Source organism: Anser brachyrhynchus (genome assembly GCF_964034855.1).
Source record: "Anser brachyrhynchus genome assembly, chromosome: 2".
Classification (NCBI taxonomy): Eukaryota; Metazoa; Chordata; class Aves; order Anseriformes; family Anatidae; genus Anser; species Anser brachyrhynchus.
Genome location: NC_137695.1, coordinates 146,438,101 through 146,510,189, shown reverse-complemented (window position 1 = coordinate 146,510,189; position 72,089 = coordinate 146,438,101). Strand labels below are relative to the sequence as shown.

The 72,089-nt window shown below is 39.1% G+C and overlaps 1 long non-coding RNA gene across 2 annotated transcripts; it reads right to left on the bottom strand.

Moving 5' to 3' along the window:
• Positions 1-44,718: 44,718 nt before the first annotated feature.
• LOC308190379 lies at positions 44,719-51,936 on the bottom strand. Of its 2 annotated transcripts, none has more exons than XR_013947140.1 (2): positions 50,824-51,936; positions 44,719-48,345 (listed from the first exon to the last, which is right to left on the bottom strand). It is a non-coding gene; the product is annotated as an uncharacterized lncRNA (long non-coding RNA). The 2 variants fall into 2 exon arrangements; XR_013947141.1 differs by having other exon boundaries at positions 50,937-51,936.
• Between the last annotated feature and the right edge of the window lie 20,153 nt (positions 51,937-72,089).

Genomic DNA, 72,089 nt, shown 5'->3' with positions numbered 1-72,089 from the left:
TTTCAGCACTGAAGGCAGAACCATAACAACCACCCTGAGGTTCACCTAGAATGTCTTTTTTCTGCTAGGATATAATGCCAGGATTTTTTATTATTATTTTTGGCATTACCTTTCTTAATGGAAAGATACACCTTTGATGTGGCAACAACAGAGAAAAGCCATAGTCCCAGATCACCACTGATAACTATTATTTCTTCCACTGTGAGCCCAGACTCACCTATCTAACTTCAGGCACTTAATGAAAGTGCTTACATCGGCACAGTCTGTAAAGAAAGTGAATACCCTTCCCCAGCACCAGGGCTCCTCCAGTAGCTCTTGAAGTGTAGGGGGTTGAAGCAGATTGGTGACAAAACACAGCAGGTGGGACCTGCGGCACCTCTGGGAGATCTGCTTTATTCCTGCCCTGAGCTGAGCAGGCTCATCCCACGAGCAGCCTGCAAATCAACCCAAGGCTGAAGACACGAAGTACAAGAAAAGAACAGCATGCTGCTCCATCTGCTTTGCTTGCAGTGCTACCACACTTTTTTTTTCTTTTTTCTTTCTTTTTTTTTTTTTTTCCTTCCTTCACTGCTTGGAGTCTAACAAGCCCAAGAGCTACCAGATACTGCTCAGACTCAGACGAGCTGTTTTGATCTGTCACCTTCTGCTTGTCTGCAGCTGAAATGCTGAGCTTTCCCTCCTGATTAGCCTGTAGTAATTAGGTCAACCAGCTCTTGCTTGTACAAACTATTTGCCAGCATTGGCCACCTAGTTTTCCTCTAAAGACACAAAAACAAGGCGAGAAAGGCCAGTCTGGAAGCAAAGGATGACAAAAGAAAAAGGACTTATCTGCTTTATTTTTATTTTTTCTTTTGCTTCATCTCTCATATTTCTTCCTGTAATTTACAAGGGATCCTGTTATACATGTGATATATATGGATTTATGGATTTGCAGCATATTGAATATGTAATTTTCCTTCCCCTCCCCCCCCCCCTTTAACCGAGCTTTTTTGTTACTGTTTTTTGTTTTCTTTAACCTTGCCACTAGATGCAGTATTGATGAGGAAGAAGCAGGCAAACATCTCCAGCCGCTACAGCCATGAAATAAGCTTTATTTTCCAGCTTATTAACTCTGACCTTAAGGGCACTTGTTGTGGTTACCTTTTTGAAGGTAATATGCTCTCCGTGTGAAGTGTTTAAATTTTGCAGTTTCTTTCTGCTTCTTCCATTGAATACTCCTTTAGAAATTATTAGAATTATGTTACCAAAATAAGTTCTTGTTATATTTCTAAATAAATAAATAAAACCAACTCATCAACACCGTAATATTTTGCAGAAATTAAGCATTCCTGACAAAATTGGTTTTGCTTCAGATTGGTGACTTAGATGTATCCTACGAGTGCTCTAATCATGAGTCTATCGCCTATCCCCAGACGGATCTATCTTCCTTATTTTCAGGTGAATGGTGTCAAAGAGTCTTGGCTTTGTCCCACAGGGAAACTGGAAAATATTCTGAAATATCAGCTTGAAGAGGAAATTTTTCCTTCATATTTATATTCATAAAGTAAGTGCCAATGGGAGCTGAGCAGTATGTATATGAGACCAATGCATTAGACAAGATTTTCAAGAACTTTTCTAAATTACATCTGCAAATTCACAGGAATGTTATTGTTATAGCTAGGAATGACAGAGTCTTAACCAAAAGGACTTGAGTGCATTAAGTGCTATGCAGAGAGGTAATAAAAGATGGCTCCTGTTTATAGGGCTTACGGTGTACATGGCATTTGAGAGACGACAGGCAGCTAGAGGCAAGTGGGAATAAAACTTAAGCAGTGGCACTCAGCGTTTGATATGCAGCAGATTTAAATGGTGGAAGGGATAACGTTTATGATCAACTCTGGGTTATAGTATAATGCAGGCCTTATATTTCTCTCAAGTCGTGTACACATATGTTTAGTTGCTGCTGGATAACATTTGGCATAGGCACATCTTTATGTTTATTTGGGGGGGAGGTAGGATTTTCAAATGAGTCTGAAGACATTGCCTCAGAACTAAGAGAGGTTTGTTTTGCAGGGGGATTGTGTTGTTGTTGTTTGTTTGTGTATTTATTTATTTAAACTGGCCTTGTGAATGTGACAGTTGAACAATTTAGGGTTTAATTGTTATTTGTTTTATCATTTATAATGTTAGCATCAGTCAGCAGATATTATATGTGCTATTGCCTATGATCTCTGAGTGATAGGGTTGAAAGATCAGGTTGACATTAGCAAATAATCCCATCTTGCAATCATGTAAACACATGTTTAGCTTTACATCCTTCAACGCACAAGTCATGTAGATAAGTATCTGCTGTGTCAGTGACTCAAGCTTATTTTATTCAGACAATGAACAGCAGTTGCCCAGCAGATTTTTTATGGTGCTCCAGTATCATAATCTATTAACGTTTTACTAGTGTTTACTTTCAATATATAGTTTGCTGGCTGGCACCAAAGCCATTTAAAACAGGATTTGAAACATGAGTATAGATTATATCTAGTCTAACAACTTTATCTCCACAATAAATATATACAAATTTTAAAATTCATCACTCTGTAATTTTCAGCTACTGCTTAAAGTAATTACACATTCTGTGGTGATAACACGTTCAAGGTTTGTTGTTTTTTTATGATACCACAAGCTGGCGAGACACCTAGATCAGGCGTGTTAATGCTAATTGGCAGATAAAGCATAAATCTGAGGGAGCCTAGATTCCTGCCTTTTTGCCAGTTTTTTGTTGATTGGAAACTGAATTCTTTTTATCCTAGCATTTACTATTCAAAAATGCCAGGCAATTCACTGCTGTCTTTCCACTGTGCATTTTAATCCATCAGTTCTGTTATTCCTTTAATGCCTTGTTGTTTGTTTTTAATCCAGTAGACTAAATCAGTTTTCTTTTTAACTGCCTTCTAAAATCAATCATACAGGACTTCCAAGTGCAAAAAACAATTGGCTCTGATGACATAGCTATAACACTGGTGAGGCTTTTGTTCGTTGTTTATTTGTGGAGTTGCATGACCTAGTGATAATAGCAGTGATATACTTAATTTGAAATATAATATTTTACCTACTTGTCAGGTGAATACACTTGGTTATTGCCTCTGGAGTTCTTATATTAAATATTTCAGGCTTTCTGGGAATTCATCTTCCTTCAAGACTGTGAATCCTACCCTGAGACCAGATCCCTAAATATCCCTTGGTCTGAATTTATTAACTCTGTATTCTTTATTATCCTTATTTTTATTCTACAAATAAATATAATTTTAAACCATATGAAGGACTTCAGAGCCTGCTCTGAGCCATGCGTGTCATGAATCTTCCTGAAGAGAGTTCAGTAACTTATCACATAAGGAGAAGGTTAGAAGTCTCTTTTTGAAGTGAAGTTATTTGAGAACTTAGCCCTGATCTTCCCCAAAATACCTGACTATAACAGAAGGACTATGTGATCCCAGTAGATGCTGGTGAATGTGCAAAGGCCAGGTTATGAAGTACTAGCAGATGATCATAGAAGACAAAATGACACAAAGGTTTTAGATAATTGTAAGCTATCAAGACAGAGAGCTTTCAAATGTTGCCTGCAGATGGAGGAGACACATTGGTGGCTATTGGAAGTTATGGTATGGATCCAATATGTACCTCAGGAAGCCCCTGGTGGATACTGTTCAGAAACCAAGATATTATACTAGGGAAAATCACCCTGTATTTCCTTATTTCTTATATTTTCCCATGAAGTCACTGATGGCAATGGCTGGACAGAGGAAAAGGAGCAAAGTGGACTTCTGAGCTGGCAAGTGTGGCTGCTCCTATGCTTATGACAACACATCATCCTCTGTCATTGGAAGGACACTAACTGGCTTTGTACACCTTCCCTTGCTGTTTAATAAATAAATAAATAAGTCCACAGGAATAATTCACCTTCAGAAGATGCAGCGATTTCCAGATGAGTGAGCTGCTGTATCTGCTATCAGTTGAACTCGATTGACCAAGCTCCTGCTCACCATAGTAATTATGCTCCTTTCAAAACAGCATCACTGGGTATCTTTGTTCTTCTTTTCTGAGGCAGTATCTCATCATGGCAGAGTTAGCAAGAAATAGTTGCTCTTGTGTACCGAAAGTTTGCCTCAGACAGTACATAATGTGATAAGAAAGGAATCAAAAAAAGTTTGAAGTTGCTACTAGACCTAGTGTGTACAATTTGTATAGTATGCAGACTTGAATACTGTCAGAAGCTGCTGTGTGTTAACCCCTGCACTTTTACTGTTAATTCATCACATATTATTTTCAGTGAATTTTAAGACTTTGTGGTCCATGCATGCTAATATCAGACAGCTCTACCAAACTGTTTGTATTATAGATCTGTGGTTGCCAGTAGATAAATGTCCCAGCCAGTGTTCAGGTGAAATAAAACCTTCAGAAAGCATGAAAGCACCTACCAGAATTGTAGGCTTTGGGTGGTAGCTAGGCAGATCCCCATTACAGTGCAGACCAAGCTCTGCAGATAGCCACGGTTGTCTTTGACAGTGAAGTCCTCCACTGTACAGCTACTGCTGTTCAGTAGGTTGGAAACTACTTGTCACTTACAGATAAATGTAGCTATTCACTATGTCTATCCAAGCCAAATATCTTATTTGTTTTCTTCCTGCAGAGCATCATATGGTCTTGTTTAGGCTTTCTGTGACCTCTTCAGTTCTTCTCTGAGCCGGGGTCTGTGGCTTGCAGCGTTTTGCCAGCTCCAGTATAGCTCAGTGTCTCTCTTTTGATCCACAGACCCTATCTAAAAGGAAAAAGACCATGGCCTTCGCAACGTAGCTGTGTTGGTTGCAGATAAGCCTGGATTTCATGCAAGGGGGAACTCAGTTGTGTGAGTCTCAGCTCAGTGCAGACAAAACTATGTTGCAATGAATGTAAATGGAATTTTTTTAAAATTGTATTTTGCCAGGATTTTGGAAGTACCAGTGAAACTTGAGTGCCAGTCTTTGCAAGAAATGAACTTTCCTCCCAGTCATTTTTTTCCTTTTATTCCTCCAGAAGAAGGAATTGTGTTTATTACATCTAGGCAGACATCTTGATTCAAAGTTTCCTTTTGGCATTGGCTTCCTTAATGTGAAATTTCAACAAAATCATACCTCTCCTAACACTTTATTTACACAATTGATAGATACAGGTTTAATTAAATATTTATATTGATACAGCATTTTACTAGTTATCTTTTCTTTGCCAGCCACCACTACGTTGTTAATTTCAGTTTCAGTACATTGAATGAATGTATTTGTTTCTCCAACTTGTTGGAAGTTTGTTTTATGTGTCTTTCTAAATAGTGCCTGGTGCTCTGTTCTCTAGGAATTGTAATATTTAAGCCATGCATAAAGTAGGGTCAACTCACTGGAAAGGAGTAGGAACTGGTTAAACCTACAGTGCTTGACAAGTTTAAATGATTGTAATAAAAGCCATGAAACAAGGATTTTGTGTTTCTCGTGGATCTGGGCCATATCTGGGCCAGAGTGTATATACTAAGATATGTTCATGCAGTGACACAGGTTCATTGAACTGCAGAGCTGGGAAAGCCCACAAGAGTCTAATCCATCCCACCTACCTCAAGCAGACCCAAATGGGCTTCACTGGATATATGTCTTGCATAACAGTGTACAGCGCTGAGCTATCCTGTGCCCTTAAGTTTCTTTTGCAAGCTGTGCTTCTACAAGGCAATTCAACCATTTTGTTGTAAAGCATGATGTATTATGTTTTCTGGGACCGATTTTCCTTCAGACACTAGTGCAAAGCATTTGTGTCCTTTAAGAAGCGGTCGTTGTTCCTTCCTGTATTTTAGTTTGTGTGTTACTCCAGAGAAACATCCCTGAAAGGTGTGAATAAGGCCTGCCTAGTGGAGTGAAGACAAAACCCAAGACTCTTCAGGTAAATCATGTAAATCAATTAGGTTCTACAAGAGCTTGATATTGTCTGACCACATCCAGAAATGGCTAGGATTAATAAATACACACCTTTTATATAAAACCCTTCCTCAGAAGACTCCAAAGCACTTTGTAGAGGTAGCTAACACTATTATCAGGTTGTGCATTAGAAATCATCTGCATGTGAGGAAGTACATGCAGTACTGATATGAATTGGATCAGTGGTGACTTGACTTTTAGCTGGGTACAGGAAATAGCAGAACAAGGTGAACATAAATATCAAGGCCTAGAACAGTAATATTTAGGAAATGTAATTTGTGGGCTGAGTTTCTGAACTGATGACTATGCTGTGCACCTTTTGCATGTCAGGATTTGAACATGTTTGCAACTGAAGCAAGAGTTTGTTTTACCAAGGGAAAGCAGTTACTATGATTGGTGTTCAATAGAAATAAAAAACTGATGTTGTAGTGTTGGTTGAAGAACTATACTTGTAAATAAATAGACACTTGTAAATAAATGGCTACTGTCCCTGATTATTTTCTCTCTGCTGTGGTAGACAGCTCCATTTTCTCTACCTTAGATTCAAAGAGATGAGTTCTCAGGTTGTCACAACAAACCTGTTATCTCCAGAAGCTGCTGTTTCATGGTGATTTGTGTATAACAAAAATCTCTCTAAAATAGCAGTATATTAATATGTTGATTTTATCTGCTACTATCGCATGAGCATTAGACATGGTAAGATTCTTGAGGACTTAACTGATACACTGGTGCTGCTTATCAGGGAGAGGAAATGCGTATTATATTCTGTGCATTAAACTAGACATTTATGTCCAATTTCTATCAGAAGCAATAACAAGTTTACCAGGAATATCAAGCTAAGTACAAGAGCAAAAGGATTAATTATAAAATAGTAGGACGTGACAAACTCAGTGGGAGACTTTATGGGAGGGGAAGGCAATATTTATTAAAAACCAAACAAACAACACAACAACAACAAAACAAAACAAACAAAAAAACCTCACCCCCCTCACATATATTCTCTCATATTTTGGTCAGAGTAACTCCTAAGCACCAGGACATGTTTGCAACCTGCTCTGGTCAGGATCACTTGTGAAGGACATGGAAGACAAATGACACCAGCCAACCAGTCTTCTCTGTCTTTTGGTTGGCAACAGGAAACTGTTTTTTGGATAGGTCTTTTACACCCTTCAGGAGTTAGAGGTTATCATAAGGGGATCTTTTGCCTCAGAGTTTGGCTTAGTTCATTCTCCATATATCTTAATCACAGTTGCTGTTGTTTTTGTTCCCTTGTTTTGGGTACCTTTATGGCTACCTGGCTTCTTCTTGTGACAGCTGAAGAGTGGCACAGATGGAGGGCTGTAACCCTGTGTCCTCACACCTGTACCACTGTGCACCTCTTGATGATAACTCACTGTGCTGTGGTCTCATAGGAGCACAGGCCATCAGATCTTCCTGGAAACACCACATTCCTCCAGGTTTACCAATTTGACTGATGTCAGTCATGGTCTTGGATATCAATACATGTCACTCACGTCGTTCTTGTGATACCTGTGCAGTATGGCTGAGTGTAGCATTACTACTGAAGAGTTACTTTTTCCCCATGTTCACATACATATATATATATATTTAATTGTGACCAAGTGAGTTAGAGTCCAGTAGAGAATGTCTTTTTAAGCAACTACATTGGGCTAGACCAGGAAAAGGAATCTCCAGTTAAGCTCCAACTCTGATAAATTACACTCGTTCCCTTTGCTCTCCACTTGGGCTAAGGGACTTGTCATTTCCAGCAGTATCTTATCCTAACCAGATATTCTGGTTGCACACCCAGGGTGTAACAATTACAGTTGGAATTGTGGCAGGATTCTGGTGCATGTGGCACCAAGGAGCAGTGGGGCTGCAGCTGTTCCTGTCTTTGAGGTGGCATTACAGGCACCTCGGTGACAGTGGCAGTGCAGCTACTGACCCCCATGTGGAAAACTTTAATACTTCTCTGAAGGCAGTAAGGGTGTTTTCAAAAGAGGGCCAGGACCAGAATGAAATGTAGCATCTGAAAACATGACTAATTTTTAAAAGTTTACTGTAATTGGCATTTTAAGGCAGGTATAATATTCATTTAGAGTGTTTTGTTTGTTTGTTTGTTTTGTTTTGTTTTTCTGTTTTCTTTCCTCTGCTTACATTTTTCCTTGACCCCTTTCTTATTTTCCATTCAATATTTGCTTATTGTCAGTATCTCAGATAATGACTGTAAAAGACTATAGATACTGATGTAAGTTACCTGTGTATCAGATAATCACTGTACAAGCTCTCCCACCCATCTAGGCAAGACTCTCACCCCTGAGAAACCTGAAGCAGCGACAGTAGAGCTGACATCGTGACAAGTTGCTGCTGTAATCACATGGCAATCCCAGCCTAGGCTGAGGAATCACAGATTCATATTGATTACTCAAGTTATGAATAGAATTTCACCCACATTTTTTTTTTTTGTTACAGTGATGCCTAGTAGGGTTCTACGTTATTGGAGGAGGAAATGACTGAATTTATGGGCTTATTGTATTCAGCAGTGTTTGGAAATAAGGGCACAGCTTCTTATCTTTTTTTCACAAATAAAATGTACAATATGGCATTTAAGGTGCTGCTGTTTAATAAGAAGTGAAGTTGAATGTGGCATGATAACTATGACAAGTCACAAGTTTACAATAGCAACAAGTTCTCTGTACAATATACCTACATACCACTGTGCATCCTAGTGAGAAAGATGCCCCCATTCTGTTGTTTCATTGAATCCTTCTCAATGAGTGGTCTCTCCATGATCAATCCTGTTGATGAAGTGTTTTTGGGGATTGCTGCTCCTGACATGGCCCCAAATGAGAGTTAAAGTGCAGAACTTGGGTCTGAGACTTCTCCCTTAACTTGTGTTCAGAGGGTTTGCAAGGTTTCTTCTATACCTTTCTTTGGTATATTAGGTATGAAGAAAATGGTAGACAACAACGATTCTTCTGAGTTTATGGTCTGAAGAGTCACAGAAAATGGTCCTTCATGGTCCAGTGAACCATATTAAAGACTAAGACTAACTGTGAATTAATCATTTCCAAGATTTTTCTATGCCTATTAGTGGAAAAAGTTTGTGTTGATAGTGGTTCAATCACACAAAAGTATGCAAGTCTCTTAATCAGTGAAAATCACATAGCTCTGCAAAGGAATCTGGCAGCACTGAGAAAAATGTGGATAAAAGTGAGAAGACAAACAACGAATGAGGTCTCTTCAGGACTAATCTTCCTGGAGGCCTCCCAAAGTCTGATGGCTCTGACCATTACAGGTAACATCTGAAACAAGTTCTGTCAGATCATTGCATTAGTTTACCTCATACATTATTTTCCTTTTGCTTGGCTTTGATGTGCAGCCCTTGGCTATGATGCTAATTCTACCTGCAAAAGAAGAAGAGGAAATAATCCACCTGACACCATATGAGATATATTTCCAACTGTAACGTCAAGTAAATCAACGCCAAGGTTCAGAAGAAGTTTCTGGCTTAAAGGACTCAGTGTTTTGTTTTGCACTGTGCAGAGTCCTGTTACAGGGCTACGTGCGTTGTGTTCCTCTGCCACTAACTGAAAAGGAAAAGCAGTGTTTTGTAACCATGACATACCCTGTTATCTTCCCCAAGTGATGAGCTCATCCAGATTACTCCAAGGGGATACTTATATTTTATCAGTGGCGCCTTGTTGCACAATTTCCAGTTTCTTTCTTGAAGATACAATAAAAGATTTATGTCTGAAGGACTATGATGTGGTTTCCATCTAAGAGCAAAACAATTCCTTCTAAAAAATACCATATCCCCAAATGATTTCATAATTGCAAACAGTGTTGATGAGCTCTGTGGCTTAAATGAGTTTATAACATATTTGCTGTGTTTTCTAGTGAATATTTTTTGATGTGCTTAGTAAGGAAAATAATTAAAATCCCCCTGCCATTTCAAATTGACACAAAATAAATGTGATCCATTAGTTGATGTCTACTGTAATAAGTCATTTTCTCATTTCATTCCGAATTTGTTTCAAAGATATTTTCTTTCTCTTTCTCTCTCTTGTATGTGTGTGTGTTAAATAGTTTCAGGTCTGAAAGTCAACCATGTTTCTCATTATCAGACATCAGAAAGGCTTTCTTCCCTTTGTGTTTTCATGCCACTTAAGGATAAGCAAGTCTCAGAATACTGCACGTTTTTGATGTATGGGTAAAATTCACATCTTCTGTTCTCAGTGCAGAATACTTATCTGCACTGCAGATCTCAATTGCATATTCTATTCTCATCCCTCTTGCCGGGCTGGGTTGTTATCGCCACAAATTCCACATGCAGAATATTCACGGTTCCTGCAGTGTGGACGGGAGAATTGGCTTGTGTCAGTAACATCCAAATACAGAGAGAGATTTTATAATATGGCTAGGATACAAAGAATTTGTGAATCCAGGGTGCTGTCAGAGAAGAAACATGAGATACCAATTTAAAACACTGGAGAGATGATTTTAGGCAGCACTGTCTAGTTGGTTACAATTATTTTCTCAAACTGACTTATGGTGGTGGTCTTACTCCTCTAGTTGTTCTATTTCTTTTTGTACAACTAGGTTCTGATGTTAGCAATGTGTTATATTTTAGCCAGTTTGTGATAATGTCTGTTGCTGTAACTTGAAAGATTTTCTGAGTGCTCCTTGGAAATAATTTACTGTGAATCAGTTCTGATTTGAGTTATGCTGTTCCCTTATTCTTGCTGCTGCATGCTGTAGAACAGAATGTCTCTTTTTTTTTTTTTTTAGAAACATCTTAACTATCTCAGATCAAATCTGTGTTCCACTTTATTCAGGATATCGTTTAAGAGTGGGTCTTCTGAGGACTAAATTAAGGCAAAGCTTTTCACATACCTATATAAGTTGATGTTCTCAGTATTGCCTTGAAGCATGGATTTCTGCAATCTAATAATAGGCATTTCAGCTGCAAAGGTTATAACGTGATGTTAAAATTCTCATGATTAGTTTTCAACATTTGTATCCCAATGTCATTCACAGGAGACACTAACCATTCTGGATCCGGAGCAGGGTCTAAATTTTGCAGAAGTTTCTGAACCTTCACATTTTGTATTTTTTCATCAAGGATTTTCCCAGGTCCTTCTTATTTCCCCTTTATTTAATTTGTGCCTACATGAAGCCCCAACTAACAAGCTAACCAGAATATCACCATTATGTGCTGACAGAATTGGTAGAAATGAAGAGAGGGTATTAACTTCACACCGGAGTAATTTAGCAAATAAGACACGGACCCACTGTCCCTTTCAGAATCTACAGCTGTGAAGTGATTCACACTGAGAACTTATGGCAATGCCTTGTGAAACCAAGGCTTGGCAGGATCCTACCCCATTAGGAAACTGCCTTCTCTGGGGCATGTCAGTTTCAGGTAAGATAGCCCCATTTGGTTGTGTGATGTGTTTACACGGTAACATCTCTCTGGTATATCAGGTCTGGAGGGTGTTCTAAAGTGTCCCCAAGGATCAAAGAAAACTATGGTATGAGATAGAGGAGGAAAAAAAAAAAAAAGAAGAAGAAAAAAAAGAAGAGTGAATCATACTATAGGCTTTAGAAAAACATCAAAGCTTTTCAGCTTCTTATTATAACTCCCAGAATACTGCATGCCTCTGCATTCAGATTCCTCATTCATGTAACCAGGATTGCAATGGGAATGGAAACAACAGAACATGACTCCACGGAAACAAAGGCGTTTGTATTATTCTGTGTGGCCCTCAGAAGCTGCAGTTTGGATATAATTATGACTCAAATGAAAGGCCATTAACAAAGCAAATGAAATATTTTGTCTCTGATCTGTTCCAAAGAAAGCTTTTATGATTGTAATGTTCATAGATAGCTTTGTCCAATGGCTTTCAGAACAACTTATTTAAAACACAGGTTATTTAGCCTTATCTATTTTTACTAGTATCTAAAAATCAAAGATGTCTAATAGACGGTCTGTCAAAATCAAGTGGAAGAAAAATGAATTAACATCAACATCGTTAAAAGAAAAAGCTGTGGTACAGGGAGAAGTAGGATGATGCTGTGCCATGAAGAGATGCATTATGGGTTTTCTTTGCTCTTTCAAGAGTTTTTGAGGAGCTTATGGCAGAGACATTTATAGCCAATCTTTTTGAAGTTACATCTGCTTTTAAACAAGTGTTTAAACAAGACTCTTTGATTTTTCCTACCTAATCTTAGCTACTACTTAGGCTAGGAGTGTAACTGTCCTTATGTCCAATGATAATGGAGAGACACAAGTACCTGATGGGAGTGATTCAGAGCTGAGTGGTGACTGCGTGGCCAGGAACCCGATTCAATGTTAAATGGCCTTAAGAAGGGAACATCTTTTATTGACATATCTGTTACATCTCATGAAGCTTAATTGGCATTAGGGTATTGCAGAGGAGCACCCTCTGTTTTGAGATTCCCCTCTTTACTACTGAGTACCTCGAGTTGAAGGATTGGGTATTGTTCTGTTTGTCCCTGTCTAAACATGTTTGAGATCCAGTTTCTGTCCTGAGTTGGACATCCAGAAAGAAAAACTAACTCAGAAACTTAAAACAAATTTAAAGTATTTCATGATCCTTGACTATAGGATGATAAATTGTTGGGTAATAGAAGAAAAATCTTCCAGGGTGATAGCATCAGGTCCTTGCTCAAGTACATAGTCCCATAATATAGTATCTTTCATAAATTGGCTGGACATAGCTGCTAACTGGTCACAGTCTGCTTCATCAGGTAGAGTAACATTTTCAGCTTCAGTTTTGCTCCCCCAGAATACTGAATTGTGAAGTTCCCTTGCTAAGTCTGCATTGAAATTCACAGACGTGCAAAACCAAGCAATGGATGTGTGTGGTGGTTTTACTCGGGTGGGCGGCCAAGCTCCACCACAGCTGCTCTCTCACTCCACCTCCTCAAAGAGGAACGGGGAGAAAATACGATCAGAAGGGCTCAAGGGTTGAGATAAGGACGAGGAGATTGCACAGTAATTATCGTGACGGGCAAAACAGACTCAGCGTACGGAGATCGTAAGATTTATTGCTTATTACTAACAAAGCTAGAGAAGTGAGAAACAAAGAAAAGAAACCAAAAGCACCTTCCTCCCCACCTGCCCTCTTCACCTCTTCCCCTACGAGCGGCGCAGGGGAACGGAGGAATGGGGGTTATGGTCAGTCTATAGCGCTGCTTCTCCTCCGCTCCTTCTTGGTCACTCTTGTCCCCTGTGCTGTGGGGTCCCTCCTACGGGATGCAGTCCTTGCTGAACTGATGCGGCGTGGGCAGCCCACAGGCAGCAGCTCTTCAAGAACTGCTCCAGATATGGGTCCGTCCCATGGGGTCCATCCCTCAGGAGCAAACTGCTCCAACCTGGATCCCCCACGGGCAGCAGCTCCTGCCAGGTCACCTGCTCCTGCGTGGGCTCCTCTCCACGGGCTGCAGCTCCGGCCCGGAATCTGCTCCGGCAGGGGTCTTCCACAGGCCGCAGCCTCCGTCGGTGCAGGTCCACCTGCTCCACCGTGGTCTCCTCCACGGGCTGCAGCATGGAACCCTGCTCCACCGTGGTACTCCATGGGCTGCAGGGGGACAGCCTGCTTCACCATGGTCCTCACCACAGGCCGCAGGGGACTTCTGCTCCGGCGCCTGGAGCACCTCTCCCCCTCCTTCTTCACTGACCTTGGTGCCTGCAAGGCTGTTCCTCACTCCTCTCACTCTCCCAGCTGCTGTGTGGCGCAGTTTTTTTTTTTTTCCCTGTCTTAAATGTGCTCTCACAGAGGTGCAAAACAACATCACTTATTGGCTCAGCTCTGGTCAGCAGTGGGGCCCTTACCAAACACGGGGCAGCTTCTAGATCCTTCTCACAGAAACCACCCCTATGGCCCCCTGCTGCCAAAACCTTGCCACGTAAACCCATTACAATGTGTCTGCTCAGTCCTTTGCAGGCATACCTGTGCCTGTTCTCCCTTCGCATGCAGCCAGCTGTATGTCAGTCATCCCCTGCTGGAAGGCAACGTTGCCATGCAGTTACAGTAAGATCTGCAGAGAAACAGCCCCAGACTAATGAAGCTTTGCAGCTTTTGGACCAGCACTTGCTTGCACCCAGCTAGCTTGAGGCAGGCATAGGTCTGACTGCAAAAGGTTGTGCAGATGTACCATAACCTGCAGTCAGGCAGGTTTCAAAAGTTGCTTCAGTTATGGCCTCAGAGCTAGTCTGGAGGGCAACTTGCTGGAAGCTGTTGGTTGTCATTAAAGTAAAACAGTAATTTGCTATATTGCATATAGCGATAGGTTGCGTATAGAGACACTTAAGAACTTTTCTCAGCTTCGCCTTGATTTTCTGAGAGAGTGAGAACAAGCTTATTTACTTCCTTGTCCTTCAGCTTCTTCACTTGTAACGCTAGCAGGTACCTGCCTCTCATAAAACATGCTGAGAGCAGACAGTGGGAAGTATCGCATAGGTGGATAATGGGAAGTTTAATTGGGTTTTATCTATAAAGTGTTTTGACATCCCATGAAAAAGGCTGTTGGTTGTAAGTTATTATTAAACTATTATTCATTTATATTTATCATTAAACATATTAAATATTCATTAATTATAATTTCTAATTAAACTCATTAATTTTTTATATTTAAAACTCAGTATTATTCCCTTTTCCAGTAGTGTTACTGCCCAGCACTGAAGGGTGAGAGCTTGCCTCTCCGGAGGCTGCCCCAGTGTTACTGGGTGGAGAAGCAGAGGCTCTCTGCCATGCCAGATTACATAAAGCGGTGTCAGAGTTGGACTGCTGTCATCCCTGTTGATTTCAAACACAGAGTTGCCACTGGCACATTCACAGCATGTGCCAGGAGACCGGTCTGAGTTAGTAATCACTATTTGTCTTGTGCTCCAGACTGGATGTCCAAGTGATTCAGTCCATACATCAGCTGGGTGACACACTGTTTGAGGTGACTGGCCAGATGAGATTGCAGATTTGTGGAGGCACAGTTCTGAGAATCAGACTCCCAAATCTTTATCTTGCTCAGTTTGGTGTGAATAACTCCTCCAGGAGCCTTTGTCCAGTGGGACTCCAGACACTGACATTCAGCAGTGTAGTGTGCTGTCTGCTGGATAACAGCCACCTCTGGATGAGTCTTCAGAAAGAAAAGCTGCAGGAATGCCATTTCTCATCAGCTGGTGTCACTGCTTGGAGCCAGATGTTAGCAGCTGGGTGTGGTAGTACAAAATGGTCTAGGAAAGAAAGAAGAAAATGTTTAATAGGAAACATTAACTTTCTGGCTAAGCTATGGGCAAATACAGCAATCCCTTGTTTACAACAATAACTACTGGAAGCTGCAGAAATAGATCTCTGACATTTTAAAGTAGTATGTTTACTCTGTTTGATCAGACAGGAGATAATGTCATGGCTTATTTTGCCATAAACACTCTTAATAAAGACTCAGCATTTCAGCTATTGGCAAGAAACAGAAGAACAAGAAGTATCTTTTGAATATTCAAACACCAGGGTGTTTGGAAATATGCAGTTGCCTGTAATTGTACTTTGTATTTCTTAAACATTCTTCACAGTAAATGTCTTGATTTATGAATGTGTGATAAACTGATTACTGGAAGTCTCAGAAGTAAGACAATTTGCCTTTTCTGTTTCTTTCTAAAATAACCCAGCCTTTGGGAACAGGGTATGTTTATGGTGAACAACGAGGACTATATAAAAATATAAAAATATAAACAAGGAAGTGCTAAATGGTCTTTGGAAACACAGTGCACAATGCACACACAGTTCTCCCATGTTTTAGGAGGATAGATGGTCCCTTTTTCTTGGAATATCTGAGCATCTCAGAGTGGACAGTGAATCATCCCATGTGAAGTGGGGTAAGTCTGGTAGGACCAGTTTGGAGAATGAGAAAGGAGTCACTGAACGTTAAGCACCTAAATACGTATACCAGAGCTCCGTCAGGAGATGAAAGAGACCACAAAAGGTTGTGAGTACTGCTATGTTCGCTGTTAATGCACCAGGATCCCATGCACCTGCCTATTAAGTGAAGGTACAACTCCCAGCAAGAGACCCAAGTTGCTTATGTAAATAAGGATTGCTGGGGCTTCAGAGTGGGATCCCAAACAACCACAGACCCACTTTGCTAACTGCCAAAAAGGGCTGAGGCTAGCTGGATATCTCGAATCCTGGGTTTGGGCTGGGAGCATGCTGTCCTCTGTTCAAACTCCTACATAGCCTTTAACTTTGTGGAGCTGAGAGCCTAAGAATAGATATGCTTTGAAAAACAGAGCAGAGATCTTTCTCCTTTTTAAAAGAGAGCTGCTGTGGGACAGTGCTCCTTTTCATTATTATTTATTATTCAGCTCAGTGGTTAGTACACTCATTCAGGATGTGGGTGACCCAAGTTCAGTTCCTTCCTCAGCCTGAGGGGCTGTAAACTCGCATCCCATACTTCCTTGGAGAGTGCCATAACCACCGGCCTATGGACTATTCTTAGGGTGGGGGACAGTCAGTCTGTCCTCTTGAAGTGGTTCCTCTTTGCATGCTATCCTTTTTCTCTTGATCAGGGAACGAGTGAGTATGCCATGCGAAATGGAGCCACTTCAGCAGGAAGGCTTCACAGAGCCCTTCTCTTCACATCCTTTCTTCATTTTCAGCCCACAGCCTAGAGTTGAGATCAAATTCCTGGAAAGTCAGAGCTTTGAGTTTGACTCCCCTGCTGCTGAGGAGTAAAATATATCTTCTGGGTTGTGTGCAAGTGCTTTGATCACTAAGCCATAAAGCATAAGGCTAAGGATGTATAAAGGACAATGCCTTTGGGGGAGCTAGCTCTAACTGACTTGCCAGTGCAGGGAAATTTGTGGTCAGAACCCCAGTGACAAGACTGTCCAAGTGTATAGGTAAAAATATACTCCAAAAAGCAATACGTAATCTGTAAAGGTATAAATCTGTTGTTGTCATCTAGGGACCTAGTGCCTTAAGACTACCATTTTATAGATTAAAAATTCCCATACTGTTTTATACCAGAAAAACATCTTGTATTTTCCCTATTGCTCTGCCATATAGGTCTGTAGATGCTGTGTGAGAACTCTTCTGACAATCTTCCCCTGTGCGACATTGATCCCACACTGCTTAGGAAAGAGCACTTCAAAGCATCAATGAGGCAGAGGAGGGGCAGATTCTGATCCCAGAAACCACTAAGATAGCCCAGATTAAAGAATGTCAGTGTGATTATCATGGGTTGTCGATGTATGTCTGAGAGCAGGATGAATGTCTACTCCAAGAAACAAAAATCAAAAGGCTTTTAAGAAAAAGTACTTGCTGGCCAGGGTAAGTCTGCGGCCCATACTTGAGTTCACTCAGCTCCAGCACTGACTTGGGGAACAGAAAGATCAAGCTCTTCCAGTGCTGTGGTCACACTGCTGCACCCCAGGGACCAGAGCCCAGCATGGGCAAGTGGGGGTGGCAGCTGGATCCCCAGTCTGCTCGCTGCAGCTTGGAGGCCAGGATGACTTTGTGCATCGGTTTGCAGCTTGTCAGAGCCCTGATGGCAACCCGCTGAAGCTCAGTCCGGAGCTCTGGAAATCAAAGACTGCAATCTGTACTTTATCTCCTGACTGCACTCAGCGTGAATGAATCCCTGTTTTCAAGGAACACTGACCTGCCAACTACATAAAAGTGTCACTGTGTCTGGGAAGCCATGCGCGGATCAGACACAGTCCACTTGAAAGTGAGATAACTTTTCTTACAACCCAGAGCAATTACATCAAATTGCTCTATCTCAAGCATACCTGCTGCTCTTAAAATCCTCAGTTACGAAGCTTAGAGGAGATGGATTTTTTTATCATGTAAACAAGTGGAGCAGAGAACACGATATGTCAGAGAGACCAGGCTTCTTCATTGTTTTTAAATATCTTTTACTCTTCTGCCTTACACTGTTATCTGCAGACTGTCCCTAAAATAAGGGATGCATCTAATTGATAGCTGATGCCCAGCATAATTAATAGTCTCGAATATTGGTTGAACTGCTCTCCTAATGAACCAGGGTGCAGCTGATAAGCTATTGGGCAACTTACCCAGCTTGTTAAAACAGTGATAAATAGTGTATCACTTGTTGAAGCCAAATGAGGCTGACTTCTTAACGTAGCTGAAGCAAAGCCAAGTGCAATCTAATCCAAGCCCAGATCTATATCTTATTTGAAAGTTTGAAGATATCTGATTATCATAGTTTGAAATTGCTCTTGATAAGGGTCCACATACTGTGAATTTATAGGCCTGTTGTTCCCACCGCATTTATAACCTCATCAGGGATGGGTTAAATTTTTTTTCTTTTTCTCGCTTCATGAAGAAGTCTCTAGGGGATCATTTCCAAGCAATCGAATTTAGTTACTTCATACAATGGTAGGTGAAATTAGTGCAAAGTAACAGGAGCTAGATTAATGTGATTTCAGGAAATAATCCATAAAAATCTTATGAGGCCTTTAGCAGGTTGTAAATTGGATTTTAGGCACAGGGAGAGAGAAAGAAAACGAAAAATCCTGAGCAAAATAATCAGTCACTAATGTGAAGTACTAACATTTTAAGACTTCACACTGAAATAAAATACCAGAGTAAAAAAAAAAAACAACACATAAAATTGACTAACAATGACATTTTTTAATGGCATGAATGATTAAAATTGTGATTATAAATGTAAATAAATGCCTTCTGCTTTTCTCACCAAACAATTAATCCAAGTATCATCAAAGAGCTGCAAATCAATAAAAAAAGAAATGGAAAGAAAAGAAAAATATTTCTCAAACATTTGCCCATCCCATCTCTGCAATGGAGAGCTGATGGTTTTTATAATCTAAACATGAACTGTCATCGTGTATTGATAAAGATTTATAAGTAGGGAGCAACACGTTTGTTGTCTTCTGTTAGAGGGTTGACCAGCTTGTTCTAATTCAAAAAGACTCATTTTCAAGTATTTTTCACATTTTATAGAACCTCTTTATTCTATCTTTAACTGGGAATGAGAAATATATTTTGAAAAAGTTTGTGTAATCCTACATTATATCTTCATTATGGCTAGGCTAGGACAGAATGACAAATACCCAAACCAGTTTGGGATTTTGATCAAGGCAAATTCTTTGTGATATACTCCAGACAGCTTTCTTATCTAGAAAAAGTGCTTAAATATCTTACTGAAAGACTCTCCCAAAGAAGTGTCAAGGAGCAGCTTAAATCCACAATTGCTGCTGGTTGCTGAGGCACTTCTGTGATGGATTTTTTGCAGGGAAGTAAGAGCATGGCTGGCTGAATTTCATCCTCTCAGTACCAGCACACAGGGAAAGAAAGGTCCTGGTTTGAAATGTGGGTCGCTTCTCCAAGCAAGGACAGAGCAGATCCCTGTCCCACAGAAACAGCATGTACAGAAAGCACAAAGGAAGAAGGAGCTTTTTGGCTACGCCTTCATTAGCAAATTAAACAGACCACAGGCTGCTGGCCAATCTACGTGATGTGCATGCAATCACATGGATAAACTGTCTTTCTACTTCTCACAAAAAACCTTGGATGTATCCTTACTATCTATTGGGGTCAATCCCTGACCTGTGCCACCCCAAAACTGTATGTTGGCATCAGAAGGTGTAGTGATAGCTGGTAGAGGTAAAAACTGCCAGGGTACACCAACACCTGAACAATGATGAAGGTCTTGAACCAGAGCTCTGGGACCTCTTATTTTACTGTTGTGTGACTGATGTGACTGCTCTGCCCTGACTATTGGTGCCCCAGAGTTAGCTGTATAAGGCTTACCACCTCATTTAGGGCCCTTTTATATAGAAAAACTTATTTGTAGGTGGTGATTGATTTCCATAGGTTGGTAATGAAAGAAAATGACGTGGACTATCCTTTCACTCCTTTGACTATACAGGAGTCAAAATGAACAGCTTAGGTTTAGGCATCTACAGATGCCTGTTAGAATTACTGGAGATGAACACCACTACCTGCCCTGAAATAAGATTTCTTGAAATTTCATGGACCATGAAATTAAACTAAGACCCAAGGTTTTTGTGATTTGCAAAGATCTTTTTTAAGCACAGAGGGATGGGCATTAAAAGAAAAGCCTTTCATAGAGGCCCTGAGCTTAGTTTTGTAGTTCTGTAGGAGTTAGAGCAGGAGCTTTTATCAGCTGTAGGAGCTGCACCAAGTGAAGGCGGAGAAGAGCTGGTGGCAGGGTTCGGGATGCCCTGCTGAGCCCCTGCCTGGGGGGAGGCGGCAGTGGGGCCATGCTCCGACCAAGGACTGGGATGTGCATCAATCCGACTCATTCCTGTGAGCAGAAATCACCTGGAGCAAAGAGCAAAAGTTTGGGCTGGGCAGTGACACAGGCTTTCACCTATGCTTATTTATTTCTTGTTCAGCCTAAGCTACTCACAATGGCTTTACTGGTCCACTATTCTTCTGGGAAGGACAATTCTGTTATGCAGATTCATGTGGTAAGCGCCTTGGGGAGGATTTGATTGTAAGGGTATAAACGTTATTTCCTTTCCCACACAAGAATAACTCCACAGATATAAAGATATTAGAAGTACCACTTATGCCAGTGTAACTGTAACCATACTGGAAGAGGGAAGGAAGGGTTATGGAGTTCATTCGCTGGGTTAATATATCCCGAGCAGCATTTCTCTTAATCTCCAGGTGTTTAGACTTCTAACATTCACAAAGAGTGCAAATAACATCCAAATGTGAATTAGAGATGAAGGAGAATCAGCAGAACAGGTGCAAAAGAGAAGAGCTGAGCCCTCCCGAGACCTGCATGATGCAGAGGTCTGCACAGAGTGAGGGACTCCGGTCCCCTAATGAGGAAAGGTGCTGAGCACATAACTGAAAATGTTTAGTAACTGAATATATCACTGTCTGGGAAGCTAAATAAACTAGCTGTGAATTGTAATAATGGACCTAAATGCTGTCTGACTGTTTAGAGTTTTATGAAATTATTAAGAGAAATCCTTTCCTTTCTTTCCTCTGTGTTGGTGGAGATTTGGTTCTGACTAGAAGATGACAAAGCAATTTTAAAAGTCCCTGTACTGCCCTCAATCTTATGCACAAATAAGGGTTTTCTAGGGGGACAGGAGCACAAAAAACTCATTTGAACCAGAGCTGAGCCACAAAAACATAGCATCACAGAATCATCTAGGTTAGAAAGGACCTTCAACATCATCAACCTGACCTATCTACTGATGATAAGGGTCCTCTCTGAAGAGCAGAAAGAGGATTTGGGTACATGCAAGAAAAAAAGATAGAGCAACATAATATAATCTGATTAATTTGAATTTAGGAAGGAGATAAAAGTGAAAGATGTCAAATAAGCTGACTGCTATGAGAATGTAATGCAATATTATCCCAACAGATTAAGGAAGACTGTGACAAGGTCCGCCTTCAGGATGGGTAACATTTTCCTGAGTCCGGAGGTCCTGGAATATCGGTATCTGTTGAACACAAAATTAAAATGTTGACGCAGGTACCATACCCTCAGCCTGCTTCTTCATTTCTCAATTTATTTCAGAATTGCTAGCCTATTGAGTAACTTATTTTCTTGTGAGGTAGGAGTTTAGCCTTCGGAAAGGCTGTTTAACTGCAAAATGTAAGAGGATAGATAATTGAGTTTTCCAATTTAGATTTGATCTAATTATATGAGTTTCTTATAATGTGAAATGACAGAAATTTCCAGAAGACAAAAAGAAGCTTTCACACACATTTAGAATAAATAAAGCAAATTCTGAAGAGTTTTGGGGTCACTGCTATTTTGAGGAAAGAAGAAAAAAGAATCTGCAGGGAATGTTTTTAGACTAAACCAGGTAGAGAATGTAATTTGCAAATAAAAGAAACTATGCAAGAACACTGGAGCCATAAGATCATGAGTTATTATATCTGGCATATTTTGTGATGCACTTATTTTCCAATGGGAGAAAGAGTAACACAGCTCTTCCTTTCATTTGTACCGCTCCAGTGAGGAACTGTAAGCTGTGAACTTTTTCAGAATAACACACGTTTTCTGCTGGACAGGCAGATTGCATGGGCAAAGCACTTCTGTCCATGTAGTTTATATGAGACTGGAATTTATTAGTACAGTGTTTTTAAAGTGCAATAAAATGCAGCACTCAGATCTCTCTGGGGATCTGTATTATGCAGAGTGTTGTGACTTAAAAAAAAAAAAAAAAGTACTGTCATATTCTACTGTACCACCCAACTTGCCAGAGCAACCATGTTTGGTTAGTTAAAGGAAACACTTTGGTATCTGGAGAATAGGCTTGCTCCTGAGCAGACCAAAGCTGTAGCACAGCTGGAAGAGGTCTCTTCTTAACACAGACAGTGATCCACCTGCCTGAAAAGCCTGACATTCTCCCACCAAGTGTCCCATACTGTCTTCCCAAAAATGCAGAGGAGGAAATAATGCAAGCAACTCCCCCCTGCTGTCATCCCTTCAACTACCCAAAGGTAGACATATTTAAAGACTGAGTGAGAACTGTCCTGAACTTTCCTTCTTGCCTCAATGGTTTATCACCTGGGTGGCTTGCCCCTCTCAGTGAGGTACGCGACTAGAAGCCAAATCACACTGCTGGCTCCTCAGTCAATCCTTGGGGTTTTGTGACAAGCTGGTGACACATTCGTCTTTTCTTCTGTATCAGAAAACAAAAACAAAACAAAACAAAACAAAAGCTCCTATTGAGTACAATTGAATAAACTGCCTATGCTCAAAAAGAAAGCTGAGGTTTAGAGCAGCCCTAGATTGCAGTGGTATTGAGTCTACCTGGATGTCATCCATGTGGCGGAGAATTGTTGTGTACATGTGCATTTTATCTGCTCTGGATGAATCAGTACTGTGCTCAGGGCTGGGCTGTTAAAGTTCTGTGGTGGCTCTGTCTTTGGTTCTACTTTCCGGGTTTTAACTTTATCTGAATAGAAGTAAACTATTATTAAGTGGTGTCTGGAGAATTCCAGACTAAAGTTGAACAAGCATCAAAAAATAGGGATGTTATTTGGAGACTATCTATTTGTGAGCTAGTTGGTGCACCATAATAGCCTGGAAATAAGTAGAACTTAACAGTGCTGCAGATTCTCCTCAATGCTCAAAAATTATTTTGGTCAAAAACAGATCATTACTTTTTCTTTTTCCTTTGAAATTGTTGAGGTGTTTATTGAGGTGCTTCTCTTTGTCAAGATGGATTTTTTTCTCCTTTCCTTTCTTTCCTTTCTTTCCTTTCTTTCCTTTCCTTTCCTTTCCTTTCCTTTCCTTTCCTTTCCTTTCTCTTTCCTTTCTTTCCTTTTCCTTTCTTTCTTTCTTCCTTTCCTTTCCTTCTTTCTTTCCTTTCTTCCTTTCTTTCCTTCCTTTCCTTTCTTTCCTTTCTTTCTTTTCCTTTCTTTCCTTTCCTTTCCATTCCTTTCCTTCCTTTCTTTCTTCCTTTCCTTTCCTTTCCTTTCCTTCCCTTTCCTTTCCTTTTCTTCCTTTCCTTCCTTTCCCTTTCTTTCCTTTCTTTCCTTTCTTTCCTTTCCTTCCTTTCCTTTCCTTCTTTCCTTTTCCTTTTTCCTTTCTTCTTTCCTTTTCCTTTCCTTTCCTTTCTTTCCTTTCTTTCCTTCCTTTTCCTTTCCTTTCCTTTTTCTTTCCTTTCCTTTCCTTTCTTTCCTTTCCTTTCTTTCTTTCCTTTCTTTCCTTTCCTTTCCTTTCTTTCCTTTCCTTTCTTTCCTTCCTTTCCTTTCCTTTCCTTTCCTTTCCTTTCCTTTCTTTCCTTTCCTTTCTTTCCTTTCCTTTCCTTTTCCTTTCTTTCCTTCCTTTCCTCTTTCCTTTCCTTTCCTTTCCTCTTCCTTCTTGTTCATTATTACCATCATATTCTAAACATAAACACATATATAAACACATGAATTATAGTGGTTGACCTTAATGAATAGCTAAAACGTTATTCAGGTGAACTTAGCTTCATCTGTGTATGCCTTGCTTGTTCTGGCTTCACTTTTTTTAATGAAAACACTAAATAAATAAGATAATGGAGTCTTATTTCCTTATTAAAGTCATAGTGGAAGAAATGAACTTCTCATTACCTCCTCCCTGAGAAACCGAATATTCCTTTATAAACTTCTCAGCAGGAAAGCATTTAGAAAACCTCTGTTGTGGACCCTAGTTTTATTTGTTAAGGAACCCTGGAGATTTCACTTAACTTCATCTCTGCTTCACTTCCTAGTCTTCCTCTTCCTCTTATTTGACTGAGTTTTCCAAATATAGAAAGTAATATCTAATGGAGCATATATCCAACATACATCATAGTCCTAACTAGTGTAACCTTGCATTTTTCTTTGGCAAATATCTGTAGGAAAGTAAACATAACTTTGCTTTCATTGCTGACTGTGAGTGGTTTTGTGTCACTATGGGCTGTGATTCATGATCATTGTCAAATTTAGCTGCGGCAATTGAAGAGGAAGTGTGCGTATGTGCCTGCATAAGTTTGTCTTCTCTGCCCTTTGAGACATGATAACTGAAGTCACTGTCAAGGAAGGATCTGACCCTTTTGGTGATGGTTTAAATTAGTGCAGACCCACTCCAGGGCAAATAAAAAAAAAATCTCTTTTGAAGGTATTTATATTATGATTCTAGTTTTACTTAAAAAATGAGGAGCATTTTTTTTCTTTCTGTGCTTACATCTGTCTGTGTCTTTGAGAGCACAGAATATCAGAGCAAAGAAAGTCAAGTCTTTTATATTAATTCCCTCTCCTGGTTCTGTCAGCTCCAGGAGATAAGAAGTATAAGATGTATGAAGAATTTTTCCCCACTACACTGCACAGACCAACCGTCCAGTTACCCTGTTGGCAGTTTTCACCTTCCTCTTGAGTATTAGGTACCAGCCCCTGTAAGATACTGGGTATGACAGGGTAATGGCTATTTAAATTTTGTCTTCTTAAAGCTTCTGTAGTTTTTCCAGCAGAGATATAGTGGCCAAGTAAAATGAATAACATTGTACAGTGATGGCATACCAGTCTTTATTAGACTTAAATGAACTGTTAGATCTTTTAATTGTCTTCAGTTAGTGAACAAGGGATATAGCACCTGTTCATGGAAGTATGTGCAGATCCAATCATTTCAATGTTCTATTAATATATTTCGGAATTAATTATATATTTACAATACACACAGACAAAACATAAGGACTGAATAATTAAGATGTAAGCATGTCAGAAGGCAAAAATATAGATAAGAATGCAGCTATATTGCAAACTTGTCCATAAGGAAGCAAAATCGTAATAAGTGAAGCATCAGGCAACCTTAATAGTATGTTGCTTTACCAGCTGTTCCTTTAATTACAATATGGAATTTCACACACATTAATGGTAAGGTTTTAATCATCTAACCAGAGAATTAGAAAACACTATGGACATGACTATATTTATACAGAATCAAAAATGAAATTGTCTCAAACTTATTTAACCTTCCTTTCTCTGCCAACAGCAACAATAACAGAAAATCATCTGTGTCCTGAGGTTAAATACTCAGTCTTTCAGCCTGAAATGTGAATGTTTTGGCAGTGCTGTAAGTCTATTAAAGGAGAAGTTTTGTTTGAGATTGTTTTGGAACCTAAGCTATTTGGAGCACTATTAGGCCCCATTATAATGGAGGAGTGTGTGGGCAGATGTTCAAAAGCAACACGGTTGCCACATCTTACCAGGGTATTGCTCATCAGCTGAGCAGTGGTAACTGGCTGGTTGCACAAACTTACCCTCCCTTGTTGTAAAGTAAAACCTATTAGCTTAACTAATGAGTCATTAAACCAAAGTAACTCACTGCTTTTGCTTACATGCCTTAATCATTGGCTGCACCAGAGCTTAAGTTTTAACTATTAGGCTTTATGGGTAAGTTTTCAGAACATTTCAGAGTGATTTAGTGTCTGTAGTCACATTTTCAAAGGTGGCATGGGGATTTCATTGGCTAGAGATTTAGCTGTCCTATTTCTAAGTACCCACATTGCTCTTGAAGAAGGGGCCTTGCCTTTCTACAGAGGGAGCTCAAGTCACTCAGGCCAGGAGGAAAGTGATGAGAAAAAGCCCTGAGGTTTCTTGTGGGAAGGAAAGAAGTGGAGGAAATGATGCAGAGGATCCTGACCAACTTGTGTGGTTGGTGAACTTTGTGGAAAGATTTGGGGAGTCTCCAGTTTCTCATTCAAGGGAGAAATTCACCCAACACTTCCCCTGCTTTGTTATACCACAGCTTTGGTTCCTAAATCATTCAGATGCTTTGGAAAATGCTGTCCTAAATGTCCACTCCTACTCATTAAAATCAGTGGGTATCAAAGATTTTTGGTGGGAAAGGCAGAGAGGGCCCTTGCAAAGTTGCACTTCCCTTGCCTGTGACATGAGCAGAGCCTCTTGTGTGAATGTGGTGTTGTGTTCATTCCAGGGCCATCTATTATTCTCTGGGTAACAGAAAATACCATTTATTTCCATTTATACAGACCATAAATCAACATGATATTAGCAGCATGTGATCTAATGCTGCACAGTGTGCATCAACATGAGAAGAACAAATCTGTTCAAAGTTTTGGAACACTTAAATGTCCCTTTTTCACTCCACTTTTCTCCTTCCCATTGTTTAAAAAACATTTAAATAAGACCTTCTACAATCATTACAGGGTGGGCTTTTTCTCTCTGGGGAAGAAGCAGTATTGCTGGAAACTGCTCCCATCTAGTTTCTAGGGGAGGAAGCTTTTTAACATCTCTCTGGTTTTATATTATCAGGAGGACAAGTATGTTGCAAATCAGCCTCCCAGATGTGGCAAAAAATGATGACATTTAATAACAAACCACTGTGTCCAAAATGGGAGGTTTTCAGTTATATCCTGGTTTTAATACTCTGAATCCATTTACTACAAAATAAGACAGGATAATGTCTGGTCGTTGGTGTTACTCATCACTAGCTGCTGTTGCTTAAAGAGGATCATATCTGAATATCTCTCTAGTACTTATGAGATGCTGAGTACTTATGATACCTGCTTCAAGAAGTGTATACCTGGTGGCTCCATTGAGCTCCAGTGGGCTTGGTGCTCCCATCCCAAAATAAACAAGCTCTGTGAAGGTACAGGATGACTTGACAGGCCAAGAGTTGGAACTCAGACTTAGCATGTGCTAGAAGGTCTAAGGACAGACCTACCTACAGGAAGCCTCTGTTTCCCATACTATCCCAGAAACCATGCACACCTGCATGGTATGACTGCTTTCTAAACGGTTATAGAGGGGTGAGGTTCCTCTCTCGATTGCTTTGTCTCTTGACAGCTCTGAAAGAAGGCAGAAGTCTGGACTTGACTCAACGCTGGAAGTAGTCCAAAGAGTTTTCAGGGAAATCTACTTTAACAGTTGATTGAAGAATAAGAAGATGCTTAGCGCATGCCCAGTAGATGGGGAGTGGTATAGCCGAGGAGCAATGGGGAAAAAAGAACAACATCATCTTGTTGGTATCTGCATTGGTGCAATATCACAGTGTTGGATGAAAATCTCTTTTCATTGCATGGAGAGGTGGTGCAGTGCTATCAACACTGTACAAATCACCCAGCACAGTGGAAGTAATGTGATATGCTTAACGGCTCAGAAAGACTCGGACAGAAGAAAGACCAAATCAGAAGCTCATCAGTTCTCTCAGGGCAGCTTAATCACTGGTCATTCTTTATTTCTGGAGGATATAGGTAATGCTAGCCACTTTTCTTGGAGCATCTGTGTGCCTTAATACACTGTTATTTAAAGTCAGCTTATTTTTTTTTTTGTTTTGTTTTCTTATTCATTTGAATGCTTTCAGGTGGATGATGATAACAAACATAGTTAAAGATTTCCGATTTCCTAGGAGGCTTCTTTTTGTTACTGATCATTGTTTCATGTGAGTTTAAGAGTGCCAGTGAATAGAAAGCCCTGACGTGCCAGGACCTGTACACCTAATGAGGTGACTTAACAAATACACACGTGCATACGTTTATAGCACTCCCTGAATAGGCTTCCTTAATCTCACTGAAATGCAAGTTAATCAAGACAACCCAAAAAGACTTCTACCGTCCTTTAATTCTAGCTAATAAAATCCACTTTATTTCTCTGGTAGTGCTCTCTATTTCATTCCCCAGCATTCTTTAATATTCACAGCAGGGTGAAGGGTTCATATCGTTGTTTCAGCTAATTGGTACTGCAATAAAAGAATATGAGAGAGAAAAAGATCCTAGAGGGGAATGTTATAAAATGAGCGTTAGGGCAAAGTCTCTAAATGGGCATGCCTGGTACAAAACACCTGTAGCCTTTAATTTAGAACCGTTCCAACTCCTCTGGGGTGTTCCAAGGGGAGATTTAAAACATCCTCATCACACTTGGCTGGGGGCAAGTTCTCCTCCCTGTACCTGGTGTACACCCAAAGCAGCTAAACAGACATTCTATCACTTTATGGGACACATGGGGAAGGATGAGGTCCCGAGTTTACACCTCTTCTGTGCTGTTAGATTTTCTGAACTGATCAGACAGGAACAAAACCATAGAAAATCTTGGTGCTAACTATATTTTGAGTCTGGTGGCTGTATGTTTCTAACAGGTACAGAACTTAGTCTGCAGTATCAAGAAGGCTAGAAAAAAAACAACACACAATTCTTAATGTTTATTCCATCCCTATTGATGGCCATATTGGGCTTCCAAACAATTACAAGTCTTTGGTTCTGCCTTTTCCTGCTATTTCCCAGCACAGAAATCTTGTCTGGCAAGAGTTTGAGAATACTGGATGCTCATCTGTCATTTTCTTAGATATTCTTTAACATGTGCAAGTCACGCATGGTAGTTCTGACATGCACTGATATCATAGCACATGGTCACATATTTCTCTCTGCAAGTCTTGTATGGAAACAGGCTCGAGAGCAGCAGGGCATGGGTTTTCTCTTTTCTCCAATACTCTTCCCACAGTGCTCTGAAGTCCACAGGAGCTAAGAAAAAGCTTTTCTCCATGGGGAGACAGATTTTTTGCCATAGGAAGCTCTCAGCCAAGGTGGCTAGACTACACAGTAGGGACTACACAATTTGAACCTCAGTGACTGGAACACATAGCTGAGGTCCCAAGGCAAAACAGAGTCTTTAACCCCAACAGACATTAACTGTCATGAAACACCTAATCCAGATATCATTATTGCTATTATAAACTGTGAAATATTAAAAATGTAAAGAGAAGAGTGATATCACCTTTCTCTGTGTTGAAAAGAAGAGTGATATCACCTTTCTCTGTGTTGAAAAGTTAAAATCTTGTCTCTCAACTCTTTGCTGGCAGTTTTCATTTTTTTTTTCCTCAGTAATTTGATCTCCCAGTTAGAAGAACTGGTCTTTTCTAATAGTACATCCTACATGTGGCTTTTGAGAATTTATAAAAAGAGGTGTTACCCAGACAATCTCAGCTACAGGTGTGCAGGCATCTTTGCCTATTCATTTTTTATTTTATTTTTATTTTTTTCTGAAAACACATCTTGTCTCCTTATGACAGGGAGCATAGTCAAAAAAATTAGTTCAGAGGCATAAGGAGTCTGGATTGTTGAAGTCTGCTTGCAACTAATACTTTGAGGAAGTAACCAAGCTGAAATGGACAACGGTTTGCCAATTCATTACATTATATTTAAGGTGGGACCATTTATATCTCATTTTCTTATCAGCAAAGTGTATTTTATATAATCTGAAGTGCAGATTACATTGTTGTGAGTTGTTCTGAGCTGCATTTGTAATGAGAGAAATGTGAAGAGTTAATGTTATTAGCTGAGCAATCACCTCAGACTCCCAGTATTATTTGTGTTGTTGCCTCTGGTGAAGCTCTCCCCAGGGGCCAGAAATCATAGAATTATTTAGGTTGAAAAAGACCTCCAAGATCATCTAGTTCAACCTTTCACCTAACACTGCCAAGTCCACCATTAAACCATGCTACTAAGCTCTACATCTGCACATTTTTTGAAGACCTCCAGGGATGGTGACTCAACTACTTCCCTGGGCAGCCTGTTCCAACAATTCACAACCCTTTCAGTGAAGAATTTTTTCCTAATATCCAACCTAAACTTCCCCTGGTGCAACTTAAGGCCATTTTCTCTTATCACTTGGGGCATGGGAGAAGAGACCGATTCCCACCTCGCTATAGCCTTTTTTAAGGTAATGAACCTATGCACACCACCTTTTCTATGACAAAAATCACATTCCCCATCATGACACTAAATGTCATTATGAAAGATGTTTCAAGATATATTCATGATCCTGACAAATGCAAGCATGGCAAAGGAACCTTATTAATGAATATTGAGCGAAATAAGGCAGTTGCTTGAATAGGCATTACACTGATTTTGGGCAAATAGCAGTATGTTTTACATTTGTGGAGCTGGACTTTGCTACTCACTTGCCTGGACAAAGCTTTAGCAAAGCTCGGGGAAGACTGCACATCTATATGAATGGGAAGGATATCCCAAGCTGTAATATTGCCAGTATGACAAAGAACACAGGCTGGAGATAATCCACAAAATAAAGCTATTTATAATGGTATTAAGGTGGTAATTTTATTTTATTTTATTTTATTTTATTTTATTTTATTTTATTTTATTTTATTTTATTTTATTTTATTTTATTTTATCATTTTATTTTATTTTATTTTATTTTGTTCTGTGCCAGTTTTTTCTTGCATCTTCTTGCAAAACAGAGTACTGACTGCTATTTTGCATCATTGCATTTGATGATGTAAACACTAGACAGACAGTTGCTTCTATGCTTTCATGCCTTTATGCTTTGGGTGTCAAAGCAAGGAGTTTTACAGGAATCCCAAATATTTGGGATACTAAAAAGCTCTTGTTTAGACACGGCAAATACATGACTTAAATTGTGTATTTGAAATCTACAGTAGGAGTCAAATAACTTACAGTCTTGGCACAGGGTGGGGATGGGGGGAAAAGTGGGCCGAAGGAGATGAAGAGCAATGGTTGCAGAGCAAAAATATTATTCCTGTGAGCAATTTAAGAGCTCTTCTGCCAAAGAAAATTGCTGATGTGAGATTCAAATGATAATTCTTGTAAAATAGTAAAACCTTTGTCACCAGATTGTCCATGAAAAGATATACACATTACTCTTATTAAGGACGTATCTTTCGTGTTCTCGAAATCAGAAACAAACAGCGTATAGCAATAGAAGAGAATCCTGCAATTTCTGATATAAGTAAATAGCATGAAAATTGCTATTTCTCTCCTGGAAATAAGCAAGATGTAGGAATGAATGTGGCAGTTGGGACAGAACTGCAAGACTAATTGTGCTACAGAACAGTGAAAGAAAAACACTGCTTGAATGATGCAATCATTCATGCACTCTGAAAGGATGCATCTTGGCCTTTAGGCATTCATTTGATTAATGTTTTACCAAATATTTTTGCTCAACAGACTAAACAGACAAAGAAACAGATATAGTATATAACCTGAGAATATTATGAGTGGGATGGGGGTCTGGGAGGTGAAGGTAATGGAAATGGGCTGTTGGTGTCCTCTAACTTTGGTAGGGGGAGGAAAGTGAAGGTGAGGAGGGGTGTAGCAGTGCAGGCTCTGGCCATGCTGTTGTTTATTTTGCAGTGGCAGCCCTCAGGCTGGAATTATGACCCTAATGTGTGTTTGTGCCTGGAGACAGAGCAAGAAGACAGGTTCAACTTTAAAAAGCTGAAAAGTTAGACTGAGAAAATACAGTCTTTCTAAACAAAGTTTTAAAAAACAAACACCAATACCAATACATAGGGCACTGACATCTTTTGGTATGTTAAAGAGAGAGAGACTCATATCTTAAACTCTCTTCGGGGTCTCCAAATATTGACTGTGATGACTAGGATTTGTTTAATTCTCCCTGTTGTTACACTATCTCCAGACTCTTTAAAACTAAGTTGTAAGCCTGAACTTTACCCAGCCTCCAAAAACCTAGCTCTTTGTGCCTGTCACATGGATTGGGCTGTATCTAGACCTGTGCAGCTTGTTTTGCTGCCTTGGGCCTGGGATGCAGCAGCCATACAGAGCTCCTGCCCACCATGCATCTGAGAGCCATAGACCTTCTCTGTGAGTTAATAACTTCCCAATAATCAATATCTGCTGGGGGACTGGGGAAAGCCTGCTTGGGATCAGTTAACAACTGCTATGAAAAATATCTGTAAACTGTATTGGGACTATTCAAGGCCTTTTGTCTAGGACTCTTGAAGATTTTTCCAGGTCTGAAGTACAAATGCTTGTTAAAGCTTCCTTTGTATTTTGTGATAAAAACCCTGTGAATAAAATTGAGAATCCATTTCTTAGTGTATAACCTAACAAAAGAAGCTTTTAAAAGGCAAGGAAATATAGTAAAACAGAAAACAGCACAAGCTGTAATCATAATCTAGCTTCATTTTGCCTTTACTCACAACTATTTTTCCTCCAGCTTCAAACTTTGGCATTTCCTAGATCTGGACTTTAGAGCCAAACTTTGCTAGTGTGAACCTATCTCTAGTTTGAGATATTTATGGTGATGTTGAAATCTTACTGTACTAGTGAATGAACGGTAGCGTATTTTGTAGGAATAATGAAATCTCAGCAACATGAGATCTCAATAAAGCACATTGTTGTTAAATCTTTGCTGACTGCTGTTTTTACGTGTGAATTATAAGGTGTGTGGATAAGCAAAGTGCGAATTAATGAGGTTTCGCTGTGCTGAAATGAAACTGCGGTGGGACATAAGCTAAGAAATATGGTGTTACTTACTATTTTGTATTCAAGAAATTATGGTTTTTGAGCAGCTGCCAGTCAGAGCATGGGTGGCTACAGTGAGGGCATCTTTGAGACCATATTTTTGTATGCATATTCCAGGGGGAGATTTTTATCCATCAGTTTCATTCCCATTAAACAGAGGGAAGGCTGAATAAAGTAAAACTGTATTAAAGTCTAGCAGTCTAGCAGTCTTCCACGGAAGACTTTCAGAAAGACTTCAGGAAGCTTTCAAGAAATCTCTGTCTTCTTGGTGCACTCAACCAGAGGGAGTGTAGGGAAGACCCTACTTCCCCTTCTCTGCTTTCCTTCTGTGCTTTTGCCATGGGTGTCACCCATATTTCCCTCTTTTCTCAACTAACCTTTGGCCAGCAGTGCTGCAGGGCAGGCCCCAATGTCTTGTCTGAGGCAATTGGATTTGCAGTTTGCTTAGTGCCTCTATAGCTGTCATAGGTATACATTGCGTTAATCAGTGGTAGGTGATGAAAGGCCTCATGACCATGCTGTACGGAGCTTCTGCCTGTGTGACGTTGAATACAGAGCTCAAGGTCTCGATGGAAAAATTCCTCGCAGATGAACATAAAGGTTTGTGCTGCTGAACCCTTGCACAGCCTGGAGGTGACTTTCCAGGATGGGTGTCTCGCTGTCTTCCCCACTAGGTTCTTTGTGTTGCTGAAATTGACTGAGGTGTTTGCTAGGCTCCACAGTCCCTGCCATCATTGCAATGGCTTGTTTTTGTAGGGGGAGATTCCTGCAGAAACCCAGGGCTGGATTGTCACCAGCATTCTCACCCTACCACTATTCATCCTCTCTTCACTGGTGGCAAAACTAGTCTCCATGCTGCTCTGCAAGTCTTGTATTGCTCTCCTTACCATTTCACCACCTGGACACATCAGCCTGAGCTGATGTTGAAGCTTGTTCCGTTTGGCACTGAAACCTCTGAGCAACCTATGAGCAATCTGCAGCTCCTTTCTTCCATGCTGCATGGACAGAGTATGTAGGGGGAAATGGAGCCAGGAGTGGAGTAGCTGAAGTGCATCCATGCTTGCTTAAATATGCTGGCTTAGATTTTATTTACTTATTTATTTCTTTATAGTGTGACAACCCACCACAGTTGGATGTTTTAGGCGAAGTGAGGCATGAACCATGTTATAGGAGATGACAAGAATGCTTCTGTAGAAGAACATGGGCCAGAGGAACATTTTCCTTCTCAGCAGATCATGTGAAGGAACTGTTTACTCGTTAAAAGTTTTCCCTCATCACATTTTGCATCATAGGGCACAGTGTAGTGAGCCTTTTTGCACAACTGTGATCCTTTTGTCTAAATTAGCATTTTCTGTTTGTGCCCAGAGCCAATTTAGAGAACAAAAATGGACAGACATATTTCTTTGTGATTGCAGGAGTAAGCTTGCAAGCAGATTAGTTCATGCATGGGTTTTTGCTGGAATAAATGCTATTTATTTATTTTTTTTGGTTCCAACAGTTGACTGGAGAACCAATTCTGTGTTTCTTACCTGACTTTTTGTTTTCCAGCTAGACACGATACTACCCTCTGGGCCTCTGGGAAAGGCTATTTGGCCTTAAGATAGATATGAGAAAATAGATGTTTCTAAGAGCTGATTAGGTTAGGCTTATCACAGTTTGTCAGTAGTGTTTGTCACTGGTTTTGAAGTTCAGTTAATTCTGGGTAACATCTGAAATAATTCTTTACTTTAAATCAGAATTAAATCTATTTCAATAAAACATTATGTGGTCTTTTCCCACTCTCCTGCTCTTTCACTTTGTTGTTGAGCCCCACATCATCTGGGAATATTTTCGATGAGACAGCAGTGTTTGAAAGCAGTTTCATGGTGAGTAGGACTGGGCTCTGCTGAAAAATGATTTTCCTTTCCTTCTCCCACACCACCTTGCCATCTCATCCCTTGCATGGCATCAGCAGTCATGTGGCAGAGTAGTCAGACAGGTTGTAGAGCAGATTCAGATGAAAACTATTTATTTTTTAAGCTTCTTTTGTGCACCAGACAGCTGACAGAGCACTTCACACACACTTCAGCTGGCTTCAGCTGCCATCAAACTGCACCCTCTGAAAACTGATCAGAAGCTGTTCATACATTTAGTACAAGACCATTCTTATGCAATCTTTGTCTAAACATCAGTCAGTGCTTGAAATACCAATAACTTCTTGTGAAACCTTATTACACTTTCCTCCTAAAATTTTCAGCCCCAAACTATGAATAAGTCAGTGCCCACCCTGTCATCTTTTTCTCCATCCCTTGTCAGGTCTTTTCCCTCATGGCACTGTGCACACATCGCAGAGTCCTCTCATCCATGGTACACTTCTTCTGTAGCAGGTAGAAGCTATGTGGGTAAAAACATATTTGGCAGAGGCTGCAGGATGAAACGTGGTCTTGTGACATCCCAGAGCAATGCAATCGCTGCAAAGGTTACCAGCCTGCCAGCACTAAATTACTCCTAATTAATATTACAGAACTATAGCAATAACAGTGGACTCTTCATGCACCTCTGTTTCTTAAAGACCTCGGCTGACATGCCGTAGACAATGTTAATCAGGCATTAAAAGGCACAAGCCAAAGCCATAGAGCTTTACCAGGACCAGGTCTTTGAAGCAAGCATGACTCACTCGTCAAACGTGGTTCTCAGCCTGTGGAAAATCGTTCTTATGGAAGTAGTAGAAACACTGCTTTGGAGACATTTAAAGAGGTCCCCAGAGAGATTAAAACTAGACTGGACAAAGCAGTAGAAAGGGTACTGGAGGGAACAATCCTGCACTGGCCTGGGATTTTGGTATAAATGACCTAATAGGTCTTTTCTGCCTCTAATTTCTATGATTTTATGACTGGAAATAACTTCTAACTTAAGAGGATTTACATGGCAGGCATGGGCATGCATTATTTACAGCTGAACCTAAAGTAACTGCTATATTATGGAGTGTGCGAGCAGTGTGTAGGGTGAGAGATTGCGCAGGTGAATGTGGAGGGAAAAGTGTGGGATTAGACAGCAGTGGCAGAGCTGGTATAATGAGAATAGTTTTATTTACAAAAGGAGTCCTTCTCATTAGAGGCAATGTGTAAGACTGCTAACTACAGTAGGTACTTTCTGATATATTTTACGGTCATTTCCTAGACTGTTGTTATTTTTTTTAATTTTTATTTTTAACCTTTTCAGACACTGACGTTGGTTATCTTGAAGGTATATATATGAGAATGATTAATTTTACTTTCTTGGAGAGAAAGCTGCAGAGCTTCCTCTGGCAGTGCTGAGCTCCTGCAGCTCTTAAGCTCTTGTTTTGCATATTTGGGAGTGACTGCTAGTTAAAAGGAAACTGCTGTGCCAAATTGTGACCTGCTGATCATGCTTTGGACAAACCAGCTTGTAAATGCATGCAGAAAATGGTTTTCTCCTCTGTGCCTGCCTGCTCCCTTCTTATCAGCCATCCTTGACATTTACAAGTAATTTTCTCTTCTGATGCACTCTTGGACCAAAGTTATATATGAACACTTTTCTTGTTTGTGTACAGGAGCTGCAGAAATTGGGGAATAGCACAATAAGGAAAATCAGCATGTAGCACGTGTGTATGTGTGGTCTCAGTTAAGAGATGTGCCCTGACTTTGTGATTATGTTGCCACAACAATTACATAGCTTATTTAATCAAGTAGCATCCACTCTGGTGTCTTTATTTTTGTTATTAAAAAAAGGAAAAAGACAAGACTAATTATCAGCTAGACATATGGAGCTAATTACTGTGACTTTGAGGTTCTGTTTTTTGCTTCCTGACTTTTATGTTATCCCTTTAAGTGCTTCTGCTCAAAATGCACTTTTTATGTATGTGTGGAACTGGGAAACTTTGTAATAGCTGAACTGAAAAGGGAAGTATTTTGATTTCCTCTCTGTTTGTGTGCACTTCAGCTGAGACTCTCCAACATAAGGATCCTGAAATATAGCAGGATTAAGTTACAATAACCTTCCTCCCTTTTCTCCCTTTTGCAAAAGGAGGGAGTGTGGGATCAGGATTTTATGGATGGGACTGGGATGCCAGGGACATAGAGTCTAGCTCTGACTCTACTGTGATCTTGGGTAAGTCACTTAACCTCTATCTGCCTTGGTTGCTCTGTCTGGAAAATAAATAAATAAATAAATAAATAAATGTAAGTAACCTCTTCTTCAGGGAACTGAAGTGACACTTAATTCATGTTTGTAATGTGCTTACAAATCCTTGAATTAAGAAAGGAACAGGAGAATAAGTAACAATTAACACCAGTCTCACCAGAATGTGTTAGCTTACTCCTAGAATTCATTGAAATGTTGGATTTTCCATATGTTGCAGTTTGATTGAACGACCAATCCTTCCCTCCTTCCCTTTAGCTTCATTAACCTGTTCTGAAAGAGGAGAACAAAGAATCGATTGAAATATGTAAGACTGGAAAGTTTAACGTACTACAACACTTAACTACAGTCTGCAGAATATTTAAAGTGTGGTTCCACTCTGAAATTGGCAAGCAGAGGCAATATCTATCTAGAGCTTTAAAGTTGTTGGATGCTGAATTTTATTCTGTAGAACTGAATTTGCAAGATTTGATGTTTATTGCCTCTCCAGGATTTCTGTAGATTTGCTCAGCTGACAAATAGAAGGGGGTTGCTCCCCAAATTCCAGCTATGACAGCTCATCCACCCCAACTCAAACTGAGTCTATTCTGTGCATTGACAGCGGCAGAAAATGTTCTGACATACAGATTAATTCATTTCCCAGAGCTTTGTTTCCTACCTTCAAATGGAGTTCTTCTGACTGCCTTCAGTGAATGTGCAAAAGGGTAAATAAATGAACACAGCATTTTGAGCCATTCTGTAGATGAGACATAAGTAGAAGTTGTGTTAAAAAATGCACATTTCTGGTCAGACCAAATGGAAACCATAGGATCCTGCCTCTCCTTTTACAACAGAAATAAGTCATTTTTGATACGTGCTTCACTCTGTAAGCCTAATGAAAGTTCGTCTGCATCTGTTCATGTGCATCTGCTTTTTTCTTCTGAATTCAAATTTATCTGAAGTTTGTCACATTCATCTACAGGGTTGCAGCCTTTTGTGTGTTCTAATTGTAATTCAGAATCCCTCCTAGAAATATTGCTGGCACAAAAAAAGGAGTAGATGCACCTGTGTCAGGAAAATACTGAGTTTCTGTCCATCTTCCACTGTGTTTTCATTTTTCAGCTACTGTTAGTTGTAGACAACAACAGTGTAAGGGCACTACACCTTCATCATACTGTTAGAATAATTCTCTTACTGCTTTTATTTCTTCTTTTCTTAGTGTGTACAGTTTGGAAATTGTTATAAGCTATTCTACATCTTTATATACCTACACATTCATGTTTTTTATTGGATACATAAAACCTTTCTCCCCTAGTACATGAGTCCATAAAAGCAGCATAAGGAGTGGAAAACATGACAGGTCTGGAGAATCCATGCACCTAAGAATGCTGCAGCCTGGAAAAGGGAGAAAATATGCAAATGTTTCTTTCTCAATATATTTCCCCTCTTCAGTGTTCTTGAGCACAGCACGCACTGTGCACTGGGTTGGATGACAGCTGCTTTTCTGCCATCATTCATCGAATAGTCGACCTTGTCCCCTGCCACATGGTGCATTCGTCTTGGCCACCTACCCATCCCTTCAATATTATTAGATCTAAGTGATAATTTACACTGTAAACTGCAAAACATTTCAGTCAAGTGAAGGACCCAGTGCTATTGGAACATATTTTGACATCCACAGGCCAAAGTAGCCCAAAACATACAAATTCTTTTTCCTTGCAAACAATCTGGAACTCTTTATTTTCCTTTTTATTTATTTATTTTTTCCCCCCGATTGGCATTGACTTACAAGGCACAGTTGCCAATCGCTCACAAACATCGCATTTCACTGAAAACCTGACATCACCTAATGCCAAACATGGGATTTTGTAAAGATCACAAAGATTTTTAAATCAAAACCTCATTGCTCCACTGGAAAATTAAAAAGAAAAAAAAAAAAGAAAAAAAAAAGAAAAAAAGAAAAAAGAAAAGAAAAAAAAGAAAAAAAAAGATTGCTCGTGATTGTCTGAACCTTAATGCTGGCAGCTAGGTTTCCGTAAATCTATAGTTTATAAGCAGTTGAGAAAACATTGAACCACCTAACATTACGTATTGTAAAATATACTAATACAAGTTAGGAATTTGATTACTGTGGATAAAGAAATTGTGTTTATAAGCTCAGAAGAAGAAGGTGAGTTGGGAAGTTAGTGTCTGCCACTTCAACTTCCAGCTCTGACCACTGAGGAGCCCTCTTGTAGAGTATGGTAGGTGACTCACTTTTGTGTCTGTGCTGGTTCATGACTTTCCAGCTGTGTAATGGAATGGTATTTTGTGAAGATGCAAAGATTAATTTTCAGGGCATGACACTGGTATAAAACAGGTTTGGATATTTTATAGTTGCCCCCTGTGGTCTTGTTCATGTCCCCCAGTATATACTCATAAACAATTAGCCTTACTTCTCTGAAAATTTGTTTCCCATTGGGAAAGCAAGAACAATAACTAATGCCTGTGTCTCTTTGAAATGTTTCTGCAGTTCTCTCGAGGAGTTATTCACATTCAACATTTTATTAATGCTGCAGTAATTTTGTAAATATGTCCCAGTGTTCAAAAATAAACATCTTTGATGGATTTAGGTTCGGTTATCTTAATTGACAAACTGAAACTAGATCCACATAGATATGAAAATGCTGTGACTATCCTACAATGTCCTGTGGAGCCAATCCCTTCCTTAAAATGCTAATTGTTCATTTTGGTATGAGAGTATACAAAGAACAATAGCATATCTTCTGATGGAAAGAACAGCTTTTATATCAAATGACCTCCCGGAAGCTGAATACAGAACCCAGAACAAGCCCTTTGGCGAGAGCTCAGATGTTCTTGTATTCTTCCTCAAGGAAATCAGATCTTCTGTTTTCAATACTTTCTCTTTCCAAATTTCCAGACTCAATACATTTATGGTTCTGAATATTCCAGATCATCTGGAATGGGTTTAAAGAACAGATTTTGGAATGGAGCAGATTAAGACAAGCAATCTCTTATCCCACAGAGCAACCTCACAACATTCTCTATTTCTAAAACCATTCAACACACAAAAAATTGCATCAATTTAACTATTTTCAAACCAACACGTCAATATTGTTGTGAAGTTCTTGGTAGGTATATTTAAGAGTTCTGAGAATGGATTATATCAATACAAAATTTAGTTGATTTTGCTTATTTTATTAAGATGAAAACGAATGAAGAATGTAACATGTATATCTACTTTGAGACTTTTACCACTTTTTGCTAAACTCTCTCTAAAAAAATAACATAGTGGTTTTAGATTTTGTAAAACTCACATCAGATTTTTAGGTAGACAAGTTTTAAAGTAATTCAGATACAAAGCATAAAAAGAGTACTCAAACCATTTCCAAATTGCCTAGGATCCTTTAGCTTTCTCCCAGCTGTTTTTGTATGTCTGTGCTTTTTACAGTATTTGAAATGTGGAAGGGGCATTTTTTAAAGCAAACTTTGCTGAATAAAGATGTTAAATCCTTGGAAGACTTTAATTGAAACATTGGCTAATCATAAGTTTTTCAAATGATTCATTCAAGCTTTGGTCTAATGTCAGATGTAGTTTGGAAAGTTCCCACCTTTATTTATGACGTATTCTGAATCAGGGGCAACCAACAAAAGAGCACAGGAAATTCAAATTAACTAACAATGTTAATTTCATACTTCTGAGAGACTACTGTATATTGGAGGCCAAAAAGAAAAACAAACAAACAAACAAAAAGTTCTTTCAAGTATTTTGATTTTAATGGGAGAAATTGAAGGAGAAATACATTTCTTTGCATTTGAGCTCTGTACTATTTGTTATCCTTCCATGAAATATTAACAAAGTTGGAAATAAAGAGATAAATTCAATCCTTTTGCTGTATGTACACAGTGCTGATTTACTGAGAAAACTACTGAGGTTGTTACTGCTTTGCTAGCATGGACTGAGGTAGTACCAAATGTGGTAGCATGCAACATTATTTCAGCAATATGTTAGTAAGCCCCACCTCTTTCTTCCTACCCCATATTTTGAGTTTCTCATTTATCTTGGAATGCATCTGCCTTGGCACATTACACACTGTGGGAGGAGCTGTCTTGCAGACCAGTCCCCCACTCTGTGTTTGGGTTTTAATTGTGGGAGAGAACAGAGAGGAAAAAATACATGTGCATGTTCAGCCTGGGTTGATTGATTGTTCCTTAGCTATGAAACAATTTTCTGTACCAATTATGTCTTTGCAGATGACAGAAGCCATTTAGTCTAATGACCATAATAATTAATTTTCATTATAAATCAGATTAGTTAATGATGCTGAAGTCTACATTCTTCACAGAACTAAAACACAGTATCTTGTGTGTGCTCCCAGAACGTATCATTTGCTAAATAAGGTACCACATTAAACATTTTTACCTCAATACGAATAGCATTGCCTGTCTTTGACCTCCAGGGTTCATTGGGAAGTACTACTCTCCCAGTGTCAGCTCTTTGCTAATAGCTCTCATTTTGCAGCCACAGGGACAAAAAAACTAAGGCTGAAGATTCACTGACATTATAGCATGTTAGTGGGCAGCATGCCTTATGCCATTATTTTTTCCCTTACAAAAGGAAAAGGGACTGTAAAATGTTATGACAAAGCAGACGGTATTCTAGGGACAAGGTAGGGCTTTTCTTTTGTTTTACTTTAAGCATAATATTAATGTTGAATTTTTCTAAGCTTGTGGTTCTGGGGTCACTGTAATCCATATAAAGGTAATCTGTGAAATGTCTATATGCATAACGAGCAAACAATTAGAGCTTAGTATAATTTTTAATTAGTTTTGTATGCCATTTTGTCTGTTTCAACCATTGAATATTCTTCAGAAAAGCCACAGGCTTCTTGGATTAAAAAAGTGAGAGGAGCTCTATGCAATAATTTTACAGGAAAGTTGAATGTATTTGAGGCAAGAAAACTACTAAAACTAGTCCAATACCTCCATGATGTATTTAGTTTTCTCTGTTCCTAAAGTCTGCATATGCTGATCTGAATTAACTGCTCCTATTGATGCAGTATGTAATGAAGCATGTGGGTGATCAGTGTACAGCTTGTGGCTTTAGATGATTTTAATTTAGGATATTAACTGCCCATTATTTTTGGTGTTAAATGGGCCACCACATCATGTGATGTTGTTCTGTAACTGAATGCTTGTAATCATGCAAGGCATTGTCAAAGCACAGATCAACAAACTATGATTGGTGAGTAACACAGTGAATCATCCGGTTTGCACATAAGTAGAGGGGGAGCACAACCTTGTAAATACAGCCTAAAGCACTGCACCTACCCTTGCATTTCTGATAGGCTCATTGAACACATTTTAGGACTGTGTTCTGTGGACTTGATTAGCTGAGGGAACTGTACTGGGGTTGAAAATATATCTTTTCTTAAACGAAACCAAAAATTTTAGGAAAAAGAAAAAGTAAAAATCTATAAGGAAGTCAATGGCACTTCATTGGTAGGCTGACATTTTTGACTTTGAGCGTCTAGAAAAGAGAAACAGAGACACAAAGTGGAAACACAGACAAGGAAGGACATGAGGATAGTGCATGTAATGGTAGTGGTGAATTGCATAGAAAATGTGAAGAGGAGTTAAAAACCTTTTTTACTGGGGGATGCAGCCATTTAGGAGATAGAGATGAGCACGCAAACCTGTGCCTGACCAGAGAAAGTTAGGAAGTACCATTTCAAGCATCTCATTTCTAACCTTGTCATTAGCTCATAACTGATTATAATAATATTATATGAGCTGGCAAAGCCTTGTCAGTTCCTCTTTGTACGAATACTGTTAAAAGTGGTGCTCTTCTTCAGCAATAACCTACTCACATTGAGCTCCTGGGTTAATTTACAGACTTAATCCATGTATTTCATTAAAAGTGGATTTGTTGAAAGAACATCGCTGGCAGGATTATGGTATATTTTCTAACAGCATTACACATAAACTTTGAATATATTGGGCAATTTAAGCATCCTTGTTTCTCGGTTATCTTTAAAAACGGAGGAAGTCTTAAAACAATACCACACTGCCAATCTGTTAAGGTTGTACCTCGACATAGCTGTGGGGAACACATGCATCTTCCTGCCTGGGTACAATGCAACAGCATGGTTCCTGCTTCCTTGCTGAAGGGCTCTTGCTTCTTTTGAGGCACAATGAGCAGCAAGCCCTGGGGACAAGCCAGTATGAGACTGCTCAGGCAACCTGGAAAACCTCTTCTTGCATTTTAAATGTATATATATATATTTTATATATATATATATAATTCTGGTTTCAAGATGTTAATTTTGGCCCCCAAATATTTTTGGGACTACAGTTGGGAAGTAGTTCCTTAATTAAAATAAAATAAAATAAAATAAAATAAAATAAAATAAAATAAAATAATAAAATAAAATAAAATAAAATAAAATAAAATAAAATAAAATAAAATAAAATAAAATAATGAAGTCAGAAATGTAAATTAATGAGTAGACTTGGTTGATTTTACCAATTCTTAATTTCTAACATAGAAAAGACCCTCCCATAACTAGAGAAGTAGATATAACTTTTGAGATATCTACTTTTAAATTTGTCTCTGAAAGTACTTGATATTTGTCCTGTAAAATATGCCCATGCTCTACAAAAGAAGGGCTTCTAGGCAGAAATTAACTGAATGCAGGGTCCGCTTATCTTCTGTAAGGAAAAACCAAAAGCAGTAAGCCCACATTTATACCTTCCACCTCAAAACCTCTTGTTTCTGTGTCTATTTGCTTCAAATACAAAAGAAAGAGTTTTGAGGCTTTCCTCTCCCTTTCCCTGCTGTTAAAATAAGTTATTAGAGTAAGGGAAAGACTGAAGGGGAGAATTTAAGAAGTCAAGACAGTTCTTTACAGAGAAAGCTTATACAGCTGTTTGCAAAGAGGAAGAAAGGCCTCCATTCTGATCACTGTAATATCAAATAGAGGCTGAGTCTGATGTCAGTGCATTCAGTATTTTGGGCTTATTCCAGCTGTGGCCACCAAAGGGGTGAAATATTCCCTCTCCTCCCCACTGTACCCTTCTCTGTAGCTCTTACTCAAGAATGCCGTCGCCACTCGAACGTTCTTTGTTGTGCTTCGGAAATGAGGCGTACAGAAAAAGGATGTTTTAATGGAGGTGGTAGGTTCAAATCCTACAAGAACAAGTGACAACTTGATCTGTCTGTAACTTAGTTACCTCATCTGTAAAGTACTCTTTTATATTAACTTTTATACCACAGCCATTGCTACTGGAGCTGAATGTCTGCCAACCCTACATTAAGCTACATGACTATGCATCTTTCAAATGATCTTGGTTCTTTCATCCTTTTCTTACAGGAGAAGCATGTACCCACAGTCGGGGGGGGGGGGGGGGGGAAAGCTTGCCCTTTGCTTGAGTTTCCAATTGACTTGGCTGATTTGGGTCTTGCTATTGCTATCAGCACTGACAGGTCTACTCAGGCTGATCTATAAAGTAAAGCAGCTATTTCTCTGAGCACCCAGTGTATTTTGAAATGGCATGCTTGCTTGGGTTTAGTTGAGTTTTTAATATGTGTTTTGTTTCAAATAGACATCTCTTTAGATTCACATTAGAGAACACGGGGTGAAAAACTGAGGCTTAGCTTCGAAAAATGACGTGAGATTTGTAAAGGTCTTTAGTTTCTTGGTGGAATTAATCCACCATTTCTGTCCCCAGAAAGTTTTCTCTTCTAGACATCAATCTGTTGTACTTATAGCAGAAGTGAAGGTCTTGACAATGCTTTACACCTTAGAGGGTTGGATGGTCATCCAGACCTCCTGGGCTCAGTCCATTGCATGCCCAGGACCACCTCAAAGTGGTGTTGTGTTGATAACATTAATTAATGACTGTATGAGGTTCAGATGCTGAAGAATAATATCTAAGATGGACAGATATTTTTTTACTTGATGGGACTCTCCAAATACAAGCAAATACAAGCAACCTGTCATCTAACAATGCAGCACAAATTTTGCAAAGTACCACGAGACAGAAAGGTAAATTAAGAGTAAGGTGACAGCCAGAATAGCTTTGCTTTTACTCTTATGGGTTTCAACATTCATGTTATTTTAGTGCACACACATTCTCTAACTCTCTAATTTAGTCTTTCAGAAGAAAAAAAAATAATCTAGGCATTCCTCCAAACTGTTATGCCACAGCCTTCAATCTGGTAAAATTGCCAATTTATGCAATGGGTGCTTTTACTGAAGTTGAATTTTAGAACTGGAGGACTACACAGTATCTCTTCTTTGTTTCTGTTAAGGAACATCCTTATTTGCCTATCTGGCATAGCTATTGTAAGTTATATTTACTGACTGGAAACTTGGCAAGTCCAATATTTGTTCTTGGTAACAAGATACTACCCACAGTTTTTACTTACAGGGCTCTGCAGCAACCAGGTGGAACATACATCATTAGTTTACTGAATTATAAATATACTTTAAATCATGATTCAAAAATGCTCAGTTACAGTATATTAAATAAGAAAAAAAAAAGTTTAATGCAAAACCAGCTTTCCATAGTAGAATTAACAAAATCAAAATAGGCTTTTTATCAACTTTATTGAAACTAATTCAACTTTCCAAGAACTAAAAATTGGTTTCCTGTCTTGACTGTTTTGGAATTACTTACTGTCATCTGTTTCAGACGTTAAAGGATATGATTTAATATCAGCAATAAGGCCTCTGTTCCTACTTTGGCAGGTGTTAATTATTTAAACACTACTCATTTAAATTTGTTTCCAATCACTTTTTTTTTTTTTTTTGAGTGATTTGCTTTACACGTTTCTTCACGTGTATTTTCTGCACGTACAAATAAAATCAGGGGGAAAGTCCCTCAGTCAGTAGCTCTATTTCCAACTCGTTCAGTCTATCTTTAGAGAGGCAGGTAGAGACAGAGGGATATTTCATGCGTTATGATCTTTGGTGATGGAATATAATATATAATACATCATTTTTATCTATTTTGTAATAATAAGTTGTTCTCTTAAGCAGAGTGCTGTGGTTTCTGCATGCTAATTCATTCGTACGCAGTACAAATGAATTGCAAAATGGGTCACAGTTCCTGAAACATTTGTTGGGGTTGGAGTAATACAGACAGGCTTCAAGAAAAAAAAAGGGGGACAAAACTTTAAAATACATAAATACATACAGTGGTTTCTCCACACATATGATCCCACCAGTGTGTTTACTTGCAGTGACAAAACCACAGCTGTATGAACATTGCCTGTTTCTGTCCAGCTGTGTATTCATAACGATGAAAAATGGCTCTCTTGTTGTATGTGTCTAAATTTTCATCTACCATAATGTCAGAATCATCCTACCTTTTTTTTTTTTTTTAAATCCTTTTTCTTGTTCTACAACACTGTACTAGAGAAACAGGAACTCTTAGCACTGTACAACAGACCTCTGTCTGGTGTGAAGTGAAATTCTCATTCTACGACAGATAACTTGTAATTTAATACATAATTCTTGTCAGTAGAATAACATAAGGGAAAGCTAGAGCAGAGGGAAAGCCAGGCATAAGAGAGGGAATTTTACGCACCACTGGGAAATGAGAAGCTGACAACTATAGGTATTTCAGTTCTACAAGGCAAGTCATTTCATCCTGGTAATAAATGGAAAAGGTGGGTGTTTGTTTAGATTTAGGCCACTCAGTAATGATTTTAACACTCCGCCAAGCCTCCTGCCAAGACAAGCACTCCAAGGCCAAAATCTGTAATGAACTCTCATCTTCTCAATTATAGATTCAGCCCCGACCAAAACGATATCCAATATTCCCCTCCCTGCACCACGAGCGCAGCGCCACACTGATGGACGTGCAAGCAGCCCGGCTCCTCATGGCTCCCTGCTGCTGCTGGAGACCCTGCCGCCAGCCCAGACGCTGTGCGGGGGAAGCAGCACGAACACCCGCTGCCTCCTCTTCTCCTTCTCATTGCCCCCCACCCCTGCTCCATGGAAAGTGTGAGTGCAGAGAGAGAGAAATAGTGCTGGAGGCGCCGGGGAGGAGGAAAGGAGATGATGGTCCTTCCTTCACCTCCAGGATCTGCCCAACCCCTTCCAGCTGTGGGGCTGACTTTGCCCTTGCAGCTCTTCACAGTGATTTTGTTGGCAGGTCCCTGGTACAGCTTGGCCATCTGGAGCACTGAGGCGGTGTGTAAGGAGTACTCGGTGCTCCACTAGCGTGCTGCTCTTAGTCCATGCCCGTCTTGATGGTGCTTCAAGCGATCTTTAGTATCTCCACCTCACTTCCACTTGTCGCTACGCTTCCTCTTTCTGACATTTGTTCAGCAAAAAAATACCAAAGGTAACTTTCTTTCCAAGACTTACATATAATTCATCTTCTTGGCCTCACTCCTTAGCTTGTTTTCTGCCACCATTTCTTATTGTTTTTACTTGTTTTTCCCAGATGATTTCATACTTCATTGATTTTTTTTTTTTTTTAAACTAACCTGAAATGTTAGCCCTTGACCTCACTGCCTACTTGCCTACTGGCTGGTCCAATTCCATCTTTGTCTTCTCTCTTATAATCCCATAATCGTTGATCTGCCTTATCTCAGTCCTTTTCAGCCTGATATTCTCCAAAGGACTCATAAAACCATGGCTCATGTGGAGACCCCAAGGTGAGAAACTGGAGACAATAACATTCAAAAGATTTTTGATTAGTGAAATAGTTATACATTTACTTTGGGGGTAAAAAGTACCCACAGTTCAGGGGTTTAAGGAGGGGAAGAAACTCTAATGCAGCTTTTGCTTGACTTTCGGGATCTGTGTGAAGAGGCAGGACCAGGAGTTCTGTGCTGCTGCTGCTGCGGCTGCTTGCTTTCTACAGTTGTTGTTGTGATCTGCTTCTGAGCTAAATGGATCACTGACTCTCTTTCAGCACACTTTTCAGGTCATTGCCCATCTTCCCAATAGAAGGTGAGGTGTGAACAGCAGAAAAAACATGTTAAGATATGGAAGAAAGAGCAAATAGTTTGCCAGGCAGAGGGATCAGAAGAATGTCTTTCCACCATGGAGTCAGGGACTGTGGTTAATTCAGAAAATTACACAGTGGAGGGAAAAAAATAAAATAAGAAACTCAAAGCCAAAAAAACTGCGACTCCAAACTAGGTCTGCATTACTCTGAAGTTCTGATTTTTGCTCAGAACAATGAGTCTTTTGCATTGAGAAAGCCTTCATCCTTTGTGCTTCCTTAAATAGTAAAAGCTGCCTTTATATGGTGTTGTGTTCTTCATTTATACTGTATATTAAACATTTTTGTGCTGTTCAACGGCTGCCAGTGGATAACTGAATTTTAGAGGGTAAGTGCTAGATACAATACTTAATACAGTCTGTCCAGTCATCCAGCTCTCAATCATGAGTAGTCAGAATTCATAGGTCTACCCATGAGTTCAGCATCACTCCTGAGTGAGTAAGAATCAGAAGTTTTGGTCTCATCTTCCTAAAAAATTATAAAATGTGATTAGCAAACCTCTAGATGAGAAATGAAAGATTATTCTGTTACTTGTGTTCTCAGATTAAATCTGGTTTTAGCTCCTTTTAGTTACTTGCTTGTGTACAGCAATCTTGGCAGAAGGCATTAAGTTGTATGTAGGTTAATTACTTAATGTTTCTGAATTGCTTTGAACATGAAGCAAGTGCCAAGTATTACTAATATTATGTGAGACAACATTATAATAAGCTGGGGGTTTCATCTTCTGCTTCTTTTATCATCCATTAATGCATAGTCTTTGTTTGGTGCTATATATAGATTGTACATACAATTATTTGGATTCAGTACAACTTGAATTCTTTTCCCTCCCTCTCTGCAAAAGGAGAGAGACATAAAACGTAAAGAAACAGATATTCAGAAAGAACTTTCTTACTATGACCCATGACTGAAAGGGATATACACGTATCCCCAAACCTAGAGAAGAGCAATGCAGTCAACTAACCTGAAAATAAATCAGCGAGTTTGTTTTAGAAAAATATACATAATTATATTTTAAAAATATAAAGTTCTCCATCTAATAAGCTGGTTAACAATTTGATTACCTTCATTGCTTGGAAACTGCACCTTCTTTTTTTGTGAACTCAAATTCTGGACACTGCATCTTCAAAAGTCAGGTTAAAACTACCTTGTTACTTCCCCTGTCTTAATAATTCTGGTTATTAATTAGCTAACTCTTTGAAGACTTAGCTGTGAATCACTAAGGCCTGTATTTTTGAAAAACTTTTAATTTTTCTGGGTAGCCCAATATGCTCAGTGTTACAGATGGTAATTTTCTGTTCCAAAATAATATTACCTGACATTGATATGCTTTGCAGTTTAATTACAGATGGAGACTCTGTTGAAAGCATTTTCCTTTTTCATATTATTTACAGATTTACCTACCAACAACAGCTAGCAGTATACCTCCACCTGCCCATGGATTTCCAATTATTAATGTCTTAGACAAATTTAGGTATTTCTGCATTTCTTCAGAGATATATAAGTTCCTTTATTATGACGGTGGTCAGAGCTTTGTAATGATACAACCCATTTATTTACCAGTAGGAAATTGGCGTGGTCATTCCAAGCTGGTTTGAGGCTTGGAGTGGTTCCACCTCAGTAGTGGACATTTTATAATTTAAATAAATATTGTTTCTCATTTTTCTACCAGGCCTTATACCTTTCATGTGACAAAACCTATCTACCTATCTCCAGACTAAAGAGTAAGGTCATTTCCTGGTAGGCTGATTCAGTTGTCCAAACATGGTTAGCAGGGCGTTTGGATGGTATGCTTCATGAAATAAAATTAGTGTGCCTTTTTTTTTTCCAAGGAAACTTTTTTTTTTAATCAGTCATGTTTTCTTTCCATGAAAACATTGACTTTTTGTCAGAATTAAGGAAAAATAACCTTATGAAAAAAATTCTGAAAAACTATTATTTTTTCTTCAAAATATTTTCGTGGGCAGAGTCCTCCTTTTTTGATCTATGTTAATATTAAGATTGATGTCTAGTTTTAGGAGATGAAAAACTACAGCATGTGTCTAGCAGAGTAATAGCATCTGTGCAAGTACAACTGTTTCCCTACACAGGGTCTGAAAATCATGGCCTATGTGGCTTTTGCCTCTTACACAAGGAGTAATTTAAGGGTTTAAAATGAAATCAAACTATATGGTATGTTGTCCAAGTGTATTGAAACAAAAATATAAAAGTGAAAACCCAACACATCATAAATAAAATGAAATATATCCAAAAATAATTAAAATACAAGTCATGAATTAAAAAAAAATAAACATTTATCTTGTTAACTTGAAACCTAACTTGGACAAAGTAGTTTCATTTTCTTTGGTTTTCATGAACATAAGATTTTATGAGTACTGATATCGAATTACCACATATTATCTAAAAGCGCAACATAAGATCTGTCTGGGCAGTCAGTAAGATGTCATTCATTATTGTTTCACCTTGGGGACTGGATATTCAATCTGAAAAAATAAACACTCAATGTATGCTCCATCCATGTGACAGGACCTTCTGTTATAACTTCCTTTCTGAAATATGGCTCCTACTTGATTCGAGCTAAAGAAAACCCTACCAGATTCACATAGGTTGTAACTTACTTCTTAAATACCCCAAACATTTTACTCCCTTGAGTAGCTCATAAAAAAAGGAATTCTAAAACACATTTTCCTGTTAACTATTGATATGTTAAGTGCTGCTTCTATTTTGAAAGCTTGGTAAATGCTTAATGTCACTTTTGTCTGATATCTTGTGTTTATAAATTGTGTTCTGTCGATTCATTTCCTCTGGCAGCATTGTTAAATTTTGCTAGCAAAGGGATGAAAGAGGTCAAACTTTAACTCTGTAGCAATTTCCCTTCTTGCCTATCACTTTCACAGGCTTTACACTACATCACGAAACTTTCATGCTCTGACTGACTTTCCTACTCACACGTGAAGAGATTCAGGCCCTTCTCAAAGCTTCATTGCAGACCAACTAATGTTAGGAAGGTGCTTCCAATATAGCAGCGTCAGCTGAACAGTTCACACCATCTTTCTTCTTACCTTTGCTTTTGGACAACTGGTATTCCAACCTGAAAGAAATTATGCTTTTTTCCTTTGCTCTTTTGAGGATGTGTGTTGCCCTCCACCCTGCATTGCAGCCTGCTGGAGAAGAGAAAATATTTAGCTAAGAAGAATGATGCCATGCACCTGGTCTTTAATTGCAGCCTAATGAAAGAGTGAGCTCTGGCCCACTGAAAAATAATGGAGATATGGCTGAGCTGCTGGCATCCCTTTCATCACCTGCACAGGGGGTGACAGAGCAGACCAACCTCTTACCTCAAGGGAGCTGTTTGCATTACACCTTAAAGAAAATGTTGCTGTCTAGTTTAAAGTTGGTTCCATATCCCCAGAAAAATGTAGGTGTCAAACTCCTTGTTAGGTGTCTTGCTCATCTGGTCATGTCCAGCCTTCCTCCCTGCTGTTCTTCTCTGCTCAGGTACTACCTGCTTGGGTGCACAACAGTACCCAAGAAAGAGACTTCATAAAGGAGCATGTCAGAAAGACATTCAAATTCCAGGGCTGTTTCAGGCTGTCTTAAATAAAGAGTCAAATGGGGAAGATGAATCTAAACTAATGAGATAGGCCAAGCATTAATGGAATTTAGATAGACTTTTCAGAGGAGCTAATTTAATTGAGTATAAAAATGATTTAAATAAATATATATATACACATATATATATACACACATATTTGTAAACTTATTAACAGGTCAAATTGCTAAGTCAAATAAAGTAAGGGATCTAAAAATAATCAAAAGCATTTATTATTTACATGATCAGATTTTGCTTCATACTATCCATGAAATTAAGGTTAGATGTCCTAACGGAGTCTGTCGTCAACATATTTGGGTGTGTGAAATGTGGTTTTAAAATAAAGTGTAGAGTTCAGGGAGTTTTTGCTTTAAACCTAGTACAAAATGCAGAAATTTGACATGAGACTTCTAAAGTCACAGATAAAGCAGATAAAATCATCAGAGACCTTGACCTGTATTTGGGATAAACACTTTGGTAGCACAAATTCACCATATTCATGCACAAACCCCAATGTAATTTGTAGTGTAAGTGAGAAAGTCTGCGTGGAAATCCCCAACATTAAAAACCTCATTAACTATTAATTTAATGCAGCAAATTAAAAGCCACCATGAGCAGGTAGAAAACCCCAAAGGTGCTACATTCATACACACTTTTCTTGGGCTTCATGCATTATTTGAGAATTTTACAGTGACTAAGTTATTAGTAGCAATTATTGAGACTTTGCAGCAGTTGCAGCCAGTTGCCTGACACCAGGAAAAGACAGATGCTGAAGTGGAAGGGCTTCTGGAATATAATGGCAGCAAGGAGGCTAATAAAGCAATTGTAAATGGCCTGTTTAGTGAGGTGAGTGAAACCAGGGATGGAGTGAGAGTTTGAAAAACACATCTTGCATTTTACTTTTGTTTCTTTCATGTTTGAGAAAAACAAAAACATATCTATCAAAATATATGGAAACAGTTCATCAAGATAAATTAACAGAAAGTTCAAAATACAACCTTGGTTAGTTTGCATTGAAAAATGCCCAATATGGTTAAGTACATCATGTTTGATCTTGGAATTGTATTTTGGGTGAGGGCAACATGATTTTAACAAATGTCTTCTCCTGACGTGCTTGACAGAGGGCTTCCAAGTGAAACCACTTAATTGAAGGACAGCTTCATAGGGAAAAAATGTGGTGCAGGTACATTGCCTTCCAGATGCAATTTATCTTATTTATGTGCACACAGTGGTTCTGGGAGAAGGGAAGCAATGCTGTACAGGGGCAAATGTTTCTTCCGGGGCTACCTGCCAGTGCGAGCACAAGAAGTCTTAGCAGCAAAGTCTTGACCAGAGTATTCCCCACTCTTTGTATAGTTCTACCTGCAAATACCACTCAGGAAAAAATGTCAAATAGCAAAGCATCACAATAATACAGAATATTTGCTTGTATTCTTAACAGGTCAAGCCACTGAGTGATACTAGCAGTAGGTAACTTCAAGCAACACTTCAATACACAACATTTCTGTGAGTTTCCACTAACAATTTTTACCAGCATGTTCAAGAAAAGTGAATGACAGAAAGACATAAGTGCCCTGTGCAGAGTTTTCTGCATTCTATTTTCCACCTTAGATTTCAGGTATCTTATAGGGAATAATAAACACCAAACAAAAGTTTGGTTTGGGGGTGAAAAAAAGTTGCAGAACTTTGGAAGGAAGGAAGTGGTTAAAACAAATGCTTAGAAAGCAAATAAGAACTCAGTTCCCAGATCTGGCACAAATACTTTTTCTGACCTTACATCAAATCATTTCTTTGCTTTTGGATCATTTCTCTGTAAAACTGGGTGATAACAGGACTTAACTACCCTTCCTGACAAAGGAATTAGGAAGTTTTTATTTTATACTTGTTATGAGCTTTCAGAACCTGAGAGAAATTAAAATTGGTTCAGTCTGGGCATGTAAATTTAAGGCTTTCATTCAAGTGAAACATTTTATTTATTGTATTAGGTTTATTTTACACTAACTACTTGTATTTTAAAAAATAGCCGGAGTCTGCACTGACTTGCTCAGTTCTGCAAATAATTAGTTAACTCCATTACTTGAAAGCTCAATTTTCAGTTCATGCAATCAGAAAGAAAGGAAAGGAAAGGAAAGGAAAGGAAAGGAAAGGAAAGGAAAGGAAAGGAAAGGAAAGGAAAGGAAAGGAAAGGAAAGGAAAGGAAAGGAAAGGAAAGGAAAGGAAAGGAAAGGAAAGAAAGGAAAGGAAAGGAAAGGAAAGGAAAGGAAAGGAAAGGAAAGGAAAGGAAAAGGAAGGAAGGGAAGGAAGGAAGGGAAGGGAAGGGAAGGGAAGGAAGGAAGGGAAGGGAAGGGAAGGGAAGGGAAGGGAAGGGAAGGAGGAAGGGAAGGGAAGGAAGGGAAGGGAAGGGAAGGGAAGAAGGAAGGGAAGGGAAGGGAAGGGAAGGGAAGGGAAGGGAAGGGAAGGAAGGGAAGGGAAGGGAAGGGAAGGGAAGGGAAAGGGAAGGGAAGGGAAGGGAAGGAGGAAGGGAAGGGAAGGGAAGGGAAGGAAGGGAAGGGAAGGGAAGGAAGGGAAGGGGAAGGGAAGGGAAGGGAAGGGAAGGGAAGGGAAGGGAAGGGGAAGGGAGAGGAAGGGAAGGGAAGGGAAGGGAAGGGAAGGGAAGGGAAGGGAAGGAAGGGAAGGGAAAGGGAAGGGAAGGAAGGGAAGGGAAGGGAAGGGAAGGGAAGGGAAGGGAAGGGAAGGGAAGGAAGGGAAGGGAAGGAAGGGAAGGGAAGGGAAGGGAAGGGAAAGGGAAGGGAAGGGAAGGAAGGGAAGGGAAGGGAAGGGAAGGGAAGGGAAGGGAAGGGAAGGGAAGGGAAGGGAAGGGAAGGAAGGGAAGGGAAGGGAGGGAAGGGAAGGGAAGGGAGGAAGGGAGGGAAGGGAAGGAAGGGAAGGGAAGGGAAGGGAAGGAAGGGAAGGGAAGGAAGGGAAGGGAAGGGAAGGGAAAGGGAAAGAAAGGGAAAGGGAAAGGAAAGGAAAGGAAAGGAAAGGAAAGGAAAGGAAAGGAAGGAAAGGAAGGAAAGGAAAGGAAAGGAAAGGAAAGGAAAGGAAAGGAAAGGAAAGGAAAGGAAAGGAAAGGAAAGGAAAGGAAAGGAAAGGAAAGGAAAAAATAAGTGATAAATCTTCTATCTTGCATATAACCCAGAAGTTCAATTTCTGATAGAACATTTTAACATTAATAGCATGATCCCAATGGGCTGTGAGAGAGAATAAGAGGAAAACAAAGATGCTTTTTGCACCTTTTAAAATAACTCGGAGGAATGCTTTGATTGTTTTTTAGAAACAAGCACACATAAAAGGTGGCATTTCCCTATTTCTCTTCCAATGAGTTCTGGAGCTGAGAAATCCCCCAGGCAAGACTTTCAACTTGCTTCCTTCCATCACAGAACAGAGAAGCGTTGCTGAGGCCTGCCAATCCTTCCAGCTTGTTTGCAAAAGGAGACTATTATCTGGTATGATTCAGCACCCATCAGACAAACTATCTCACCCCTTTCTGGCTGTTTGACATGTTTTTTTTAACCCTCATTCTTGAAACTGTGTCCCAGATAGGTCAGCCAGGCTTAGGAGTCTGGCCCAGCAATGCTCACCCTTAACTGAAGTAATGTTTACATATAATATCTGCCTAAATTATGAAACGCCTATTGTGAAAACAATAGACATATTCAATTGCTGTATCCCAGAACAAATGAGAGAAATATTCCAGAGCTCCTATCAGAGCTTAATAGGTATAATTTTGCTAGCGATATGGTAATACACAGCAGCTTTCCCCGGACGGCTGTGTAAAACAAAGAAGTGGTTGTCAGCCTTTCAGAATCAGATGTTAATGATATTTCATGTCTTTGTTGAGTCTGTGGAAAGCAGCTACTGCACCTAAAAGGGAAATGACTTCCATACCAACCTTCCCCAGCCAAAGTCATTCAGATTGGGAAAACTGGATGAGGTCCATATTTATACTTCAGAAAGAGGTGTAAAAGAAGATTTCAAGACAGTATTGACTGAGCTGTCTCCCAGTCTCTTTACCCAAAGTTATATCTTATCATTGTGATGAAAGTTTTTAGTTTAGTGTATTATAGTCTTTTTTTTTTCTCTGTCTTTTTCTTTTTTCAAACATATACAAGGAAAGAATGTAATGTAAGCAAAACTCCAATGTGTTTCTGGCAAATAAGGAGTGTTTTCTACATCTCGTATATTTTTGGAAGCATTTGATTCCAAAAGTAATACGTCTTCCAAATCGGGAAGAAGGCTTTTTATTAGGCTGATGCCTGCATGGAGCAGAGAGAGGGTTGTCTGCCCCGGCACTGCAGCGAGCAGGGACGGGTGCTCTCTCTGAGCTAGTCTGGAAGATCGGAGCCAGTCAAAAGGTTTTCCTGTAGCTTTATAGCTGCAACTTCATTTTGCCGTACTACTGTGTGTCTTCACTTCTGCAAACTTTTGTTCATTTGTTTTAAGAAGAGGTCTTAATTCCAATGTAAAATCCATCCAGAAAGGAGGCCCCTCAGCACTGTATTCCAGCTGGTGGGGATTAGCTTAGTCCTTTTACCGGATACGTATCATTTTAATCTTAAGCCTTTAGACACTGTACAACATACTATTAAGTCTGTTACCAAATAAAACACTAAAAGGCTGATTCACTAAGGGTTACACACCCTTTGCAGGGAAAAAAAACTAACATTCACAAAGGGATATCTGCCAAAAATCACTTAAATTTCGTGTCTTTCCTATTTACTAAATCCCACATCCACCATGTGTACAGTAACTTCCTTCAAATATGCCCCTGGGAGAAGTGCAAATCAAAATAAAGGGGAAGTTCCCCCCTAAAATGTATCCCTAAATGTGAAGAGTGATTTACATTGGTTCACATCAGAAAATCTGAAAAATGAAAGTTATGTTGTTCAGGAATAAAGTGAAACCTTCCAGAAAGTGTGAATCATGTACTTGACTTCTGCTATAACGAGTAATACATTTCCTACAGGAGTTAGTGGTTAGGGTATGAAACTAGGGCATTAGCAGGCTAAGGGAGTCATTTGCAAACAACCTTGCACAGGTAACTTTGACTGGGTGCTTAAGCTAAATTCTAAAGCAATATAGCAGCACATGCTTATTTGGGGAAACACAGGTGACAGAACCACTGGACCTTGAACTGTTCGCCTGGGTTGTTAATAGCAAATGCAGATGCCTAACTTCACTCCCTGTAGAGCTTCTTAAGCAGTATTATATCTGTTTGTCAAGGGGGAGGTGAAAAAAATCTAATGTTTAAACATGCTTTGGATGAAGGGAGTGATGTAAATGCAAAATGTGATATACAGAATTTACTGGCTGGCCTGTTGTCCTGATGCAGGCTCAGAAGTATCTCTCCACATCGTTATACTCAAGTTATTTGAAGCTAATCACTACAGCTTGCTGAGATAAGTTAGTGCCTACATACCATCTTAGGGCATGAAGATCACCTCAGGAGATCATGAGGTGTGGCTCTAGCAACAGGACCGTGAATGAAACCATATAGATAGTCAGTGTCCCACTGTTTGGTAATAAAAATGATTTAAGTTTTCTTCCAGGGGATTAGGTTGTTGTTGTTGTTTTCAGTAAGAAATAGCTAATTTGTTTTGGAAAACATTGTTTAATGTATAATGGAATATTCCACTAACACTGACAACCAGCACAGCACACCCGGCAGCTTGCTGAGCAGGACCACTGCAAAACTGGGTGCAGGCATCTCACCTTTGCAGGGCTGGGTGCCCTCCAACAGTTATTTTCCATAGTCACAGTTGCTTGAAAGGAAAATGTTCCTAGGCATGGTGGTTAAGAAAATTAAAAATCTGAATGCACACTAGGACTGTGTTGTTTGTCAGAGGATAAAGTGGTACAGAATAATAGTATAGAGAATTTACAAAGTCTTTTTGTATTCAAGATATTTGAGGAAGATAAATAGTAAAATCACCATATGCATTAAGCCCTAGGATAAAGTACTATTAATCCTGTTGTTCAGATACAGAAATTGAACGAGAGGCAAAGATTTTTGTCTGGGAACTAAGGTAAAGATTTTTGTCTCCGCCAGGATTATAACTTGGAGTTTTTACTTAGTAGTCCTGTGCTCAGACCATGCAATTCTCCTTAGCTCAATTTTATTGCAAGGGTCTTGGTGTCTTCATTAAAGGCCTAGTTGGAGGGGTCATATGATTTTTGTTAAAATGTCAGTAGTCATATATTCAAGAAAAATGTTTCTAGGCAATATATTGTGGGAAAAGTCTGGAAATAAACATCACTCATATGTAGCCTGAAGGCTCCAGAGACCACCAGACAATGTAAAAAACAATCAAATACGCATGTTTATGTAAGAGTCATGATTTTACAGAGACTTTTGTGATTTTAGGGCATCCAACTCATGATTTTTCAGTACTTGGCCTTGATAATACTGCTAGCCTGTAATAGTGAATTTGCATTGGATGACCAAGTTCCCTTGTCACATCACATACAGCTAGTTTATTCTGGAGGATCAACAGATACAAATTCTGTTACATGTTAGTAGCATTGCAGAGCTCAAGGATTCAAAAATCATGAGCTAGTTTATCCTACATGGCAAAGCAATTAGTGAGAGAAAATGCAACAACAACAACCCAACAAATGCACTTCATATTTATTCCGCTGTCTCCTCTCTATGAGGCCTTCAACAATGCCGTGGTTCAGTACCACCACTAGAACTAGCTTATTTATCTTCAGGGATGAGAGAGATCTCTGAAGTCTAATGACAAAAATATGGGCCTTTCTTTGTAGTATCCATAAGCCGTTTTAGGGGGAGCTGCAGAGTGAGGCATTTACAAATAGAACCAGTGCAAATATCTTCATTATTGCAGAAATGGGAAGAGCAGCACCTGAGAACCTCCATCAATGTATGGCTATATTTATAGAAACACCGTTAGGGGGAGCTCTATAATAGACTTAATGCCAGTGTTTTGCAGCTTCCTCACCTTAAAAAATCACAACTTTCACATTTCCTTATTAGTAGTAAAAAAAAAGGCGTTTAATACATTGGTCTGTATGGTACTTCCATCATCTTCTTCATCACCACCATTAAGACAGGAAGACACTATGATGATGAAGACACCAGAAAGACCAATACAGAGTAAAATGATCAGTGGTCAGAATAAAAGGGCACATTACATAGATTCCAGGACAGAAGTTGTTGTGATTAGCTGTGTGATTCTGTTCTTTTTCTTCGAAAGCCCCATTTAATTGCAGAGTCTTGCTGTATTTGTGGTCCTCAAATGAGGTACCATCTGGAAGAAACCTTTCCTTTATCACCAAAATCTGTTGCTTTAGAGGTCTTGCTGCTAATTCCTCTGGAAGCTCTGCATCCATCTGAAGTTCCCTCTGCTCTGTAATGTCCAGTATTGAGTCCTATGATGGGAAACTGAATGGGCTAAGAAATTACACACAATATGTATGTGATACATCATGTGATATAGCGTATGATATGATACCTCAGTCACAGACCCAACAGTCAGATGAATTCTTTTTTTCATAACAGAAAGACTTGTTCTTACTTTTAGAAAGATAAAGTGCCTTTCGGTTTTCTGTGGAGTGCAGAACTTGCAAAGTATGAATTGGAGAGCTCTGCATGACCTGCAAAACAGCAATAAAGCATGAGGTCCCAGAGTAACTTGGATTTACATTCTTAAATAAGATGCAACCACAGATAACTGCAAAATAGAGGGATGAGATGATCTACATTTCATGTATCTGAGGAATAAAGCCCTTATTGCTGGGCAAGATGTTGAGACGAACCATTACTTTAACATATCATGAGTAGTCTAGAGTAAAAAATTGACCAGTTTTTCTAACAGATAACCAGGGAATAAATAGTTAAGCAAAAGAAGATTTACTCCAGCATCCAAACAACAGTTTGGCACAGTAAAACCAAATTCACTTCAAAGATGAACTTTGTTTAAGCTAAAAAGTGCTTTCAGTTTTTAATTTGGCCTATTGTTCTTATAGATCAGAATATTGGAGAGCGTAGGAATTAATTCCTCATACTTTTTTATACTGAATCAAGACAGTTCTTAAGTACTTTTAAGACTTTGCAAAGTGCTCCCTCAGTTGCTCAAAATTTGATGTGAGTGAACTGTAATAAGTTAATTCCCAAAGAAACAGATTCAAGTCATTGATGTATTACTTCCAGTTTCTGTAAAACTGCCTGGCAAAAAGCGTGCAAACAGTTCATGCAGCATTGCTCTAGCCCTGTATAGAACAATGCCCACACCTGAAATAGTAAAATTTATTCTCCTTTGTACCAGGAGAAAGTAGAGGGAATAGAGATACAACAGTGTGAATATTACCAGAATACGTTGAGTGGAACATTATTGACTTGGTGGGGCTTCTAAGGGTTTGGATGGACAACCTTCACTCTGTTGATCCAGGCACATCAAGGCTGTAACTAAGAAATACGCTTACATAAAACCCTACAAGAAAATAGTTACCAGAAACTTTAATTTCTCTCATTTCCAAAATGTAAAAAGGAGCATAAAGTGTTCCTAGTCCTTTTGCTGGGATATGAATTTGTTCCTAGTGCGTAACTGCTTCATTTTGTACATGCTTCTTTTGTTGTTTCTCTGGGGTGTTACTACTCAGATATCCACTATTACTGGCTGAAATCATGAGCTCCTGTTGGCAGGGAACCTGTCTTTCTCTATTACTATTTTAGTTGCTAAGAGCCTGTGGTTGCCACACAAAAGTGGTGATGTGGTGATGACTAGAGTACTACAAGAGTACTCTAGTATATTTTTTTTTCTTTTTATTGTAAAAAGTAGAACATTTTACTGTTTCTAATAAATCTTGAATCATTTATGGAAGAGTTAAATATGTTGCATACAACCTAAAGCAGAACTGCTATGTGAAGCATCTCCAGCCCAGTAGAAATACTGTTTATCTCTCTCGAACTTTCTTTTTGCCCCATGCAGACAATGGTTTACAATAAAACTGTTGCAACAGTGAAATTGCAATAAACCCACCAAAACTGCCAAAGCAAACAGATTGTTATTCCAACAAGGTCAGGACTGTCTGAAGCCTTAAGGCCAGGGCCAGCTGCATGAAACAGTGGAGGAACTGGATACTGATCACAGCTCTGAAGAATATAGTTATGCTGTTGCATGAAATGTTCTGAAAGCAGTCACTTGTTCCACTTGGAAAAGCTCTATGTCAAGGCTGCACCAAAAGCAATGAATTTGTCTCTTCTAGACTAGTGGAAAATATCAGATGATCAAAATGAAGTGTTTTTTTTTTTTTTTTTTTTTTCTGGAATGCTAGATTATTATTATTATTTTTAAACAAAGAATTCCTCAAGGTAAGGTTACCTGAAATAAGTGAATATGTGTTATTTATAAGATTTCAAGTCATGGTGACTGTCAGTCCAAGAAAACCTTGTTTAAAAGTATGTCAGCAAGCAATCGATGCTTCAATACAGTGGAGTGGGATGATTTGACCAGGAAAGTTTCATCATACAACTATATGGTTCTGTGCAATGCAGATTTACTTGGGGATTCAACATCCAGACTGTTATGCATGCTCAAGACCTTACTTGCCTACTTTAATTAGGTGTTAGAGTAAGTATCAGGAGATACCAGTAGATATTCTTCTTGAAACTGAAAGTATATGAGACCTGAAATTGAGCCAGTCATGGTTCTTGAGAAGCATGAAATAGGGTGGTGAACGTCTAGAAAAATCATGGGATTCTTGTTAGATGCTCTTCTGGAATTGTCTTGGAGTTCCCTTCTCACCACAACTAAAATAAAGAGAAAGGAGAGCAAAAAAGGTAAAGGCAGCAAACACAGTTTCCTCTCCAGCTGTTGGAACCATGAACAGTCAGAGAGGAACGGTGCAGGGAGGGATGGAGGGAGAGAACTAAATGAGAAAGAGCGTGCCTGAGGACTCACCACCTACATACATCACTGATACTGACCACTGAGGTGAAGCATGCCAAAAAATATTAAACAGGCATTAGTTTAAATGCTGAAGCGGAAGCTAGAAGACATGACAGAAGGATGTGATGACGGAAACTTCAGGGGCTGCGGTGAATAGGTGAAGGTGACTCAAACTGAATTAGGATGTGCAGTAAAAGAGAGGGCTGGATACAGTAACCTCATGAGATCTCCACCATCAATTGCTGTCAGTAAGGAATTTGTGGCCAGCAGAACTGGGAGTGCATTTTGGAAGGTGCTTCACATTCTTGCCAGAGCTGCTCCCTCACAACCCTGACTTGAGGGAGTATCTGCCTGAATTCTTAAAAGGTAGGCGTGAGAATCTGTGGGAAAAGTCTGTCACAAATATATTTGCAAAATACAGTAGCTATTAATTACAACAAAAAAGCAAAATAACTTTCATGCCTTCTGCCCATATCCAAAATGCACTGGAGAGTTTTGAATATCTTTTTCTATTCCAATTCCAGATTCTTTTAGGAAGACCTCTGAACTGCTTGATTGTAATTGATTGGTTCCTTATACGCTTTGTGGTAAAGGGTTTCATGACTAAATGATCTCTAAAGTTAATAGCAATCCCTGTTCCTCCAACATTTTCCCTGTTGCTGTCTGTTGCCAATCTAGTCTTGAATCTGTGCTGATTGAGCTCCAACTGTAAGAGAGAAAAAGAACATTTTGAAGTTAAAATTTCCCCCATCAAAATCTTATTCCACAAGACACGTAGAAGTGGAATCTCAGAATATTCATATCTTGGTCCCCAACATAACCTCTGCAAACAGGACTCAGAAGACAAAAGATAGATTCAGGTTAGAATTTAGTCTAGCCACTGATACAGTGTAAGTTTCAGCAGGTAAAATAGAAAAAGAAGAAGCTGCAACATTAGAAAGTGATCATGATGAGCTTTCTTTTCTTCTTTGAGGAGTAACAGAGGAACAAATACTGCACTAGTGTGATCACGGTTCTCCAAGTTACTCACCTTGAGTAGAAAAAAATAAATTCAGTGATATTTTTAGAGTAGTCTTGTATGGAAACTGAAGTTGCTGTGATGTCAACACCACCCACTTTTCCCTGGGAAATTCAAAGTCCAAGGACTGGGCTGAGAGGCCCTTTTTTACATGTCCTTGTACTATGTAGAACAAAACTGGATTCTGTTCTGTAAAGACCACAACACTTGTACCAAAAATATAAGAACCTTTGAGGTATTAACAGCAGTAATTCTGTGAAACTATTTCAGAGGAGGTGTAATGTCCCAATTAGAAGGATCCGTTCACTAGGTTTTAAAAGTATGGTCAGTCTTTCTGTGAGCATAAGTAATAAATTTAATGAAAGCAGTGGCTAAACATCTTTATTTTTATGGAATGCGACATGGGATTTTTGTGGGATTCATAGTTGGTCTAAATCTCACGTTCCATACTGCATGCAAATGGGTTTCGTTTGCATATGATTTGCAAATGGCATAACTGTTATGCATAGACATGCTTAAAAATCCACCAGTACTAACATTCCTCCTAGACAGTAAAAATCCCCAACAATTCCAACCACAGTTGTCTCATCAGGGTTAGTTTAAATTTCACTATCCTGTATAGGCAGTAGAAAAACTGTTTCTAGGAACATTTTTTTCAGAAATGAATTTATAAATTTCTCTTTAAGCAATTATTCAGAGACTTTTGTGTCTTTCAAATATCTTTGAGAAAAATATCAAGCAAAAATATATTAAAAAATGTTGCTGATAATTTCCATCTGATCCATGAGAAGCATTTGTTTTAATCTTTCCTCTAAATTTTTTAAGAATTTGAATTTTCAGGAAGTACTAGCCAAGCTCTGAGTAGTGGCTCGTAGCAATCGACCTGTAAAGTTACTTTTTATTTATGTATTTAACAATTTGGAAATGCAGAAATTTCTCATACTTCCACAGAAGGACTCCATCTTCTGATTTCTAAAATCACTATTTGTTCACTGATACACTTTTAAAGACAATAGCAGTTGTAATAGATGTAACGAAGATTGCCAGCAACCTTCTTTTATGTCAGTAAAAATATATATTCTTTGACTAACCGGTCACATTTATTTTTAAGTTAGAACATCAAATTAAGAGGTTATTTTGGGCTAGGATGACTATGTTTTCCATGTAAAGATTATTTTTGTACCACAATGTTTACAGCTTAAATAAAAAATAATAAAAAAAAAGCAAAAGCATTTCACAAAATGGAATTTCAAAGTTTCAACTTCTCTATCCTTGCGTGTGAAGCAAAAAGATTATATGTCTGTTTTTCCATTCCACTGCAACCTCAATACAGGTAAATAAATAAAGAAAACTCTGACTGTCAGCAAAGCTTTAGAGGAGATAGCTGTTGTATTCCATTTTTTGATAGATACAGAGACTGGGATCCTGAATTTAAGAATTGTTTGATGTGTGATGTCTATATGGCTGTTTTCTTTCCTTTAAAGATTTCAGAGTGGAGAGTTCTGAATAAAACATTTAACAAGACAGGGAGATGTCAAATATTACTTTCCTATTCATTAGGATAAGAAAAGTTTGATGTTTTCTTGATTGGATTTATAAAGGATTCACTGTGAATTGAAGCAGCTACTGGACTACTCACACTGCCAAAGGCACAAGACCAGACAGCTCCGAAGTCTGACCACTATTAGGCATGGTTGGGTGAAAATAACTTTCCTTCATTCTTGGACTTTTTCAGGCATGTTTCTAACTTCTTAAAAAAAAAAAAAAAGCCAAAGCAGTGCAGTACTAAGAACCTCAGTCATTCATTCTTACTTTCACTGAAAAACGCTCTGTTGAAAACTGTCACATGAAAATGGACTAGAATGAACTCTCTTTCTAAGAAAGATTAAAAAAAAAAAAAAAAAAAAAAAAAAGGACATGAATGGATAGAGGTATTGATAAAGGCATGAAAGTCTGCTAGAAGCCAGGGCTGGATTGACTGCAAAATTGGTTTCATTTCCTATCCTAGGCTGAATAGCCTTTCCTCTTTCTTTCTCATCTTCTTTTGTCCCAAATGCCTCAGATACATGGATTTCACATCAGTGTAATTGGCTTTGGTGGCCTAAGCCCCTGGTGTCTCTAAATTCTGTTCAAGATATACGAAGTTGCAATGAAGATTAGAAGCTGGATTCTAGAATAGCATATATCATGCAGAGATATGAATAGATTCATTTCTCAAGAAAATTAGATGGGTGGATTGAAAACGTTTTCTTCTTCTACTACAGTAATAGAGAAAAGGGGGTTGGTATGCTCATTCAAAATTATGGCCTCTGAATCAAATCTTTAATATATTTTTCAATACATGATAATTTTATCTGTCATCACTATCAAACAGCTTTAATGTTATTCACTTAACATCATTCAAGAAACAACTTAACTAATGTCTCCGACAGAAAATTCATCTTCTGTTATTTCTCCAGCTGTATTTTCCTTCTTACAATCCCCAAAATGACTCTAGCGCTGACTCCTCCCACTAAATTACAATATCCAAACAATTTAAATTAGTATGTCATGAGATTGGAGTCGTTTTGTGTTTGACCTAATTATTAAAATTACTTTCTGAGAACTAATGGCATAATTACTCTCATAATTAGTAAAATAAAGAACCTGTAACTGTTCAGACTGGGAGCAGCTGATATGATCAAGCTTTAAATTGAAAAAATCCAAAATTTTCTTGCCCATCGTCTGTAGCTCAGTGTGTTTCAAAGGGAAGGCTGATACATGCCTGCAATGACTATGTTTAAACAATTAAATCTTGTCTCCACCTTAGCATTTGATTCATTACTCACTGATGAACCTTTGTCCCTACTTGCCTGTTACTGAGAAAACATACAGCAGAGTCTACTACAGATACCAAAACATACGTGCCGCGACACTAGTGATACTGCCCTGCGATAAAACAGGTATGGTAGGATAAGTGAAACTGAGAAAAGGGCTTGGGCTGGAGGCTGACCTTTGCCAGGCAGAGCTCCAAGCAGGCAGACCGGAGCTCTCTGCCCACAGGAGCCTTGGGCACCAGCATCAAGCATCACCTCCCAGCTGCCTGTATCTCCAGCGCCAATATGCTATGTGGCTATGCTGAGAGAGGAGGGGCAAAAGCTGGGGCTCAGGGGATTGGAAATTTCCTGGATACCCTTTTTGTCTCATCCTTTCTCCTCCTACTTCCTATGCCACTGGAAGTAGAAGACTGCCCTCCTTGCAAATGCTCACTGGGACCTTCCTGCATGAGCAGCCCCTGAGTGACACTGTTTGGAATGTGATCTATGCATATATAGTGTGCTTTATGCCCTTTTGTATAATTTCCTTCCTGAGAAAATATACCCTCAGTGTAATTGTCTGGCTGGTTCAACTGTAGATGACGTAGGCATGTTTATCTCTCAGATTAGATAGGCCTCCTGGGGAAAAGCACATTTCCATTTTACATAGTGTATATTACACCCATTCTAGATGACCTTTCATGTTTATTTTTTTTTAGCATGTCTAGCATAGCGCAATATACAGACAATGTTTTTTTATTATTGAATGAATGGTGGAACCCCCTTCTGGCTGGATTGCATTTCTAATCTACTTATTTTTTTAGGCAATCTGACAGTGTATACCTCTATTTTTATAAAGGTCTCTAACATTTTGATGCTAAAGTTCTTGAGATCTTAAAGTGGATGCCACTTTGTTTTGCAGTAATTTTCACTTGATTTGCAGCCCTGAAAAGCCATAGAATACATTTTGAATATTCAATTATATTTCAGCAGGAAAGAAGAACACCAAGGTGTATACAACAGTATTTAACTAAAGAGAATATCTGCTCATAAACATTTTAGCTTGTTAATATTTTGGGCTCAGTACTCACTTATCATGAAAGCTATGTGCATCTTTGAACACATGTGATGAAGACAAATCCATAACGAATGACAGAATTATTCTGTGCCCTACAGAAGTGTCCTATACATCTTGATTTGTGCATAAATTATTCAAGTGTCAGCAGCAAAGGTTGAGACACCATAGAAAAAGGGTATAACTTCTCCAGACAAGAGAGAGAAAATTCTGTAAATACACAGTCTTTTCTGTTCATAATACAGAAGTTATTTCCCAAAGGTATGTATACAACTCAGAATGGACTTGGATCCTCCTAAATGCACAAAATACAGATTTTTTCTCCTGTAGCTGGCTTCAGACAGACACAAAATGACTGAAAAACACAGAAAACAAAATGAAAGCCTTGTGCAGAATTAGATGTTTTACCCACATTATCATTTAAAAGAAAAATAAATAACGAATGTACAAATAATTTGCTAATTTGCATTTTTCTATTCATTCTGATGTCTTGAACAAGACATAAAAAGAAAGTGCTTCTCAAAATTCAAATTATTAATGAATTGTTACCCTTATTAATAATTAAAATAGTTTCTACATCCAAGGTATGCAGTAGAAGATGTTGAGGCCTGCATTGTCATAAACTAAGGTGAAATTTTCTTGGTTGAAAGAAAGCACAGAATGGCTGCTGTTAGGCTGAACAAAGATGAGAGCCTCCAGCCTTTTTAAAGATATTGATGTTTTAACAGAGTAAGCAGAGTAGGTGCAGAGCAAGCTGGTGGCTGGAAAATCAGAGAAAACCTTTACGGTTCCTGCCTTCCCAGGGTCTGTGTCTCCCTTGCAAGTGCAATCTGTCCTGAAGAGCTATTTATGCTGACCACTGGTGGATCATGCTCTGCTGTGTGGACTCAGATCTTGGCCACATGTGGCTACTAAAATTCACCTTCAGTGTTTTTTGTAAAGATGGAAGGTTATGGAACCATGCACAAATGCAGCTCTATAATCTGTATTGTGAAATTCCAGGAGTTTTATTGTAAAATCTGAGATGAAGACAGGCGTAAGTCACAAAATTCTGAATCCAGCCATTGTAATATTGATATGTGTACTGGATTTTCCTTAATTCATTGGGTATATGACATATAAATATTAGAAGTAGAAAATGTAATTGCAGTAAATATTAAATTTCTATGCATTCTGAAATTTGTATCTTTTAAGAATGTATTAGAATGGAGACATGCCTGGAAAGAGACCTTGGACAATTTTTGTGCTGCTTTAACCTGTAAATCTGTAATCATACAATACAATTGTAGACCTACAAAGTACAAGTTTTATTTCATGTTGTCACGTACTGTTAAAAATGATCATTGCAATTAGGTGTTGGATTGTAACACATTACAGGGTCCAAGAAGAATAAACTTGGGACTTGAGAACAGCATTAGTTTATCAGAGACATGCACAGCTGTTTTTACTAAGAAGGCAACGCTTAAAACCGGGCAAGAAAATAAAACTTAATAAGCAAAATAATAATAATGATAAAAAAATACAGCATTCTAATTTTTAAAACAAAATCCAGGTAGCCTTTTCAAGAGGCCATCAAAGCTATAGATACTCCTTTTTAAACTATCATTGAACTTTAGGCTTTTAATTAAGATCAATCATACTGATTGCAGTAATAAAGAAAAAGGAAGACAAACAGCACTTAAATAACAGTGCTTCCGACTTCCAAGTGGAGTAATAAATACATATAAACAACATATTAAATCTGCAGATACTAGAGAGGTACTGATGTCTGATAATGCTTCAGACCTCCTCTGGGAATTTAAGGGAGGTTAGGAAACCTGCAGCTGCCCACCCTGCTCTGCACCACCCCTGTTCTCTGCTCGAGGCTGTATTTGTCCAGGAACACGTACCTGGACTTAGGAAGGTGCATCAGCACTGTTTCCCAAAAGACTTGTGGTTTTAATCTTTAAACAAGTTTTAAGCGACTGTTCTACTAAAAGCATGTAGAAACCATGCTTTTGAGGTTCACCAGTAATAAGAAGGATTAAGTGAGCTTTTGTAACTAGGATAATAATCTTTGTTATACATGGTCCTTTTACAGCATCATTCCCTTGACATCTGAACACTTCCAATGATTTAAAATGGATCTCATGTTTCCTTTCTTTCCTATCCTCTTTCATTTATGACAAAGAACTCCCTTGTTGTTTTTGTTCCTGTTTCACTGTGTGTGTGAGGGAGTGGAAATGCTGCGTGCTTCAAACCTGTCAGAGAAGTTCAAGTCATTGAGAGGAGTTTGACATTTTGATCCCTAAGTGACTGTATCTCTAGTCATGCCTTGCAGAAAGGAGGTCCACCATCTGTGACCAGCTCCTGCACGTCTTCAGCAAGGTTTTCCTTCTGTTTCTCTAAAATTGAATTTAGAACAGCTCTCCTTGGTGAGTATAGTCACAAAAAGGAGAGGTATCCTACCTGTCACAAACCACTCACAAGAAAGATTTTAGTATCTGCTTCAACAATGTTTCCAACTTCCCATACAGGAACCCATTAGCTAAAGAGAGCTATGACCTACATGATGGCCAGATGCAGTAGAACCACTTACTTCCAAGGGAACAAAAGACTTGCACAGAGATGCTGATACCCGTAAGGGTTGGTAGGGATAGGAGGGCTGGAGTTCTCACTGATAGTTCTCCTTCCAGGTGTTCATGAATAATTCAGTGGTGGCTTCAGGTATCGTGCAACCTATTTCCACAATCACTTTGGTATTATGTAAGGTCACGTAAGTCCTCACCTAGTGAAATACGTTAAAGATTACGCATCTCAAGCTTGGAAGCTTGGATACTCTTGACTACAGGTTAGAATTTCATACAAAATCACACCAAAGCTTACTAGAGGTAAAAATCTTCTGTTTCATAATCTCTAAGGAAGAAATTAACTGTCTTCAAATGAAAATACATTATGTAATGGTAACAAAGATTATTCAGCGCATCAGATAAATGAAGTATATAGTGTTAAAAAATAGAAGAGATCTCTGCAAAGTGAAAGGAAATGAAAAGTAGGGCAACTGGGCATGGAGAGGGGCACAGATCTTTCCCCATCCTGTGGGCATGAAGGACTGCAGGTAGCAAAGGTTAATGTTGCTCTGAGTCTCACTGCTGCCCTTTCTCACTCAAATCAGAATGATTTCTTTGGTACTATTTCTTCTCTCCCTCTCCAGAGTGTTGTCTAAAAGCCATGATTTCATGGGGGCATGCTGGTTACTTAGAGCTTCCATAGGCCTTGGAGAAGTGCAAGTTCCAGACACAGCAGAGCATGTAAGATGAGTTTAGTACTGCTGTGAATGTTTTCTGAGCTTTCTTATCAAAACACTCTGGCAGGTTTTATAAGCTACAGCAGCCAGCCAGAGCAGTAGAATGGCTATCATATGGTTCTGAATGAGCAGGGCTAGAAAGAGAGATTTTTGACTCCAACTTTTCCCTTATGAATTTCACATTAGTCTTGTGTGCAGAAAATGAATGTTATGTTAAAAAAATAAGGTATTTTTAATAATAGATGTATTTATCTATCCCTTAATACAGAGTGTTGCATAGATGGGACACTTTCACTTAAATCTTTACAATATGGTATATGTAGAAATCGCTTGTCTTTTCTAGGACTCCAAAACCTGTTGTCTATTGAACGTATAAAACATAGCTTTCCCACTCACAGAGATGGAAATTCGTATTAACTATCATGTATTTAAAATGTGCTTTTTTCCCCTAGTATCAGACAAGCTGCATAGATGGCTCTGACTGTACATAAGTTTGCCAGGAACTGAAGGTTTGGGCGGCTGAACTTTCCTCCCAATCCACGTGGAGAGCAAATCCCATCTTCCCAATGGAAGGATCAGGCAGAAATTCCATAAGCACAAACTCACGAATACCCTGTGCAGAAATAATCCACAGAGAGGGCTGTTTGGCTCTTACTCCATTCTTAGCTGGTCTATCACAATAGTGCCAAAGATTTCTTGCCAACTCTCACACTCTTCTCTGACACAGCTTCTTTCACATTCTTTCTCCTTTTCCTCTTATCTACTATCTAAAAAACCATAAGGAAACTCACAAAGGGGAAAAAAAAACTTCTATATTTATTTAAATAACATTAAAGCAGGAAGGGAAAATGCCAAGCCTAGACTGAAGCATAAGTAAGGCAAGTCACTATTGAGGGCCTCTGGGGAAGCCTCAGCCATTCTTCACTTTAGTCCCCAGTTGGTTTTCCTCCCAGACTCATTGTGATTTACCCCTCTTTTTCTAGCTCCTCAAAAGACATCTGCTACAGTACCAGAGGAGCAGACAGAGGTTTAATCAAATGTAGATTTAAAAAAATGTTTTTATACACTTGCTCATTTATCTTTAATTGTTATTCCAAGTAGCAACTGAATTATCCCTAATTGTTTTCCATCTTATGGTCAACCCATGCTTTCTAGAATTTGCTGCTGTAAGCCTGTCCGAAAAAGGTGTCAGTTCAGAATGTTTCTTCTGGTGATTTAAAGACTGGATTGTCTTCATCAAGTTTCCGATTACATAATAAAAAGTCCTATGAAATGTGTAGTACAAACCCTACTTAACCTGAAACAACAGCTTTTGGGAGCAGCCTCTGAAGTTCAGAGCCTTTTTGCTTGCCCCTTGCAAATGGCAGTGGTCTGGTCTCAGGTATTTGTCCACTTTGGCCATCCTGCTCCTGAGACGGAGGGGGCAGAGCCAGCTCAGCCCAAGTGCTGTGTCTCATGTGGCTGCAGTGGGTCCACTGAGGTGCATTCCAGAGCAGTGGAGCACTTCCATACAATGATGATGAGGATAGAAAGGGTGGGCCCAGAAGATGAGAAGATGTGATCATCACACTTTATAAGCCACGCACGCATTGCTCGAAGAGCCTCAACCCATGCGTTGACTCCTGCTCCTGGAATGAATGACCCCTTCAGGGAATGATGTTGTAGAGGAGGGATATGAAATGTGCAGGGTCTGGACTGGCCAGGACATGGGCTCATAATATAGAAGCTTTTGAAACATTAATATATGCCTGTTTTCTAGCCAGCTCTGCAGAGTGCCAGAATTTGGCCCTAAACATTTAATGAAACCATTGAGACTTATAATCAGAAAAAGCAGAAAAGAAAATGGGAAAGGGGGGAGGGAAGAGGAAGAGAGAAAACTGTACAAAAGGCATCTGATTAAACCAGTGATAATTACTGATATTGTTCCACTCTGAGCCAGGATCACACTTCAAAATAAAAAGTGGAAGATAATTTCGTTAATAATTTTAATCAGCTTCCTTTTCATGAAGGATCAGAGAACACTAATAGATGGTTTTACGAAAGACAGATGATTCGTAACACCATCAACTCAATAACTGAAACAAGAGACCTATTCTCTCTCCCATTTGCCTGAAGTAACGGGTTCCTCCAGAGGAGGAACAATAGACAGAGATTGAAAAGCCTTGATTTGACCTAAATGAGAGATATTCTTCCCTAGCAGATGCTTTATCCTTTAGTTTATTTTTCTCTCTCTCTCCCCAGTGAGCTTTACAACCATGTTGTCCTGTTTGTTTTCTGTCTTTGTTTCCTTCCCTGATAGCAGGTTGAAGCCTGACTGGCTGAAGCAGCTCAGGGTGTTTTCTGACAGGAATTCGTATGGGTTTCCTTGGCAACAGAAGCCACAAGAAGCTCTCTGCAAGGCGCATTTTAGAGATGAAATTTTTTTGTTTTCCTTTCTGCTATTGCAAAGACATCAAGGGGAGAGGAGCTGGTTAGGTTCAGATTCTCCAGGTAAACCGGAGT